Here is a 72,089-nt window from a genome sequence, read left to right on the forward strand (position 1 = left end):
CTGGAATGATGTGACCCATAATCTAAGTTCCAGTCTGAGGCTCGAATTCGATGTCTTATTACACTCGGGAATTGGAGATTCGGTCGCGGCTTGGCCAGCATACAGGAGCGACAATAGAACATTGTCACATCACACATCACACATGTCTATTTCGATTCATATCCAACAAATATCCGGATAGAAGGAAGTGGGGAATTATTAAAAAAAATGGTTCTGGTGACCAAGTAACACGTAATGATCTCAAACATCCTTAAAAGAAGAACCGAAAGAGATCCTTAATTAATGGCGAAGATAACGTATCTCAAGTACCTCGCACAAGTTCTGTTATGAGAGCATTTAGCTGATTTCTGAAAAAACTAGCTTAACACCAACCAACTTCAAACACGGTCTGGTTTTTATAACTCAATAAATTTGTGAGTTTCTCAATTTTTTTTGGTTCTGTCAAATAATAGAATCTATAGAGACCCAATTAAAATTAAAATTATATATTTCACTTAGTAGCTGAAACCCACAAGACACTAACATCCTCGTTTGCGTCTAAACATGATGGAGCAAAACTCTTCCATCATATTCTGTTTGTTTGTTTTTTTACAAAGGAAGCAATTACGTAACAACACTCTTCCAGACACAACCAGAAGAGCCATTTCATCTCCAGCATAAGAATCGCTGAGTCCAGAAAATAAAACAAAAATAGACGCGGTTTAGCTAAGGTATCAACTTTGCCATGTTTAAGTGAGAGGAGATTCACAGCAGCTTGATCTTGAGTCCCTCACCAGCAAGGTGGGCAAATTTGTGTCTCGCTTCAGAGACAAGTGTGTCTCTGAATCGAAGGTGTTTAGGTGATGAAGCTGTCTGTTACTGTTTGCCTCTGTGTATGTAATGGGGCATCACATTTTACCTTGAAATAAATTTATTGTAAATATATTCTCATTTGGAATAAAACACATTCAACTATCACGAACCAGTAGACATCAGTCCATTGAGTGTATGAAAAGTTTTCAAAAGGGAATTAAATATGTCATTGATGGGCACGCGAAACAGATGAATGGGCGGCACAGCTGGCGTGTTTCCCAACTTTCAACCAGATTAACCCTTAGCCACATTTTTAATTTTTCGTCCTTGTGAATCCTGAAGTTGTATATCTTATCGATAAAATAAAGACACCCACACAATACGTGGACCAACTATTCAATTATGTATTCGGTAGCTTAGAAACAAATTGTGTGTTAATGCACCTTGCATATATGACAAAGATTTATTTTCATCACAACAAAACTTACCATCACGAGAGGTTACAACTGATCTCTGATGCAGGCAACTTAGTGTGACGACATTATACGCATAGTCCCAAAATGATTGAAATTCCTTCGTGTGTTAAAAAAAAAGAGTTGGATCGTGTAAAGATCATGAAATGTTAATACATAATATAATGAATTGTATAATATTTGGAATTTTGAAGATAACGTAAAGAAACTCTTAAATGAGAACATATTAGGAGATGAGTGAGTCAGAGTGTGGAGGAGAGACAATAGAGTCTCGTAAATACTCTAACATACCCTAGTTCTAGTTATTACCTGTTATACTTAACTGGATATCAACACTCATCTTCATTTCAGCACTAAATGTCATGCATAATTTCTGTAGCGGTTATAGTTATCCATATTTATCTGTATCACAATCTGCTAATGATGGTGCCGAGGATAATTAACCTCTTTGCTAATTATGACGAGGTACCAGCCTTTCATTTTCTAAATATATGATATTATGGTACTATATCATTTAATGTTGGTCATTTAAACGAATTAAAGCTTTATTTTTTTGCGGTTCTTGTTTCTTTATATATGACTTTCCTCTCGGCTAAAGCTGATACACTTTAGTGATGTATTATTACTGTCATTATATTTATAGCTATTCTCATTATTGTTTTCAACATTATTATTGTTACCCCAATCACAATCACTTTCATTATCCATATATTCTTAACCACATTCCCTCTTCATCATCACCATAGCAGTCATCACCATCATCATAACCACATTCGTTCATCATCATCACCATATACACAGTCATCACCATCATCATGCTCATCTTTACCACACTCTCTCACTCATGAAGTTAGTTTACAATACATCAAATACAATTTGAGTTATCACGAGGGAACAGTTTTCTACTTTTACAATCCATGGCTTGACCTATGACCTTTCGAGCCCCTAAGCTGCTCGCCTTAACTACCAACTGTATTAATTTGTACAAGAGAACATAAATGCTTTCTTACCTCACGACAACGATGAAAAGTGCATCACCAATACATTTTGTGTGATATATACTTTTCGGTTTCTTCTGGGCTCAGGTAACGGATGAGGCTCCTCCAACTACCGTCAGATGCATTACTGTTTTCATCTCACAGTGAGGACGTGTAGAAGATTTTGGTCAAATACGAAATCCTGGACATTTTTATCGTCGTACACAATGTCAAATAGCTGGAGAAGATTGATTAGAACAGCCAGGAAACGACATGATTCTTGAAGTGTGACGAATTTTCAACTGAATAAAAATTTTTGCGACATGAGAAGAACGAATTACATTAAAAAAATTAAACATTCTAACCGAACCGAACCTACAACCTAACCTAACTAAACCAAACCAACCACACCCAACTAAACCAACAAAACCCTAATCAAGCCTAATTTAAGCTATCATCTTCGAACAAAAAAAATTCTATGAAAGGAGCCGTTCAGCCCAAGGGGAATGGAGAGGGAATCATGACTGTTTTCGAAGGTCGAAGGAAGCTCCCGTAGAATTGCGTTGAGGAGAAAAAAATTGCAAAAGTTATACAGTATTACAAAAATATATGAACCATATTGATTAAGAGACGAAGACCAACACCAAAAAAATTGCATAAATAACGTAATTTTCTGAAGCAACTAACGCGAAATCATTATTGGACGACTGTACAAAGATGTCAGTATAGGAAGAGTTAATTTACAATTGCTATATGGTTATGGAGCTGATGTCATTTCTACATGTATTATCCGGTTGGTGACATGAATAGGAACGACCAGAAGAGCTTGTTTAAGTAATATTATTCCGGAAATATTATTCGAGTCAGGACATTACCGGTAATGACTCTCCATACAGCAACATAACCGGGAAGTACAATTAAATGTATTTAACATGATTTGTGATATTATGTCATTTTTTGTAAGTGATGTCCTTATGGGAAGTCATTAAGATGTGTTGATAGTATCTGGTTATGAATGTGTAAGTATTGGTATGGTCGACCTTTTTCCCAGCGTACTACATCATCAAGGGCGATAATAAGTGTCGACTGTGAAGGACTTGTACAGAATATTAGGTCTTACTGATTCATACAGAGACGAACAAAGATTCACTCCAAGATTACAGAATTATCTAACACACTTAAAATATAACAAAGAGAAAATGACTAGGGACTTATTACAGTGGTTATTGGCACAGTTAAATTTTTACCTTATGTGTTAGATGTTGGCGGCTTCAAGAACAAAACATTAACCCCTTCATTACTGGGACGCCACATTTAATATTTTATTTGGCTAACTCCAGACGATTGTATTCAGCAGAGAGACAAGGCGTTCAGGTTGCAAGTGGCCATCTTCCTGCCTCGAGTTTCTCCTTCATTTAAAATGGACTTCTTTTTTTTATTTCTATAGGGACTTGATATTACCCGTCTTCATGTTCAAGTTAAGGACGTCTTTAAATTTCTTTCTTTGGTCTCCACACAATCGTTGGTTATGGGGTAGTTGAAAAAAAAATAGACTGTTTGGAGGAGATGGTTGGTCAGGGATTCAGAGGCAATGATTTGGGTGTGGCCTCGCCTCGCCGCTGCTGGTGTGACAGTCTTCTTACAAGACTTTATTGATGGTAACTTGTGTCCCATGAGCGTGGAATGAAAAGAATGAAAACACTTTGATTAATTATTAGCTTAGTCTTGTAAAAAAAATTAAACTTTGACCTATTAGAAGAAATAACTGGCAATTGTAATCGGGGCTTTGATCTCTGTATCGGTATTTCCCGGTTGTGAGAGGTGACTGCCGAGGAAAGCAAAGTATTGACTTTTTTTAGTTTCTCTAATTTGATTTTGATTTCTTGATTCCAATCTGGATAATATGCTCGGAAGTCAGATTCAGCCCCGTTGTGGATATCCTATCATGGAGGAATCAGATGGTGGATTTTTCTGGATAAACGCAGAACTGAGAACTCCTTCATAAGGTGTGTAGAGGGTTAAAATTCTATATATTTCTCCAGAGTTGCCGAGCTGTAAATAGTATATTGATCGTTCCTCTTGATGAACGAATCTTGCTTTGAGATTCGGACAGGAAACTCTCAACGCTAGGAAGAATGGAGCTAATCAGTGTTCTTGCCAGAGTCTTCCAGAGACAGAGAAGAGAAAAATAATAACATGTTACCGGGAAGGTGATGAGATGAGGCGCCCCCTTGGTGATGGTCTGAACGGGGATTGGTGTAGTCCTGACTGTAAATACTTGTTCAGTATTGTATCAATGTTATTCCTGCATTATTTTGACACTTTAATCTTTAGTGATAGTAGTATTACAATAAGTAATTATTTTAACAAGAATCAAAAGTTGAAGAGTAGTTTCTCTTCAAAGGTCATGAAATTAACTAAAGGATAAACTATTTAATATATTGAACATAAGATCCGCTGTTCATGGTGTTCAGTTCGAGTAAAAAGATGAATCGCAACTGTAAACTTGACTGGTGAAAAGTCATAAACTCTTGCTGACATACAGTAAACCTGTCTCATTAGTCAGGGAGGTCGATGTTAATTACAGTAATGCTGGAGGGATAAAAACACCCTATGAACACTATTTTGGTATTGACAGATTGAAGTTTATTACAGCAGGTGGGTCTTAGCTGAGAAATTTCTGCAGTAGGCCTACTGTCTGCTCCAGATTACCTCACCTTTCCACTTTCCTTTGTTCAGATTGTAAAAAAAATTCGCGGCGGGGTAGTTAACTAGCTGTACCCTCCCCCATTTTAGTATATTAGTCGTTATTCCTCTAGTTTGTTTTCTTGCTTCTCCTGACGATATATCAGGCGTCTTTTGAGTTAGGAAACTCAAATTTGGACACAATAACGACGTCTTCAGGTGTCACGCGAAGTGCTGGGCTGTGTACAGTCTCGTTCAAGATTCTTCGAACATTGCTGGAGACAGCTGGTAATTCAAGATCGTTTGTACATACAACGTATCACCACTACTTGCGTTATCACCCTATCATTCTCTAGTATTCCAACCTTTCTTGTCTTTCTTTATTTGATAGATATTAGCTATTTCTTCAGCCCTGTCAAGTAAGGCAGCGGTCTTTCTCACAGTTCGTAGCAGTTGCACGAATGTTTGGTTTGTGTATGTAAACTAATAACTTGCTTAGACTTATGCCCTCAGGCTGACGCCATTGATTTCTCTCTCTCCCGTTTATTTCAATACGGTATCTTTAGCACACCATTAACTGCAACGTAGCCAACTGTGCATCGGTTATTACGAATACATCGTTAATATTTGCTGGTGGTGATACTAAGCTTCTCTTTGAATGTGTCCTTCTGTGTGTGTTCTCATCACTCCCGCAAATTTTAGTGTCCCGTCATCAAACTTGGTAAATGGGATGATGGTTCCCTGGAGCGCTTATACGAAAATGACAGTCAAGTTGGGGGTGCATTCAAGAAGGGTTGACAACAAGTATACGCCGCATGTCTGTCAGTATTGATGAACGCGAGAATCACTGCTGGAAGACGGCTGAACACTGAGTTAAGAGTGACTGGGCGAGGGAGTTGTGTGTAAGGGGAGTAAAATATACTATCTGTAGTACGGGTGCCTGCATTAGTCTTTTATAATATAGTGAATAGAGACCACAATTAACCCACTAAATATCTCTTACAAAAACACTGCTTAGAAAACTCCACGTTCTCAAGAAACCTTTGATACTAATAGTCTCTCGTGACAGAAGTGAAGCACAAAGTTTTCTGGACCTCCTGCTGATCCCGGTACTCTTACCATATAAACTTTAGTCAAATTACAGTACCCTGTAGTTTCTTTGAATAAAATCATGGATAATTATCACATTGCATTAAGTGTTCGTATGAAGATAAGGTCCTAATTGGCCTTTACCATCAACAATATCAAGCGTCTAAAAGTACTAAAGGTGACGCTTATTATCCAATATAATTTGAGGCGTCATTAGAGCCACTTGCTGTATTATCACATAAAGACATGTGAAATTAGCCTGACACCATCTATGACCTGAAGGTAAACATTCACAGAGAGATTGAATCCACTCAAGAGGATATGTCACAGTGAACATTCGTTAATACGGAAATTGGTCTATAAATGAGGGTTATATTAGCAACACTCCGGGATTACCAGCGAGTGGATTACTTTGCATAGCCTTAACAAGTTATTACACCATCTGGAATATCCTAAATCACAGTCATTATTGAAATTTATTATTAAACATAAAAATGGATTGGAGGGAGTGAGGTGTTTCAAATACCTGGGAGTGATTGTCTCAGTAAATAGAACTACGAGTGACGAATTGCTGGGAGAACCTGAAGAATCTTCACCCCAGTTTGTTTCACCTAAAGATTGACCACCCTAACCTAACTTAACTTGATTCCCCCAATTAGTGTTAGGGTGGTTAATTTTCAGGTGAATTAAGCTGGGATGGAGATACATTAAGGTGATCCAAACAGACAGTACTCGAGGATAAATACATAGGAAAAAATAATATAAAAAATATGGAAAAAATGTGAAAGTAAGAGACCTAATGTCACTAAATTTGCCAAAAGAACTGCTGCATGGGTCAGAAAACAATCAAAACACCTAGTTTACAAAATTATAATACGAAAATATGCTTCGGCATAACAAATACATCTGTAAATATTATTTCTAGTATGTTGCGTGAGCCAGTCCTTTTGTGAACAAGATCGGCCATCACTACACACAACTTACACTAGTTAGCCGAGAATATCAACCAACCTGAACCAAATCTATCCAATATGAATTAACATGGTCAAGATATGTTATGAAACTCTTAGGATCAGGATTGGTTGATTTTACAGGAAAAGAATTACAAGATAGCATCCGTGTGTTTGACAACCGGGTGCAGTATAGGTAAAATATTGACTGGCTACACTTGCAGTCATTACTCCCCTTCATAATAATATCATGATATAATTTGTCGTTTGCCACAGAAATATAAAAACTAAATCATCATCATTCTCTCTTCACTGCATCAGAATATGTAACAATGAGTACTGAAATAAATAGTCCACTTTAAAAACGTATTTCGGCAATAGGAACCAAAAAATAGTTCTGGTTTTCCTTATTTCCATGCAAGGAAATTATATATTTTTTATCCATTGTACATCTTCAGTTTGTTTCCGTTACACTGCCTTATATTTGTCAATATTTCGTAAAGAAGTTTTTTGAATACAAAATATATTAAAAAAGAAAAGTTAAACTTTAGTTCATGATCTTCTATAAAAATAAATAATAATCCATCATAATATAAGCAAGTTAATAGCACCGGAGGTGATAGTGATTTACCGGAGAAGTGCTTGCTGGCCGGCTGGGACACCTGCACACCTGCACACTCATAATTGGCCAGACGCCTCATGTTACCTGAATAGACTCCCCCTGCTTCATACACCATCCACTAACACGTGACCAGACCGTAACTCGTAAATCCTTTTTTTCATTGAGCGCCTCGTGTGTTTTTGCACCAATAATGTTTATACAACATATCTTATTTCCTTAGGTGTATAATGTAAAAAAAATAATACAAACGAAATTTGCTTAGCCTCCTTTGATAGACAGCTTGAGTATATACCTGATCTGAACTTAAATTTCAAACCAACTGTGACCTGCATGTGGCGGAGCAGCTGCCTTATTGCAGGGTTATATGAGGGGAGACGAGGATACTTACTAGTTATTGATGAAAATGACGTTGAAGAGAGTTTGGTGTGTTATGTTCTTGTCGTAGCACACTTACTTATTTCTGTTTGTTCATCATTGGTATTAGGTTCTGAGCTTCTGCTTTTCTTTGTGTTTTTCTCTGTATTATTATATGTAGTTAAGTATAGCAATTAATAATTTAGTGTTTTGATATTCAGTGTTTTTTTTTGCGAGGCACTTACTATACCCAGTCTTGTATTTAATTTTATTTGTCACATTGAATTTTTTGGTGTTATTGTATATTATTTCATGACTAGATATTTTTAAAACGTTACCAAAATAACTATGTTGTTGTCATCCATATGATGGTGCTACGTGTGTGTGTGTACATAACAAGGCAGACAAGCGCCAACGCCGGAAAGACGCTGCCACCGCCCCTCCCGCAATAGATGTAGCCCCCCACATGTGCAACACCTGTGGACGACCCTGCCGGTCCCTATCGGCCTCTCTAGTCACCTCGGAACTCACCAACGAAGGTGACATCCTTAATAACTCATATCAATAGCTGGATGATCGTCATACTCGATTCCGAGTTTTACAGAGTACCGCATCAGAGGCTTCTGAGAAAAGTTAAGGCTCATGGTATTGAGTGGAAAGTTTTAAATTGGATAAAATCATGGCTCACCGATAGAACACACAGGGTCAGCGTAGATGGTGTTAAATCTGAGTGGGGTTGTGTAACGAGTGGGGCTCCCCAGGGGTCAGTACTGGGCCCACTATTGTTCATAATCTACATAAACGATCTAGATACTGGGATCAGCAGTGACATGAGCAAGTTTGCGGATGACACCAAAATAGGGCGGCGATTAATTCAGGGCAGGATGCAAATGCACTACAGGAGGATTTAAATAAACTGCATGAGTGGTCAAAAAAAATGGCAAATGAAATTCAACACCAGCAAGTGCAGCGTACTTCATTTTGGAAGAACAAATACAGTCAATGTATACAGCTTAACAACATCAACCTAGGGAAGTCAACTTGTGAAAGAGACTTAGGGGTACTTGTATGCCCGGACCTACGGCCTAGAAAACAGTGCGTTAATGTTCGAAATAAGGCGAACAGAGTATTAGGATTTATATCTAGAAATGCAAGTAATAAGAGTGCAGAGGTCTTATTGCAACTATATCTTACGCTAGTCAGGCCGCATCTCGATTATGCGGTTGAGTTCTGGTGCCCTTATTATAGAATGGATATAAATTCACTGGAGTCGGTGCAGCGAAGAATGACGAAAATGATTCCGGGACTTAGAAGCCTTCCATATCAAGATAGGTTAAAGAAACTAAACTTTCATTCCCTAGAAATACGAAGAGTGCGGGGAGATATGATTGAACTATTTAAGTGCTGGAACGCTGGAAAGTTTTAAAAGGAGGCTAGATAGATTCATGGATGATAGAGAGTGGTAGTAACTCTCGACAGGAGCTGCCATGCACAGGCCAACCGACCGATTGCAGACTCCTTATTTTCTTATGTTCAAAGTAGTAGTAGAAGTAGTAGTAATAGTAGTGTGTGTGTGTGTGTGTGTAAAATAATAATAATAATAATAATAATAATAATAATAATAATAATAATAATAATAATCATAATTATAATAATAATAATAATAATTAACGGTTGAAAATATGCATTGAATATAAATTATTTATACATTGACATGGAGGAGTAAACAAAAGCCTTCATTAGAGAAAGGAAAAGGAACATACAGTGAACATACAAATTAATGTTTACAGTGGAGGTCACGTAGGTCATGTGCATTGAGGTGTTGAACAGCAAACGCGTAGTGTAGTAATTTCCTCACTGATGGTGTTATGAGGGGCCTCACGTGGTGTAGTAATTTCCTCACGGGTGGTGTTATGAGGGGCCTCACGTGGTGTAGTAATTTCCTCACTGGTGGTGTTATGAGGGGCCTCACGTGGTGTAGTAATTCCCTCACAGATGGTGTTATGAGGGGGTTCACGTGGTGTAGTAATTTCCTCACTGGTGGTGTTATGAGGGGCCTCACGTGGTGTAGTAATTTCCTCACTGGTGGTGTTATGAGGGGCACGTGGTGTAGTAATTCCTCACATGGTGGTGGTGTATGGTGGTGTTATGAGGGGCCTAACATGATGCTGTAGCAACTCATTCACTATGTAGCGTCATCGGGACACCACGTGGCCTGGTGTCACATGAACTGACTCACTCAAGTGGTGTACAGTCAGGTGTTTGTGTAATAATAATAATAATAATAATAATAAACGGTTTATTAATAGAGTTGCAGCCGGTGGCTGAAAATATACAGACTTACATTTGATTCAGACATAATGATATAATATGCAATGAATACATTTACAGGGCTGTACAGTACATAAATCAGGAGTTGTTTATTATTTTAACAATAGATGGGATGGTGCTGTTCTTATATCTATCGGTGCGGGCTCTTATGGGCTGAATTTTGTTGTAGTGGCGGACTGCGCGAGTTGGGTGGGGGGCTGCAGGTGGCAGGAGGTGGCGATGACGCGGGTGGTGCAGTAGTCCAATGCCAAACCTTTCCAGTGCTTGGTGGTGGAGGTCACTGAGGGATGGCATTTCCAGGGTGGAGAGAGCGTTGGTGTAGCCGGAGTATTCTGCGCCAGCATGATTCTGCAGGCCCTTTTCTGTACCTTCTCTAGCTGACGTTGTTGGGTGGAGTTGAGAGAAGACGACCAGGCTGGTGACGCATACGTGTGTGTGTGTGTGTGTGTGTGTGTTGAATTATATTTTCCTCGCTTTTTTGTTGATTCTAAGTACGCGAAAGAACACACACACACACACACACACACACATATATATATATATATATATATATATATATATATATATATATATATATATATATATATATATATATATATATATATATATATATATATATATATACATATATACATACATATATATATTTATTTATTTATTTATTTATTTATTTATTTATTTATTATCATCATTTTATTAATTTTATTATTATTATTATTATATTGCACCTTGTTTCGTATTCTTTATGAACACAAGACAAAATTTGCAGTTCAAATTCAACAGAAATAAATAAAATTGGGATACCGGTCTTGTGTGGTATATTAAACAGCCCGCACTGCTAATTCACGGAAGTCTTGTTCACAACATGTTTGACTTACTGTGCAATGAACTCTCAGATAAATTTCATAACGCAACACACAACCTGTAAGGAGAGCTGGAATAAAGATCACTACTTTAACTTCTATGAGCTGGCAGAGCCGTAGTGCCTTCTATAGTGACTATCATTATGGAATGTTACTCAGTGGACGACAGGAAAAATAATAAAAACAGGGATGCGGGGTAACGATCCCCGTGCCTCTCGCAGACATACCATTTGAGTTACATCCCCAAGAGTTTCTTAAGTCAATAGATATATTTAACATTATTTGTCGCTTTCATAACGTTCCTCCATCACCTATCGGTTAACAGATCTCTGTAAAAACATTTTGTGGTGCGGCGGCATCGTGAGTGAGGCCGATACAAGCAGTCATCGGTAGAAGCAGATCTCTGTGTTTGACAATAATGGAGAACTGTCAGAGGTTCGTACAGGCCACTAGGACTGTCAAATGAGGGGGGCAGGATACTAGGACTGTCAGAAGAAACGGCAGGTCACGGGCAGTCAGAAGATAGGCCAGGTGGCTGGGATTGTTACAGGCCATGGTAATCCAGTGAAAGAGTCAGAGGACCGGGGCATATGGCTAGGGCTTTTGGTGGAGATGGCTGGCTACTGGGACTGTTAGAGGAGGGTTAAAGACCTTGAAGTTGTCAGTAGGCAGCAGGTCACTGGGCCTGTCAGGTAGAAGGAAACAACCCACTGGAACTTTTGGAGAGGAGGTAGGTTATTGGGGTTTTCAGGTTACTGGAGCTGGCAGTGGAAGGGGCAGGTAACTGGAGCTGGCAGTGGAAGGGACAGGCCACTGCAGCTGTAAGGGAAAGGGGGCAAGACACTCGAGCTGTCAGTGGAAGGGACAAGTCACTGGATCTGCCAGCAGGAGGAGTAGCCACTAGTCTGTCATGTTAGATTAAGTCATTAGAACTGTTGACGGAGGAGACATACCACTGATACTGTCAGATGATTAGGCAGGTTACTAGGATTGTTGAAGAGGAGGGAAGGACACTTGGACTATCAGTGGATAGGTCTCGTTAGTGTGGCCATCAGTGCAACAGATCATTTGTACTGTCATGAGGATACACGTCAATGGGAATTTCTTTAAAGGAGGAGGAATGTTACTAGGATTGTTTTAAAAGAGGAGAGGTCACTGGGTTTGTCAATGGAGTTGGCAAATCACGAGGACTGTCAGTGAGGGGGCAGGTTTGTGAGACTGTTAGAGTAGCAGCTAGGCCAGTTGGACGGTTAGAACAGGTGGCAACCTCATTGGGGCTGACAGAAGAGTGGCTTGGCCTCTAGGTCTATCAGAGGATGGGGCAGATCACTGGGACTGTCAGATGAGGGGGCAGATCACTGGGACTGTCAGATGAGGGGGGCCGATCACTGGGACTGTCAGAGGAGGGGGCAGATCACTGGGACTGTCAGAGGAGGGGGTAGATCACTGGGACTCTCAGAGGAGGGGGCAGATCACTGGGACTGTCAGGGGAATGTCCAGTGTATATGTGTTAGTCGGTCTTCCTCTACACGATGTAATGAGTTAATTTAGGCAGAGAGGTGACATTCACCAGCCCTGGGTGACATGTAGAGATATTGGCTGTGGGCTGAGTGACGGCAGGGTGGCATGGGATGGGGGAAGGAGAGGGAGGCCCTGCAGCTGCTGACGTCGTTCACGTGTCGTCGCGTCGATCAAGGAGTTGTGTAAAAAAGGTCGCCTTGTCTTAAAGAAGTTTTGTTTGGTAAAAGTTGACATTAATAATACAAGATAAAGACGTGGCTGTGCCATAGAGATGCTTGATGAAACCTCACAGAGATTTCTGTCCACGAGCTACGTACTAGTGTGACACACATGGCAGCTTTGTTAAATAACCTCTTTGATTATGATCTTTAATCTTTTGTTTGTTTTTATACTTCTTCACGAGCTATGAGGATGAAGTTATTGCTGGGTGTCCTTTCAGACTATTAAAATTGATTAATGGTCAAAGTCATACAAAACACACACATATTTTTACACTTTAATCCGGGAAATGAAAATAAAAAAAAAATAAGAGTTTGTGCCAAATGTTATGTATCAAATTTCTCATCAAAATTGCCGTATACCTTATTGTATTCACGATTCATAAATCTAAAACGAGATCAAAATTTTTGACCGTCGAGAAGAAAGAATCGTTGTGGAAGCCAAGAACTTTACCCACACTGACTTAATCCCGTCAAATATAAAGATATCTTCCTGAAGGTTAGCAATCAATCAGAGTAACGTCCTCTTATCGGAGGGTTGGTGATCACAATCCTTCACTCTAAACGTTTTCGGGCCAATCCTCCTCCTCATTGGTCTAGACTCTAGAATGATATTGGTCAAGTCATGATAAAATTCACTGACCTAGTTTTCAGCTAAGACTTTCAAATTTTCAGATAATCTCCAGAGTTAACAATTATAGTCATAAGTACTTCGAAGGGATGTAGCATGTTGGCTATATGTGTTTGTCTGACTTCATCAACATGATACTTCGATCATACAGTTATGGATCAGAGTCAAAACTTAACTTTATAAATATACTACAAACACATCACAGAAAAGTTGATAATTATTGTTTTCCGTTTTTCGTGTTCAGTGTTATGGCTCCTGTGACGGCGGTACTTTAGGAATTTGACTGAAGCTTGGTCTTAGCTCTTCTTGTATCATTTGGCATCACTGGTTACATATTTTCCCAGAGTTTGTTCCTTCGAGTTACACAGAATATCTTCTGGTAGTTCCCTCACACTTTCAAACTCTTTTAGTTGGCAATAACCGCTGAATAGGCTTTCTCAGCCCCACCTGACACACGATCCACTGGACACACAAGAGTATTTCGAAATGATTCCCCGAAAGATAAAAATAAAAACAAAAACAGAGCCCGTGGTTCATGACTGTTAAGTTCATCATATGGAAAGAAAGAGGAAAATTTAAAAGTACATAATCCATAAAATTATTATATACTCTAAGTAAAATTAACTATTATTATTATTATTTTTATTATTATTATTATTATTATTATTATTATTATTATTATTATTATTATTATTATAATATTATTATTATTATTAATTATCTCTATATGCATAATGTCCTTTCAAGAGTAAGCAGACCTTGTGGTCACGTGATTGATCATGTGTATGACCAGGTAACCTGATGGGTTGCAATCTTAGAGAGTGGCTCTGTTTTATTACAAAGCTCATTTTGACACCAAAACCAGCCTTCTAGACCTTCGGGGAGAAGTGTAAGGGCTGTCTCTCGCATCTGACGCTGATACTTTGATTGACCTTGACTTTGACCTTGAAACATTTTCCCTTTAGGGCTAAAAACCTTCTATTATCACAACGTTTAACTGTACCAATTTTCAGGTTTTGGTCCGAAGTTCCAGCAGATATGCAGATTTTCCCCTGACTATTAACCCTCAGGCATGAGATCGGCACTTTAATTGACGGGGTTTAAGGAACGAAGATTGTGCCAAAGGTTATGTGGTTCTGGAGATGAACAACTTCTTGAGAGAGTGAGTAGGTGGTTGTGTGTGTGATAAAGCCGCTGTCATGCCTTCATGAGCAACTTAATGTATCTAAGTTGTACAGTACATCCCGAGAGAGGTGGATTTTATTATAATTTTTGCATTGTTGCTTTTTTGTTGTTTGTTAAATTATTTTGTTCTGGAAAATATTTTATACTATATCAACAGTTGTTTAATTAGAGAAGGTTAATAAGATTTATAACACATTTTGTGGTTTTATCCGCAATATTCTCAGTTAATTAATCTCGATAAGCTACGGCCATCATTACGGTCATTAGTACAGGAAGCAATACAATATTTTACAGCTGCTGTTAGACTGTTCGCATCCCTCGTCAGCGTCGGGTGTTTCCATAAAGCAAAGCTATTCTTTATTTTTTTTAAGTTAACGACGGACATCTCTCCTGCTTCATTATCAATCTTGAATGGGATTTTAGAAAATATTGCTATACGGAATTTACAGATCATAATATTCCCCACATGTTAAGGAATTGCATTATCTTGCCATCACCGTATTATATAAATTATCACCAATCTTCATCCGCATTTCATTTCCAAATTCTGTGATATATCAACAAGGGAAGTACGCACCAAGGCTTGCAAGAGTTCTGTGCCATCCTGTACTGTCGGTGACAAATAATAACTAAAGGAAAACGTGAGAAAAGTACAGTATCCGAACAACTGCCGCTGTACTCATCACTGGAGGAAAGATGGCTGTAACCGATGTGACTAAATAAATGAACTTATTAAACATTATGGCAGCTAACACGAAAACAAAGTTATGGAGCGAGGATGCCACATGCTGACTCATGGACGTACAGTATAAGTTTAGTTTAAACTGGCACTTATGGTGTATTAGTGAGTGGCAAACAACTGACATAAAAAGTGGGGATTGAAGAGGCTTGTGATGTTTCGTCAAGTTTGTCAATAGGTGTTTAGCGTTTTTGAGACATTTCCATACATGAATTTTCTGTGGGGAAGCACCTGCTGATCTGCTGATTGGGAAACACGTACCGCTTAAGTTAGAAATCACCTGTGTGGTAGGACACCATAATTTTCTACCGATCAAGTGTGTAAAGTAGATGTAACTACTTGACGATGTTGGTCTACTCAAACGACAGTCGGCAGCGAGGAGGTATCAGCACTGAGTTTTAAACAGACCACGGCACTCCTCTCTGTGTGGATGAAGATTTGTGACACAATAATGTGTTTGAGTGATACATTATCTTATAAGCTGTTGCTTGTGTCCAGTTAAGTACTACCGAGAATTTTCCTGAAATTCGTTTATCCGCGGGAAATCTGTTCCTAACCTTTGTGGATAATCGTGTGTTCTGTATTTATTTATTCCCTAAATAATTTGACCACTGATTGTATTGTCAGATAAAATGAGGCCGCTATTGTTATATACACACACAACATGTATACACTGGTGGAACGGCTGCGTCCTATTGGCTGATTCGCTCACACGAGAGACGGTGAAAATATCGTGCAGGTGTAAATTTCCCTTTTATATTTCAGTCATTATAAAATAAATTAATATTATGTACATATTTATAGAAATTTCATAATTAAATAATTATACTTACTGCCAGAGTCATACAATAATATTATTCATATACACAGCGGGATAATGCATTATCTGTAGGTGGACCGGTGTATGGTACTGGTGGGAGGCACTAGGTCCGTGGGCCCCTCTCACAATATTTTAATACAATAGTCATATTCTTCACTGATATTATAGAATCCGGCAGATTTTCTGATCCTTTACATTCTTGAGGATTACTTCGAGATTATAACGACCAATACACGATTTTATTCAGTTCAGAATCTCATCGTTGGAGACGCGACTCCTGCGATGTTCTGTGGTACTTGTACATATTTTTTCTACTCCTCACAGATGATGGGAAAACGTAATATTTTCGTGTGGCACCATTTATTTATTTCAGAAAATAACAGGGAATGATTCTGCTTTTAAGAGTGATAGCTAATACAAGTGTACAGAGTGCCAGTTTAGAATAAATAAAGGGAATAGTTTTATATAATGTCTCGTGGGGTCTACAACCTTTCGTGGGCAGCTGTTCATATCATGTTTATAATGTACACAAATATAGTAATATGAGAACTAAAACAATCACATGCACCAAGAGTATGAACACCTGTAGTATGAACACCAACAGTATGAACACCAGCAGTATGAACACCTGTACTCTGAACATCTAGTACTACTATTACTTTGCTGTCACTCGGAATCAAGTATGACGATCATCCAGCTATGAGACAATAATATGAGTTATTAAGGATGTCACCTAGGTTGGTGAGTTTTGAGGTGACTAAAGAGGCCGATCGGGACCCGCAGGGGTCGATCACTGAAGTTGCATAAGTGGGGGCTACATCTTGTGCGGGAGGGGTGGCGGCAGCGTCTTTCCGGCGTTGGCACTTGTCTGCCTCGTTATGCAGTTGGGCTAACTCGAAAGTATTGACACCGTGTATGGTGCTCCTCCAAGCATTACGGTGTGGAGTAATCGTCTCCCAGCGTAGTTGTTCGTGGATTATGGTAGCCTCGATGCTCCTACAGTTGGTGTCAGCAAGAATACTGGCATTTGCTCTCTTGTCTTCCCAGCGAACATGGAGGATGGAACGTAGACTACGTTGGTAAAAGCTTTCAAGTGCTTTGATGTGCCTCCTGTATGTGACCCATGTCTCGCTGCCATATAGAAGGGTGGGGAGGACCACTGCTCGATATACTTGTAACTTTGTAGATAATTTCAGCTCCCTGCAGCTGAAGACACGGTTTCGGAGTCTTCCAAAGGCTTGAGATACACTTCTGATTCGATGCTGAATCTCTTCATCAATGACCGCGGTGGTGGACAGGTGGGAACCGAGATACCGAAAGTGGGTAACATTAGTGAGGGTAGTACCGTTAAGCTGGATGGATGGTGGAGGTGTGGCGACAAGGGTGAGGTCATTTGCATACTGAAGTTCAGTAATGGAAGCTGCCGACACCTTTGTTCTTGCCTGGAGTCGTCTTATATTGAAAAGACCCTTCATCCGGTACCGGATGTCCTCCCCGCTAGTTAAATTTGTGCTGGCACGAGTAAAGAAGGCAGCCAAGAAAATGGAAAAAAGAGTTGGTGCCAGTACGCACCCTTGTTTAAACACCGTTTTGGTGGGGAAGAACTCAGCCTGGGTGCCATTGTGCAGGACACTGCCGTTCATGCCATCGAGGAGTTACCTCACAATGTCGATGAATTTGGTGGGCCGCCAAAACGGCTGAGGGTCCACCAGAGGGATTCCCTGTTGACCGAGTCGAAGGCCTTGGTTAGGTCGATGAAAGCCATGTACAGGTCACGACGTTATTCTCTGCACTTTTCCTGTATCTGACGGGCAGCAAAAATCATGTCAGTGGTGCCACGTGATGGTCTAAACTAAAGCCACACTGAGATTCTGGGAGGAAGTTTTCCGCCTCAGGAAGAAGTCTGTTTAGGAGGACTCGGGCGATAATCTTGCCAGCTACGGACAGAAGCGAGATCCCGCTGTAATTGCACAGTCTGATCGGTCTCCCTTGTTCTTATAAATATTGATGATGGAGGCGTCTTTCAGAGCTTGGGAGATTTCCTCTTTTTCCCATATATTCTCCAGGAGAGAGTGGAGACGGCTGGTAAGCAGAGGTCCTGCTTTGTACATTGTACACCTCGGCTGGGATTCCATCAGGCCCTGAGGCTTTGTTATTTTTCATCTGTTTGATAGCAGTAGCTACCTCATCCAGTGATGGAGAATAGCTGGGGTGGATCAGCTCTGGATGCTGAGGGACCTGCTGGTGTAGTCAGGACATCCACATCGGTGTTTCGGTTGAGCAGTGAATGTTAGTACTCTTTCCAGCGCTGAAGGAGGTCTTCATCGTCTTTAATTATGGAGTTACCGTCGGATGACGGAGGGCTGCGCCACAAGTGATTGGCCCATAAAATGTCTTAGTGAAATTGAAAAATTCGCACATCTTGTGCTGATATGCTAATTTTTGTGTTTCACGTGCTTTATTTTTAAACCACTCGTTCTTTAGATTGCAAAGTTCCCGCTGGGCCTCAGCTTTCTTCTTGCAGTACGTATCAGCTTTGGTCTGAGACTGAGGGTTGTTCTGCCAGTCAGTTAACGTAGCACCTTTATCATTGATGAGTACATTGATTGCCGGGTCATTTTCATCAAACAGTATGAACAGCAGCAGTATGAACACCAGTATGAACACTAGCAGTATGAACACCAGCATTATGAACACCAGCTGTATGATCACCTTTAGTATGAACACTAGCAGTATGAACACCAGCACACTAACCACCTCCAGCGTCACGAAGCGTACTCTGAAAACCTGCAGTGTGACCAACAACAGCATGACGACCTGCAGTGTGACCAACAACAGCATGACGACCTGCAGTGCAACAACGACGACGGCAGGTGACACAACATGCGACGGCAATGTGACCAACAACAGTATGACGACCTGCAGTGTGACCAACAACAGTATGACGACCTGCAGTGTGACCAACAACAGTATGACGACCTGCAATGTGACCAACAACAGTATGGCGACCGCAGTGACACACAGTATGACGACCTGCAGTGTGACCAACAACAGTATGACGACGTGCAGACCAACAACAGTATGACGACCTGCAGTGTGACCAACAACAGTATGACGACCCGCAGTGTGACCAACAACAGTATGACGACGCAGTGTGACCAACAACAGTATGACGACGTGCAGTGTGACAACAACAGTATGACGACCTGCAGTGTGACCAACAACAGTATGACGACTTGCAGTGCACAACAACAGCATGACGACCTACAGTCAACCAACAACAGTATGACGACCTGCAGTGTGACCAACAACAGTATGACGACATGCAATGTGACCAACAACAGTATGACGACCTGCAGTGTGACCAACAACAGTATGACGACCTGCAGTGACCACAACAGTAGACGACCTCGTGACCAACAACGATGACGACGCGAACAACGTATGACGACCTGCATGTGACCAACAACAGTATGACGACCTACAGTGTGACAACAACAGTATGACGACCTGCAGTGTGACAACAACAGTATGACGACGTGCAGTGTGACCAACAACAGTATGACGACCGCAATGTGACCAACAACAGTATGACGACCTACGGTGTGACCAACAACAGTATGACGACCTGCAGTGTGACCAACAGTATGACGACCTGCAGTGTGACCAACAACAGTATGACGACCTGCAGTGTAACCAACAACAGTATGACGACGTGCAGTGTGACCAACAACAGTATGACGACGTGCAGTGTGGCCAACAACAGTATGACGACCTGCAATGGACCAACAACAGTATGACCTGCATACCAACAACGAGACGACCTGCAGTGGACCAACAACAGTTGACGACCGTGCAGTGTGACCAACAACAGTATGACGACCTGCAGTGTGACCAACAACAGTATGACGACGTGCAGTGTGACCAACAACAGTATGACGACCTGCAGTGTAACCAACAGCAGTATGACGACGTGCAGTGTGACCAACAACAGTATGACGACGTGCAGTGTGACCAACAACAGTATGACGACCTGCAGTGTGACCAACAACAGTATGACGACCTACAGTGTAACCAACATCGAGTATGACGACGTGCAGTGTGACCAACAACAGTATGACGACCTACAGTGTAACCAACATCAGTATGACGACGTGCAGTGTGACCAACAACAGTATGACGACCTGCAGTGTAACCAACAGCAGTATGACGACGTGCAGTGTGACCAACAACAGTATGACGACGTGCAGTGTGACCAACAACAGTATGACGACCTGCAGTGTGACCAACAACAGTATGACGACCTGCAGTGTAACCAACAACAGTATGACGACGTGCAGTGTGACCAACAACAGTATGACGACCTGCAGTGTGGCCAACAGGAGTGATAGGAACACCTGCCTTACTATACAGTTTAATGGCCAGTTACTACAGTATATAATCATAGTAATTACTTATTTCACTGAATGTCTACCTGTATTAAAAGCCTCATTAGTTCTGGATATTGAAGTGGAATCAGTCAGCTTAACAGTATATATATATATATATATATATATATATATATATATATATATATATATATATATATATATATATATATATATATATATATATATATATATATATATATATATATATTTTTTTTTTTTTTGAGGGGGGGGGTATACAGTTGTCATAGGATATCCGTCATACTTACTTATCATCTACTTCACACTTTCATCTGAGGCTTAAGTAACTAGGCCATTCGGGTTTATAGTTTACATGTAGCTTCATTCCCGTTTTAAACTCGTATAATATTATGTCAATGATTTATATGATTTTATTTTTTTTACCAGTTGCAAAAAAAAATTTCTTGGTTTTCATTAATGTGAATATTTTCCTTTTTTATGCTTCACAGTGTTATATAACCGATAATGTAAAAAAATTTTACAACTTAACAAAACCTTCAGACTTGTGTGTTTCTTGACTGTTCCACAAATTTACTTAAGTAATTTCGAAAGGATCTGATTTATGTTCTGTTCGACTAAATGATTTAAAATGTCACTCATAATTTGTACACGTGAAAATGACTGTTACTGTTTAACTGTTCTTGCAAAGGTAAGACGGTAAGAAGATAAGTAGTACAGGACAGAGACCTGAGAATTATTTGGTCTATAAGTCAGAGGTTTTGCCAGACTTTGTTCAATCATATTTCATTATGAGTGTTTGACGATATTATTATTATTACTAATTATGCAAATAATTATGACGTCCTCATGTTATAAGACAATCTCGTTAAAACAATAAATATTATATGTTAACAAAGTTGTGCTGGCGGTACGTTAAATCTTGCTATTAACAATAATTTATGAAGGCCATTAATAACCTTATGTCATAAATCGTCGCTTGTTATCTTGTTGATGGAGTTAAGGCAGGTGATGAATCCCGTACATGAGTGTTTCCTCAGCAGATGAGTGTACAAAGTGTGTCAACTCAGGTGTTCATCTTTGTTGACAAATAACAAGAGAACATTGCCCTATTCCTCATAAATAACAACTACTCTTCTTTTTTTTCCCTGCGCTTCTATCAATACCAAGATAGGCTGACTGACTTGACTGATAGAGCGAACTTCTGTACAGCCCATTATGAGGTCACCTGGGGAATAATTTTTGGTATTTCGTTTTTACAGCAGGATGCACGATGTACTTGGTGTTTAATGCCGCTTATTACACAAATCACGAGGAAGAGAACTAACAAAGTATGAGATTAAATTGTGATGTTGCAGCTGTGGCGGGACAGGTGAGTGGGGGCCTGAGTACGGCCTGACTCATTTATCACCCGCCACCCAGGTGCTGCCCACAACACACTCACCACATTCACCACACCCGCACTCACTCACCACTCATCACACCCCGCCACACTCTTTACACCCCACCATACTCACCACACTTACCAAGCACTACACCCCCAGCACACTCACCATTCATCACACCCCACCACACGTATTACACACACTACACCCCCACCATATTCAACCCACTTCCCACCCTCACCACACTCACTACACGGTTACACCCCAGAAAACTCACCATACTCACGACATTCACCACACCCCCACCACACCCACTTTATCATCCACCACATCTACCACGTTCACCACACTCACTACACCCTACCACTCATAACATTAACTACACTCACCACATGCATTGAAATCACCACACTTACCACACTCACTATACCCCACTACACTCACCACACTCACTACGCGCCATAACACTCACCACCTCTACCACTCTCACCACCCCCTCCACAATATCACCCAAACATAGTCACCACTACCACCACACCCATCCTTACCACACCCATCACCACCACAACTCACTACCAAACTCGCAACCAGCCCTCCACATTCCACCACACTCACCACAACCACACACCCACCTTGCTCACCTGTTATATTCTCCACCACCACCACCACCAACTGCTCTCCTTGTTATCAGTCACTTCACTACCAAATCATGAATCATTTGATGGTCGTTAGTAATATAGTTATCATCGTCTTTTAATAACACATGGTTTTATAAGTCATGAACACATCAGATAAGTTCAGCTCCTAGAAATCAAAGACAATCCAAGTGTAGGTACAGTCGTGAACAAAATAGTCGTGTCACATCCTCTGGCGCTCAAAGAACCCCGAGATTCAGACTCGTAATCCTGAAGCAGTAGAAAACTGATGAATTACTCTGTCTATAGATGGTTTGGATTCCCGAGTCTCAATGTTCGTGGAGCAGCAGCAGAAGAGGCGACATGACTATTGTTCGTGGCTGTACAATACATTAGCCAGAAGTGAGTTGACAGTTATATCGGGGTTCTGATGACTCTGTATCTGATAAAAATAGTAACCTTAATGGAAGAACACGTCCCAAAGGCCACACAGGAGTGAGTTTGTTTAAGGTGTAGATGCCTCAGTTAACCTGTAACATGACTCGGCTGTAAGGAATTGGCCAAGAAACTGCAGCTGTCTATATTATTTCAGCTACAGGATACTTTAATGAGAAGGAAACCATTTTGTTAAGGTGCCACAAGTTCTGGTTATATTCCTTCCACAAGATGCTGCCAAAATACTACAATCATGTTTTATGCAATTTCTAACACGACAAAGGTACTGCATCTGCCAGTAATGTTTCTGCTATTAGATGGCTCAATGTTAGTGCACATACTGCTTGTTAAACCGGAATCATAACTGATGTAACAATCTTGGGAAGAATGTAGTGAGCGACCTCCCGGATTTGTATCTCAAAACAGCCTTAAGTTCTAATTTGAAATAACGGATACTTATGGCCAGCTTTTGGCTGTCATATGGCATTTTTCTTGGTGGTCACTTCACTCAAACACAAATGTTCTCTTGTTATAATACCTCAATTACATGTTAATACAAAATGACGACCCAGCACCTTTCTTCTTCACCAACTAAAAGCCATATCTTCCTAAGTACAACACATACATACATCACACACACACACACACACACACACGTCTTAGGTTATAAAACAAATACCACACTTTGGGCAAGTGAGGGGGGAACCCCCCCCCCCCCATCCCCGCATGGGAGCAATCTAACTTTCCGTATTCACCTTTATGGCGAGGGCATATAAACTCTTCTTGAATGACTCACAATTATGCTTGCTAAAGGTTGGGGTTTTAAGAATCTTTGATGGCTGGGGGCGAATATGACGACCTTTTAAAGCTTATTCTCAGGTGATACACTTTCACTACCACCGAGAATATTAAAGAAGAAATATGGACATTTATCACAATACAATTCGATTCACAATTATTTATACTAATTGATTGGCGTGAAGACATTACAAAAACAAATAAACATGTTGGTGTAGATTTGGCAGTACCGGTCAGAACAGCGGACGTCGGGAATGTTGACCCCTACATGTGAGGCGTTAAATGAAGTATGCTTTCTCCTCCTAAAAATGTACTGGAGAACACGTATGCTCCTAAACGGCACAGGTAATTGATAACACACGTGCCCTCCCAAAAGACATAGGTACTTCATGAAGCAGTGTTATTTTTAGCTCATTATTATAAATTTATATCTTGTTTGTGTTCCAGTATAGGTGGCCTCATAACTTCTATATATTTATCATCAAGATAAGAACCTTATACGAATATCCCTCAGACAGGCATTTAACCTAAAATTCCAACATTTCTTTATCTATTCTATCTTGTGCGGTAGTTCAGTATAAATTGTTCTTGTCTCCTTCAAATAAAAATAATAATAATAATAATAATAATAATAATAATAATAAACTAAAACCTCGACAGTTTGCAATTCATAACTGGAACTCGTTTTAACTTGAACTTGTCTTTAATTTAAAAATATCTCAAAATATTTCTTTTTTTTTTAATAAGATGTGATTTAGTTAACATTTCCCTTGTGAAGGGAAGGAGTAGATGGAGATGATTGGTGTACCGGAAAATATTACACGTGACTTACAGTGTTCCCAGGCCAAGACAAGGTTAGGGAGCACTGAGCTAGTTAGTTAGTGTATATCCACTTTGTTTATGATTTTATGCGTCAGTCGCAACGTAAGCAATTAAGTCTGTTAGTAACAAGTTATAATTATGGTCTAGCGTGTGTACCTGTCATCATTCACCTGTGATAACGTCCTCACCTGTATTACCTGGCACGGTCACGGCCTCATCAGTATCACCTGACAGGCCATGGCCTCACCAGTATCACCTGACAGGCCATAGCCTCACCAGTATCACCTGACAAGGCATGGCCTCACCAGTATCGCCTGAGAGGCCATGGCTTCACCACTATCACCTGATAGGCCTTGGCCTCACCAGTATCACCTGACAGGCCATAGCCTCACCAGTATCACCTGACAAGGCATGGCCTCACCAGTATCGCCTGAGAGGCCATGGCTTCACCACTATCACCTGAAAGGCTATGGCCTCACCAGTATCACCTGACAGGGCATGGCCTCACTAGTATCACTTGCTCTTTAATGCACAATTCAATAAGTTGCAGTGTTGAGTCCTAACAGAATATTGCTTAGTGATACGTCTCAAGGTATCCGTGTGACTGATGATTTAATGTAAAGAAGCACACGGGGACACTCTTCATGATCACGCCGGGGCATTCTTGCTTCTCTACAGAGTTGTACTGTCTATACATCATGTGTGCTGTCTCCTGGCTGCCGTCTATTGCCCTGGGCGCCTGCAAATTTCACAATGTGGGAATAATTTGTGGCGCATAATTCGTCCACTTTTATGTATTTATGGGGATGTTGTTTCTTCTGTATCATGCCTTCCCAGCTGGTAGGGGGAGGGGGGGGGATGTAAGGGACACTTGCGTAGCCAGCAAGTGTGTGGACACGGTTTTAATGAATATGATCATTGGTTTCTGTGTATATGTTCACTCTCACCTCGTGTTCTACAAACTTAGTCACTATTCTGATACGTATTTTAGAAATTTTACAACACGAGGAAAATTTACTAGTAAGGATTGTTCTTTCTTGGACAGTGCCACCTTTATTGATTCTTCTATACCCACACTGACACTCTGGCCTACATGAGTCAACCTGAGTGCCACTTTTATCATCAATGTCCTTTTTTATCTGAGTATTTAGTTTATATTGTTATTATTAATTTTCTTAACATAAACAAGTTTTTGAAAATTGTTTAGCAAATTTGTAACTTGTTTTATTATACATTGCTTCTAATACTATAGTAATTTTATAATTTTCAGGACTTCTGTTTTGTTTATTTTTCTTGTGTATTTCTCCTGTTACTGTGTGTTGTTTGTTCTGTTATTCATGTGTTCTAGATGTGGTCGAAAATTAAATTATTATTATTATTATTATTATTATTATTATTATTATTATTATTATTATTATTATTATTATTATTATTACCATTATCATTACCTTTATGAGAATACTGTCTTTGAAAATATCATCTAAGAAAAAAACGAGAAAGAAAATACTCATAAACAATAACCAATACAGTCACCTTATTTTGTCAACACTCTGTACACATTTCCCTCATATGACACCTAACACCCCATCCTGCCCACGTTCTGTTGAGGAGTGCCCCTCCGCCTGACCACTGCTCCCCACACTATTATTGAGGGTAAATACACATATGCACGCATTAAATAGCTTAGTAATAACTACAGTCCCCTCTCCAGCTAAGCCACATACACGTCGGGAAGCACAATTGTTCGTCATCATTATGTGGATGAATGGTTTAAAGGGCGGGGTATAAATCTTGCGTGTGTGTGTGTGTGTGTGTGTGTGTGTGTGTGTGTGTGTAACAATAATAATAATAATAAAAATAATAATAATGATAATAATTAACGGTTTATTGAAAAAGTTCTGCAGCCCGAAGGCTGAAAATATACAATAAACAAAAATTACTTATTACATACAAAGACATAAGAACATAAGAACATAAGAAAATAAGGAGTCTGCAATAGGCCGGTTGGCCTGTGCATGGCAGCTCCTGTCGAGAGTTACTACCACTCTCTATCATCCATGAATCTATCTAGCCTCCTTTTGAAACTTTCCAGAGTTCCCGCACTTACTACAAAGTTGCTAAGCTTGTTCCACTCGTCCACCACCCTATTTAGAACCAGTTTTCTTCCTATCTCCCTCTAAACCTAAACTTATCCAACTTGAATCCGTTGCTCCGAGTCCTATCCTGCTCGGATATTATAAGAACTTTATCTATATCCTTTATTGATTCCTTTCACCCACTTAAATACTTCTATCATATCTCCCCGCACTCTTCGTCTTTCTAGGGAATGCAAGTTAAGTTTCTTTAACCTATCCTGATATGGAAGGTTTCTAAGTCCCGGAATCATTTTTGTCATTCTTCGCTGCACCGACTCTAGTGAATTTATATCCATTCTATAATAGGGGCACCAGAACTGGACCGCATAATCGAGGTGCGGCCTGACTAGCACAAGATATAGTTGCAATAAGACCTCTGCACTCTTGTTACTTACACTTCTAGATATAAAACCCAATACTCTGTTTGCCCTATTTCGAACATTAACGCACTCTTTTCTAGGCCGTAGGTCCGGGCTTACAAGTACCCCTAGGTCTCTTTCACAAGTCGACTTCTCTAGGTTGATGTTGTTAAGGCTGTATACATTATAAGTATTTGTTCTTCCAATATTAAGTACGCTGCACTTGCTGGTGTTGAATTTCATTTGCCATTTTTCAGACCAATTTTCTGCAGTTTATTTAGATCCTCCTCAATGCATATGCATCCTGCCCTGAATTAATTTGAGCTGTCTTATTTTGGTGTCATCCGCAAACTTGCTTCTGTCACTGGCTGATCCCAGTATCTAAATCGTTTATGTAGATTATGAACAAGAGGGCTCTAGTACTGACCCTGGGAACCCCTTACTGTTACCGTCCCCACTCAGATTTAACAATTATCTACGCTGACCCCTTCATGCTCTATCGGTGAGCCATGATTTATCCAATTTAAAACTTTCCCTGATAATACCATGAGCCTTTATTCTTTCTCAGAAGCCTCTGATGCGGTACTCTGTCAAATGCTTTGCTAAAGTCTAAGTAAATAACATCGTAATTTTCGTCATTATCTACTACCTCGAAGACTTTCCTAAAAAACGTTAGCAGATTTGTTTGACAAGATTTTCCCTTTTTAAACCCATGTTGAGAGTCGTAGATTAATTTGCTTTTCTCTAGATGCGATCGGATGCTATCTGCTATAATTGATTCAAGAAATTTCCCCACTACTGACGTCAAACTGATCGGCCGGTAATTTGACGCTGATGCTCTGTCTCCCTTTTTGAATATGGGTACTACATTTGCCTGTTTCCACAAGTCTGGCACAACTCCAGTGTCTAATGATTTTGTAAATAAGTTTACGAGGGGTCCGCTAATCTGTTCCCTACACTCTTTCAAGACTCGAGGGAAAATTTCATCTGGCCCTGGGGATTTTGTTTTCTTTAGTTTATTTATCTTCTTAAGAACATCCTCTTTTCTGATAGTGATATTCTTTAATTTCTCTTCTTCCTTTCCCTTAAATATCAGTTCCACCTCTGGAATTTCATCGCAAATTTCTTCTGTGAAAACTGATAAGAAGTAGCTGTTCAATGCTTTGCTTATTTCTTCACTGCCATTTATCAATTCTCCCCTCCCTGACTTTAAAGGCCCAACTTTGTCCTTGACCTTTGTCCTATATACCTGGAAAAATCCCTTGGGATTCGCCTTGGATTCTCTTGCTATTTTGATTTCATAGTCTCTCTTTGCTTTCCTTACATTTTTCTTAACATTCCTAGATAGTTCATTATACCTGTTTCTGAGCTGCTCCTCCCCTCCCTTTAATTTCTTATATATTCCTTTCTTTATTCCTATGTCATGTTTAAGTTTTCTGGTCATCCACCTTGGCTCATTCTTATTTGACATAATTTTTCTCGATGGTATATTTTGTTCTTGTGCTTTATGTAGTATATTAGTGAATATATTATAGTCATGATCAATTGTTGTGTCATCTATGACCTCACCCCTTCCTACTGGGAACTGACGTGACTGTTCCCAGGTGACCTCACCTAGGTACCTTCTTAACCCCTGATAATCCGCCAACCGAAAGTTTGGGACTCTGACCATATTGTCATTATTTTTCGTTTCCCAATTTAGGGTGAACCTGATTTCTCTGTGATCACTGTTACCTAGTTCTTCCCCTACTGTGATATCTCTGATAATATTTTCTTTATTTGTTAATACTAGGTCTAATATATTGTCACCTCTAGTAGGTTCTGTAATTAGTTGTTTCAAAAAATTGTCCTGTACTGCGTCTAGGATGTTGTCCCAGTCAATATTTCTGAAGTTGAAATCCCCCATAATGCATAGGTTGTTGTAGGGTGTTGCTGCCCTACTCATTTCCTGCCATATGGGCTGAGCTGCTTCTTTCCCAAGACTTGGGGGCCTGTAAATCACTCCCATAATTAGTTTTTCTCTTCCTTCCGTGATTTCTACCCACACAGACTCGGTGCCTATTTCACCCTTTATCGAATTATTAATACAACATTTTAATGTATCCTTGACGAAGAGTGCGACCCCTCCCCCCTTCCTACCTTCCCTGTCCTTGTGAAAAAGGTTGTACCCTTGTATGTGGTACTCTGATAAAAAAATTTTGCTCGCCAGATTCATCCAAGTTTCGGTGATTGCTATGACGTCTACATTCTCGGTACATACAACCGCTCTCAGCAAGTCTATTTTATTTCTAACGCTTCTACTGTTTGTATAGTATACATTTAAACCTACCCTTCCCTGGTCCTGTTTTACCCCTTGTCCTGAGCATCTAATTTTACTTCCCAGGACCTGCTTGTTTTTTGATTCCCACTTTCCCCGACTCCTCTCTACTGGCGAAACCCCCCCTTCGGAGTGACAATTTCACGCTCCAGGGATGCAGACAACGTCTTTACCCCCTCACGAGACAAGTGTACTCCGTCGTGACATACAGGTAGTCGTTGCCATAGAATCGTTGCCAGTTATCAATGAATGCCCAACCATTGTTTGCACAATGTTTTTCCAGTCGGCAATTTATAGCAATTGCCCTGGACAGCCATTCACAACCAACCCCTCTTCTAGGCAAGACACCACATACTATCGGGATCCCTCCCCTATCTCTAATCTTCCCCAGCGCCTCCCTATACCTCTTGAAAAGTTCCTCACTCTTAACCTTACCTATGTCGTTTCCTCCCACACTAAGACATGGATAGGTGGGTCGTTTAACAAAAGCTATCATTACTAAAAGGAGAAGGAACATGAATTGAAAATACAAATTATTATAGTTTGCAGTTGATAGCCCGGGCTGGTCTCTTGCCATGCTGTGTGAGATCACGTAGGCCACGTGGTTCAGTAACTCGTCCGTAGATGTTGACTCGAAGCACCTCACGTGGTCATGGAGACGTCGAGTGGTGTGGTCACGTGGTATAATGACTCGTCCTCGGGTGTTGACATGAAGGACCTCACGTGGTCGTGGAGACACCGTGTGGTGTGTGGTGGTGCCACAGTACCTCACTCTGCTGGGTGTTGTTGTGATATAAGAACATAAGAACATAAGAATGGAGGAAACTGCAGCGGGCCTATTGGCCCATACTGGGCAGTCCCGTTTACACCCAACCCCTATTGCTCATATGAGCATCCAACCTATGTTTGAAGCAATTCAGCGTATTCGAGTTAATGATGATATTTGGTAACTTGTTCCATTCATCCACTACTCTGTTTCCAAACCAGTGTTTACCTATATCACGCCTAAATCTAAATTTGTCTAATTTAAAACCATTGTTACGAGTTCGCTCCTGGTTGGATAGTTTGAGTACCTTTGTAATGTCCCCTTTGTTTAGCCCTGCCTTCCACTTATACACCTCTATCAGGTCGCCCCTCGCTCTACGTCTCTCAAGGGAGTGCAAATTAAGATGCTTTAACCTGTCTCTATACTCAAGGTTCCTAATGCCGGGGATTAGTCTTGTCATTCTCCTCTGAATTCTTTCCAAGGATTCTATATCCATTCTGTAATACGGTGACCAGAACTGAACTGCGTAATCCAGGTGTGGTCTCACAAGAGCAAGATACAGTTTTAGGATGACCTCGCTAGTCTTGTAACTAACACTCCTTTGTATGAACCCAAGTACTTTATTAGCCTTGTTACTAGCAAAAACACATTGTTTACTTGGCTTAAGGTTCCTACTTATCATTACTCCTAAATCTCTCTCGCAGTCGGATTTCTCTATGGCATCGTTGTTCATCTGGTATCTGGTTTCCCTGTTTACATCTCCTATACTGAGTACTTTACATTTGTTGACGTTGAATTTCATCTGCCATTTCTCAGACCATTCGAAAAATTTGTTTAGATCTTCCTGTAGTTTTGGCGGGTCCTCGTCAGATTTGATAACACGTCCTATTTTAGTGTCATCAGCAAATTTACTTATGTTGCTGTCAATGCCGATATCTATGTCGTTTATTTCTATAATAAATAATAATGGTCCAAGTACTGAGCCTTGGGGAACTCCACTTGTGACGTTGCTCCAATAGGACTTAGTGCCGTTAATGCTCACTCGCTGTTTCCTGTCCTGTAACCACGCCCTAATCCATTTAAGGATGTCACCTTTGATGCCATGAGCTTCTACCTTTCTAATTAGTCTTTCATCGGGGACTCTGTCGAAGGCTTTGCTAAAGTCGAGATATACCACATCATAATTGTGCCCCTCGTCCACCGATTCGAAAACTGATGAAAAGAATGTTAATAGATTAGTTAGGCAAGAACGTCCGCTTGTGAAGCCATGCTGGGAATCATTGATCAATCTGTGCTTCTCCAGGTGATTTCGAATAGAGTTTGAAATGATTGCTTCCAGTAATTTGCCTACTATTGATGTTAGACTGATTGGGCGGTAGTTAGAGGATAGTGATCTATCCCCCTTCTTGAAAATCGGTATCTCGTAGTCAGGTGTAAAGCCGACCCACTGTTGTTCCCAGGGTGGACTGATTAACACCACCTGATCAGAAGATGGTGGTCGGTTCCCAGGGGTGCTTATCTTACTGGTGGGTCACTGCTCTCGCTGGTACTGTCTAGTGCTGAATTCACTGGCTTAAACACTATCCATCACTTTTCAACACTGATCCCACTTTCCGAAACGAAATTGTCACTTTTGATTATGTTGATATCCTGGTGGCGAGGATGGGTCGGGAAGAGGGACTTGGGGAATGGGCCGAACATTGGCCAGGGGGGGGGGGGGCAGCTGTGCAGGAGCAGCGCCTGATAGGTCTTGACTCTCCGGTGGTCAAGTATGTAGTGTGTGTGTGTGTGTGTTTGTTTTGAATGATGGGATAGTGAGGTAAGGCAGGATGGTAGAATAAGTGTGATGTCGAGGAGGAGGAGGAAGGGAGACGTGGAGGATGAGGAAGGGGGCGACGACGACGACTAAGATAAGAATGAGGAAAGTAAGGAGGGAGGAGGAGAAATACAAAGACGATGATAAGATCGAGGACAAAGACAAAGAGAAGGACGAGGACAGAGATAAAACGAAAGACGAGGACGTATATGAAAACGAGGAGGAGGGCAACGACGAGGACGAGGAGGAGGGCAACGAAGATCAGAGTGATGAGGAAGACGACAACGACGTGGTCACTGTATAGGTGTGTTGGAGGTCATCATGGTGGTGGTCACTGTACAGGTGTGTAGGAGGTCATCATGGTGGTGGTCACTGTATAGGTGTGTAGGAGGTCATCATGGTGGTGGTCACTGTACAGGTGTGTTGGAGGTCATCATGGTGGTGGTCACTGTATAGGTGTGTAGGAGGTCATCATGGTGGTGGTCACTGTACAGGTGTGTAGGAGGTCATCATGGTGGTGGTCACTGTATAGGTGTGTAGGGAGGTCATCATGGTGGTGGTCTTTGTACAGGTGTGTTGGGAGAGTCACATCATGGTGGTGGTCACTGTACAGGTGTGTAGGAGGTCATCATGGTGGTGGTCACTGTACAGGTGTGTTGGAGGTCATCATGGTGGTGGTCACTGTATGGGTGTGTTGGAGGTCATCATGGTGGTGGTCACTGTATAGGTGTGTTGGAGGTCATCATGGTGGTGGTCACTGTACAGGTGTGTTGGAGGTCATCATGGTGGTGGTCACTGTACAGGTGTGTTGGAACTCATCATGGTGGTGGTCACTGTACAGGTGTGTTGGAACTCATCATGGTGGTGGTCACTGTATAGGTGTGTTGGAGGTCATCATGGTGGTGGTCACTGTACAGGTGTGTTGGAGGTCATCATGGTGGTGGTCACTGTACAGGTGTGTTGGAACTCATCATGGTGGTGGTCACTGTACAGGTGTGTTGGAGGTCATCATGGTGGTGGTCACTGTACAGGTATGTTGGAACTCATCATGGTGGTTGTGGTGATGGTGGCGTTGGTCACTGTATACAGGCGTAATGCGTGACGTCATTGTGGTGTTGGTTCCGGAGCAGGTGTGAGGTCAATGATATCATCTTGAATACATTACTCTTCTTCAAAGGTTTTCTGCTCCCTGAATACGAGAACTATATAAAATATTTGATTAATGGAAAATAATAATGATGACTGTGGCAGGATGTGTAAATGATAATAATGTTATTAAATATTTTCACCATTCTCTGCGTTTCATCATAGGATCTCTATATAGCCAAAATATAACTACACTATATATTTTAGACAATTTTGTATTTTAATCTTAATTTTGTACGTAATAGTAAATCTTTCTAAAAATCTTCTAACAAAATATTGTGCCTCGTAATAACAAAGAACTTTTTATACATTCCTCAATAAAGAAATAAATTTTATGGACATATAACAAAAGAAATATATTGACTTATACTAAACGTATGCGAAATATATAACCTCCATATTGATTTGGTATTAATAAGTAAAGAAATATCGGCAAAATAGTTGTTTTTAAAAAGTCTGGTGGCTCTAGGAATAGAGTTTTGATGCAGTCGCAGGTTGATTAATGTGAGGCAGGTGATCCACTACATTACCTGTGATGAATGACCCTCCTCCTACCCTCTGATTATCTTCCCTACCAGATATATGCGTGCGTGGATTCATGTAGTGTGAATGATTTTATGTTTGTTTGCCATTAGTTTCTGCTTGGGGTACTATACAACATTGGTTAAGTGACGATGGAAGCATGTATATATATATATTTCTTAAGTGTGAGTGAATGCATGTGTGTATGTATGTTTTTATTAAGTGTTTTCGTGTGTGACTGATAATATACAAGTTCAGTTTTGTCATTGCATGTTATTTTTTTCATATGTAAATTTTTAAGCACGTAAATGTTATTTTAAGTAAATATCAACTTTTATGTTGATATATGTACATTTATAAATTCTCCACTGTATTTACTAGACATGATATCACCGCTAGACATATACACACAGAGCAGTAGCCGTGATATATGAGACATCCTTCGGCTCTCGTTCTATAGCATAAACAAATTGTAGAACTCGACACGATGCTCCGAAATATGTAGATATTTTACGCCTTAAATTATATATTAAAGGTTCTTGAAATTACTCTTTATTACCTGAATATTTAACCAACGAAGTACTGAACTTTTTATTTTTATCTGAAGAGGAAAATAAATCTTGGCAAGTTGTATTTACACGTATCAGTTCCACATGAGGTCCGGAGGTTAAAAATATTCTTCTTGTAAGAGGCCTGACTGACGCTGATTTCATGGAACCTTTGACCAGAGAGGCGACATCACCACAGTCAAGGCACTACGGTTAAAGTAGGAAGATTTACTTCTTAAATCGAACTGGGAATTTTTTTTTCTTAAACTGTAAAAACTGTAGGGTATGAAAAGGGCATTTAAAGCGAAAAGTGGTATATGTACTGTAAAATACCCTTTTTTGGACATGCTAGGATATATTGCTTCACATAATACCCTTCATCGGACTTTACAAGGTATATTAATGTCAAAAATACCCTTTAATTTGCAATTGGTTCGTACTGTACATTATCACCTATGGGATGTTTTCTTTCTGTCTCTAGATATCTTCTATTCATTGTTTACAAAGTGCTTGGAATATAACAGTGTGTTCCGAAACATCACCAACCATAAATATAACTTTAGTTGGCCTAACAGTATATACGTTACCAGATATACCACTTTCATCCCACCAAGGAAATGAAAGAATTATGTTAGTAATTTAATGACTTAACACGTAATAATATTCAATCTTAATGATCATGTTTAACCAAAGTAACTCTACCCTGCAGTCATGGAAAAAAGTAGGCTCCCAGTGAGTCTCCGAATTGACTTACACCCTGACTCGTTTGATGCTGGTGTTCTGTTTTATCTCATTTAGGGTCGATGCTACTTCAGTTTGGGAGGGAGTTAACCCCCCCCCCCCTCAGGGTGTACATCACTGCATGAAGACGAGGGGAGAAAATGAAGTAAGAAGGGTAAGAAAGAAATGTGGGATAAGAGAAGATTTAAAACACTCTCGGTTTCGAATATGCAGAGACAACCAATGGACGCTGGGTTCCGGCTGAGAGGCGCCGAGCCCGCCACCGAATCTGTATTATTTTGTTGTGCTAGTAACCCAAGATGATGCCTCTGCTTCGCTGCTACTTTTGCGTAGAAAAATTATACTTTACGTGACAATGAGTTCATCAGAGTGTGACAGTGTTAGTGAAGGTCGTGAGCGTGGTACAATGAGAAGTTATGACCCATTGTGGAAAACGACTATTGGAAAGTCGAAACATAATGTCCTGAGTTCGGGAGTCCCACAAGTGTAGCACCATGTCATGCTCGGTTGTGTATGGTGATACCACCTATAGTGTTTGTGGTACTGCTTTTCTACAGGATCCATGGTATAACAGAAGACGTGTGAGGACTGTCTTGGCCAAGGTGCGTCACTGGTCGGTGGAGGGGGATAAGCGGCGTACAAACGCTAATGTGAGGAAGATCACTGCCGAGTTATTTTCATAGGTCTTCTCTTCACCTTGATGTACCATTTGCAACCTAAGGGTTGTAAATTTACTTTGTTTATATACCATTTGTAGAGTAAGGGTTTATTGGTAATCATATACCCTTGAAAGGGTTTGCCATTAGGGACACTCAAAAATCCCTTCTCATACCTGTTCATACTTTTTTTTTTACAATGTACCGTAATTCTGCACCGTACCTGAAACTCCGTAATTTCTAACTTCATTTCGTATCTAAAAAAAAAAAGAGTTAAGGAAAGAAGGTCATAGATGAAAAATGTATTTATGTATGTCACTTTAAAGTGATTATTCATGTAACATTTATGTCTGTTCAACTCAGCTAAAATTATTTATCAAATTATCGAGGCTAAATTCTGTATTCTAAGATATATATTTATTTATTTATTTATTTATTATTTTTTTTTGTCGCCGTCAAATGGGTGATAATACTTGGCCTTGTACAGACGATACTGTCAACCCGGCAGCCACCCACCTATATGTATTGCCAGGACAACTTCTTAATAACATAGCAATATTATGTATATTTTATCCTTCTGCAATTTTATACAAGAGAAAAATTATATATTTAATCATTGTAATATGTTTGTTATGGAGTCATTTAGGGGTTTAATAATACCTACTATTTATAGTGTCTGCTCTCATACGTTGCTGATTTAAAGTTAATTCTTACACAACAAAAACAGTTAAATATCATCGATATTCATAAGGAAACTTTCCTATTGTGCCACCAAAGGTCATTGACTAGGAGGACGAGATGTTCGGCAAATAAGATCGTGAGGATAAAAAAAGTGTTTTGTTGCTATGGTCTACAGTCACACTAGGTGGAACGTGGATTGGCATGGCACCAAACAAAAGATCTTAAAGTCGTCAGCAATGAGTTATATATCATTCATTGGTCGTCAGAGATCTTTTGTAGATCCTGACGTTCGAAAAAAGTTCGGAAAATAATACTGTACATTCGAACCGTACCTTACTTGGACAATATATTATACTTAGTGCCAAAATAATTCCGTGCCTAAAAGCCCACTTACCCGCCTTTCATTTATAAACTTCGATCATATCGCTCTTCACTTACCTTAATTTATCTCTATATTCAAAGTCCCTAATGCCCGGGATTTACTTCGTCATCCTCCTCTGGGTGCTTTCTATAGGGAATCGATATCCATTCTATAGTATTGTGACCAAAACTGAACTGCATCATCCAAGTGAGGTCTCACATACACGAGATATAATTTAAGGATAACATCGCTTGTCCTGTTACTAACGCTTCTAAATTTGAACCTTAATACTTTATTAACCTTGTTTCGACCATAACGCAATGCTGACTTGGTGCTAAGTTCTTACTTGACAATACCTTAAATCTTTCTGACAGTCGGATTTCTTTATATCTGTGTTGTTCAGCTGTAGCTGGTGCCACTACTTTTCTATTTTCATTCCCTATCACTAGAACATAACAGTTTTTCACATCAAATTGCATCTGCCATATTTTTCGCTTCATACTAAAAGGCTGTCTTCCTGTAACTTATCGGAGTCCTCATCATATATAATTATACTCCCTATTTTTGTGTCATCAACAAATTTACTTACGTTGCTGTCAACGCCTATATCTATATCACTAACGTATGTACGAGTAAATATAACAGGCCAAGTACTAAACTTTGGGGTACTCCAATAGTGGCGTTATCCCAGTTAGATTTTGTGCCATTAATGATGACTATTTCATTTCCATTAATCCTTTAAAGAATAGTATCGCATTTAGATATTTTATTCTGGTTACCGTCAAACGATTTTATTCCACTGAGACAAACCACTGCCACCCAAAGGGGGTTAAAACTTATCTCAGTTAACCACGTCCTAATCCAGTTTAGAATATCCCCTCCAATACGATGGGGGACCCTGTCAGAGACTTTACTGAAGTCGAGGTAAACCACATCATAATCGTATCCGTCGTCACATGATTCGAAAACAGTTGAAAATTATGATAATAGATTTGTCAGGCAAAACGCCCTCTCGTAAACCCATTCTGAGAGCCATTAATTAACTTGTGGTTCTTAAGGTGATATCGGAAGGAATTTGTAACTATTGTTTCCGATAAATTTCTCACAATTAATGTTAAACTAATTGTACAGTTGTCAGAGGATAGTGATTTTTCTCCTTTCAGAAAATCGGTATTACATTCGCTATCCTCCCGGGTTCTGGTGCTGATCATCTTGTTCTATGAGGCATAAACTGCTCACTCGTGATAACCTGTCTTAATGACTATAAATATTTTAGTTTCTTGTCAACGGGCGGAGAAGCTACTACCTAAGATCACTTGAGATTGACATGTTGACACGCACAGGACATGGTCTGTCTGTTGACGTATTCTACAGAAAAATAAACCAACATGTGATCACACAGCGGACAGCCTTATTCAGCTGTTGCTAACCTGTAGAATAAACCACGAATTCTTTTCCTCGAATTACTGAAACTTCTTAATATAAATAAATCACATTAAATAACAGTAACATCTGATTAATGGAAAGACTGTCACACCTGGCAATGTCTTCCTCTTTGTCGTCTTTATATAACTAGCGACCCTCAGCGACACATAACTTTAGGATGAGTTTTTATATCGTGTTGTGTTTGTGAGGTCGCACTAAATACATAGATAACACATACTAGTCACTGTGTTAGAAGACAGAGGTGATTTTATTCAGCATTAGTATATTTTCAGCTTTCAATGTACTATAAAGGCTGTACAGGTATTGTAATTGTCAACTTCTTCCGTGCTTCTCTGTACACACAAGTACCGTCTACATTGCACAGTACTTTAAGGTCACAAAAAACAAACAAAATTAGTCACAACATATTTTTTGTAGTGCATTTTTCTTGTTCCAGTTTACATAGTTTCTTCCTCTTCTGTGCACCTGGTGGTAAAGAATGAATAAATAAACAACTTCTTTGGTAGGTTTAGTTATGTATTAATGATACATGGAAGTCAAGGTAACTAGAGTCATAAAGAATTTCCTCAACTTGTTCGTCAAAAAAGTGAATTCAATCTTGTCTGGGGTGTTGGTGAGACATCTTAACTCACATCACCGCTACATAAAACTTTATATAACATTTATGTCCGCATCAATATAGTTCAGACAGCTGGTGGCACTTACTAACTCACACCCAGGTAAATAAATCCCCTGACTTACTCGAGGATAGATAATAATCAGTGAGAGTTGACGCCCTGACCTTCCCGGAATGTGATGGTTCGCGCGTGCCTGCAGATTTTACGCACCCTTTTATAAACAGGATTAAAATAAAATACCTTCAATCTTTTTCTCCTGATAGATATCTTAAGTGATTTATCCATGCTCTAGCCTTGGATGGTTCTTCTGTGGGAGGTTATGCAGGTTAGGTCGCGTTCTCTGCGTGTTTGGAAAACCTTCAAAACCCAAGTATTAACGACCGCGGGGGAGCCCTTGCTCCTCCAGGCCCCTTCTAGGTATATTAATCATTATATCGGCCGGTTTGAGGGAGTCAGTAATATATTTAGGTCTTCATAATACCCGGTATGTTTTTTTATCATTTGTTTTCTGACTGTAGTGAGCCAGCTCTTGGAGATAAGTCGTACTTCAGGTTACTGAGCTACGACTACAACTAACTTAAAGATGGATAAATGTAGTCGTCTTGAACATTATAATTATGAAACTTGACTGTTGAAAGAATGTTACTGCGCGATGCATCACATATTATTAGTTTTAACAATAAATTATGAATGAGAAATGTATGATGATTGTGGCGGTCATATTTAAGCTAAAGGATTGTGTGACCACATAAACATGACTTATTCTTTTCATCTAAAATAAACAATTACTTGCATCTACTTCCTGTACAGTCTAAGTGAGGACCACCTGGGTATCCCTCACTAACCAAGTGCCTCGGGACAGATTCTTACATACTGTAAATTCATCTCCAAAAAAGGACACACAAGAAAACGCACACATATACATGCACCAATGCATACACAACAAAACTCCCATACATACATACATGCATACATACTTACATACATACATACATACATACATACATACATACATACATACTGGTTGCCCCTAGTGTAACGAGGGGCAACCTCGTGTAGAAGCTGTCGCCAACACAACAACCACACTCTAAGTTATCGAGCTGTATGATCCCGTGTCAAGAAATAGTCCGAGAAGACCGGACAGCTCGCCAACTGCAATGGCTAATCATTACCCAGGAGCACGATCCGCAAATCGATTAGCATCCAGGTTCCCAATTACTGCTGGGTAGACAGAGGTAAATGGTGTAAAGAAACTTGCCTACGCAGGAGTTCCACCCTGCCCGGGGATCAAACCCGGGTCCGCTCGCTTGCGAGGCAAGCATGCTGACCATTACACCGCATACATACATACATACAAGTACATGCATACATACATACATACATACATACATCGTAATAGGCTTTGTCTGACATAGGCGGTGTTGAGGTAGAGAGCAAAACAAAGGAGATGGTTATGGTCAAGGAAGCAAGTATCAAGAGGCCAGCACGACCCCAGCTAGCCCAACACCTCCTTCATTCTCATTCGCCTAAGAACATTGATCACCCGCTGTGTGTTGTCCACCGCCTCACACCTACCCTCCACGTCTCCCTGGTTCATGTCTACAGTAAGTGTGTAGCTTATTACATTATATATAGGCTAGCGTTCATAATGTTCTTTATTTTATGACTTTCAGCTTCCATCCGCCAACTACTGTAGGGTGATAAATAGTGTGAAGTATCAGGATCAATGGTGGTGGTGTCTGCCAGCCCTGATGATGACTTCCTGCCTCCCGCTAGTATTGTCAGAAGGCTGTATAATATATATGATTATTATCTCTTGAAGTCGGGTTTTTTATTCGTTCTTATATTTTTGTTGGAATAAAATAGACTTTTTCGCAATATACACTACCACTTGTTTGACAATAGTGTCTCAGGAATACGTAAGAAGTGAGCATCCTTGCATTTTTATTTTTTTTAATGTGTATAATTTTTCTCCACTTAAACAGTATAAGGCCGTGAGAGGCGGCACTGAGGTTGGTAACATTATACACACAGTCTTGATAATGTAAACATCCACAGAATTAAGTTTCAAGTATTCACATTGATGTTCTCTCACAACAGTCTGGCTAAATTAGCGCATCTTTGCCTAGACGATCCTCAATTTAATGACGACAATTCAGTTTACGACGGATTTGATAAGACTTACCGGTTCCCGGCGCTATCTGTTAGAGCATTTATGGGTGTGTGTGTCGGGTCGAGTGTTTGTGGCCGTAAGTTCCCCGCAGGTTTCATGGCTTAATCTAATTATATTAGTCTAGATGTTGCCGCATTTGGTTCGTTTTCTTAGGTTGTAAACAATAGCTGACAGGATACAAATCCTTACACAAAGAAAGAAATTCAGTGAGATTAGTAAATTTACTGTAGATTTATTTATTATTTAATGTTCAAAAACTTCAAGGAACAAAAATTCTTCCGAGGAGTGATTTTTTTTTTGATAGAGCTATTGATTTTGTAGAAGAGACTGACACAAGCATTATGTGAACCCGAGAACAACTTCAGGCTTACACAATTTTTACTTTTATAACACAAATATATCTTCCTTACGTCTGATAATCGGTGGTGTCGAGGATCACGTAGTGTTGTGGTGGTGTTTCAGTACCTCACGGCAGGTAACATTCACCCCTATGTGAGCATCCCCGACGCCTCCAAACTGTCTGGCACCTCACAGTGACACTGATTTACACACGCTAGAGAAATAAACGTCACAATATCTTTATGAGGCGACAGGTTTATTCATTTCCCATTGTTTTTGTGCGGGCGAGGAATCCTGCGGCCATAGTTCACATTGACACTCGCGCGCTACCTCCTGTAATACGATATCCCAGCGTCGTGTCTAATTATAGGCACTTATGACATATTCTCTATTAGACGTCCTATAACTCCTCCGTAATTACCACACCATGCATATACGGCCGGGCAAAACTGAACATTAGTGCTTGCAATGTGCGGCAGATTTAGTAGCCCCATTTGAATTTACCTTCTGCCTTCCCTCGTATTTCTCAGTCTTACCCTCCCCTTTCCCATCTACCCCACACAAGTAAGTCCCTCTCCTCCACTTCCAACACGTTTCCTCTCTCCACCACCACCACCACCACCCCTACTACCCTCACATCCCTGCAATCACTCCCACCCCTCTACCAGCTCACTCCTCCATTTTCTCTGGCCAATTTTGACTGTCTCCTCTTCCTGTGACGTAGCGCCTCTGGGCCACAGCGTTTCAGAGGCAGATTTCAAGGTTACCTGTCTAGATAATTAATGCTCTCTGGATATTTCTTCTTGTATATACAATCGTAACTCAGGAGAACATTTCACAAATATGAGCTGAGTTTAGTGGGGATAATATTAAGTGAGTGAAAATGACCATATTCACATATTGTTTGATACAGTCATCGTGCCATTACCTATATCAAATGTTGAACTTATATAGATACTACAGTGGATTCACCTGAAGAATCTCCCTCCCAACTTATTTCACCTAAAGATTAACTAAACCTAACCTAACCTAACCTAACCTTACCTAACCTCATTCCCCCAAATATCATTACGGTGGTCAATTTTTAGGTGAAATAATCTGGGTGGAGATTCTTCAGGTGAACCACTGGGTACATATGCTATTGGGTCTGGAATCATAATATAAAATCATAAAATAACTTAAGATCTCACATTAAAAATAAACAATACAAAACAAATACACGAGGCAAAGGTAATGGGCACAGGGATTTAAATATAATCATATGAAACATTGCAACTAGAATCATATATAGCAAAGCCCTGAAGAGAATCAATGTATACAGCAAGTCGGACATCATCTGAACTTAACAGGATGATCTGATAACAAGGTATCATTGAAATAAGTTGTTATAGTCGATTGTTAAGGTTTTAGGTATGATAACTGATCTCTTTTAGTGTTCTATCCTGTATCTTTGAGGGAAAAGTTATGAGAGTTGTATATTCCATCAATGAATGGAGTGTGAGGCGGGTAGTATACATGTGTGGTGGCAAGGTTGGCTACCACAGGTCTTCATATTGTTGGTACACTGTACGTTCCTAGTTTGGGAAAATATTTTGGAAACCTATATCCTCATTCTCCAGTATAATCCTTTAAATAATATATATATATATATATATATATATATATATATATATATATATATATATATATATATATATATATATATATATATAATTTCTTCATTGTTATTATTTCACTCTGTTTTGATGTGAACTCTGGACGTCATGTTAGAGCTCCACATTTTTCACTTAATTTTTATAACAGGTGTGATGACTTATATATTACCTTAAAAGCTTAAACTACATGCTAAACAAAGTAAGAAGCTTTGTTGTAGTTATTTTTATTCGGGTGTTGGCAGGCGCCTCTAGTTACCCCATTTGGTTAATAGGTAGAGGAGCATTGTTTATAGGTGGTATAGGTCAATTTAATGGTCTTTTTAAATAACCATATGAGCATATAACTTCACATTTCTGAAACAGCGACTTGATAAATGTCAGTGCTAAAGTTCGAAACGGCGCTGGTGACACTAACAACAGTAAAATTATCTATAAATTTAACGGAAACTGTAATATTTCTGGTAAGCTCTTGTACATAGCCAGAAAATTTGGCCCGTCTCATATCATGTTTTACTATATGATAATATGATGTAGACACGAAAGAAAGACTTGAATGAACGAGAGCAACAGTGAATGTCTTCCTAATAAACACAGTAACCGGAGAGGGGCAGTATAAGGCCCACAAATTAAGTACTTTATTCAAAAATTAAATCCATCCTAGACATATTGGCGACCTGGTCTTGTACGTCACTGATTCAACTAATTTGTTTTAAGAAGACAAGAGAGTGTAAGCTTGGGCATCCTGGTCTTGTACGTCACTGATTCAACTAATTTGTTTTAAGAAGACAAAAGAGTGTAAGCTTGGGCATCCTCCTCAGTTACCGTATTGGAGGTAATAAAGAACTGGTTTGTCATCTCCCAGAGCCCCATCGAATTGAAATACCTTCATATTTTCTTCACGGCCGAGACTTTAAGGGCAGTAGACAGAGATGACCAAGCTCGATACGTAGACGAGAGTAATATGATACCTTGTGGATAATTCTAAGAGGATAAGACATCACAAACATTCTTATAAGATGGTTACTAACCCCACAGCAGAATTCTTCGATAGTAATTTGAGCAAATAAAATAAGGTGTCTTTCTCCCGACTATAATTTACCTGAGTTCATAACTTACTAACCTGGGTGCTCGTTGACAGGGTAAGAATGACGGTAACTACTGTGGTCTTTCTCCAAAGTATTATGTACAGTAATATATATACTGGCAAAATGGGCTGTAGTCTCAGACATAACTTGGTCAATGACATCACCTCGGGAATGCTCCTCTATGTAGTTATTTGTGCGTGAGAGAGAGAGCGCGCTTGTGTGTGTGCTCATCTGTGCACGTATGTGAGTATGTATATGTGTCAAGAAGCGCATAATGTGTCAGAATGTGAAGTTGGAGTATGATGTAACACCCATTTACATATCTGTAATCTTAAATTAACCTCGTATATATGTACATGTTTATATATGACTATATGTGTTCGCCCGGTTGTGTTTGTGCGGATGAATGTGTGCGTGTACATGTGCATTTGCGCCTGCACATGCTTATGTGTGTGCGTACTTGTTTCCGCCCTGCTTCAGTTCTTGCTATCAAAGGAAGGAAAGGGAGAGAGGGGGACGGTGGGGGTCTTTCCGCACCCACTCGTACAAAATTACTAGGTGCAATTTTGTCCGTGTTATGTGTGGTAATAACACAAGATGAATTATGGTGTGTGTGTGTGTGTGTGTGTGTGTGTGTGTGTGTGTGTGTGTGTGTGTGTGTGTGTGTGTGTGTGTGTGTGTGTGTGTGTGTGTGTGCCTGACCGACCGGTCAACCATTTTGTTTCCTCCGGAATCCTGTATCGCCTTCCCTCATATTTCGTTTTTAATTTATTTGTTGTTACATATGAGAAACTTGTTTGTTAAACTCTGAAACTATTTGACTATGTTTGTCATATTATTTGTGTGGTCCATTGATGAGAAGTTTTGTGTTATCATGTCCCATTTTTTGGTCCAAATTATCATCTGTGTATTAATGCTTGTTAGTTGTGTTGGGATAATGCACAAGCGAGTGTTTGTTGTCTCTCTGTTGTTAGATCAGTAACCCGAGTCGTTCTCGTGTCACTCAGTAGCGTCATGGAACATATTCTTGACGGAAAACCTTTCTGTCAACTTCATTATTAAACTTAATGTTCTTCCTGTCAGCAGTCATAGGTTATACTAAACACCTTATATGTAGTTTTGTTGTACAATAAACAGGTAGCAATAATTTGTTTGTCGGTAATTCATTGAAATATCAACAGTTTTATTTGATTTTTGTATTCGATAAGGTTATTCATTTGAGTCAACACACGAGCTATCATTCATTTTAACCAGGAATCTTAATTTACCATTTTGACAAGTCATGTATTGTACATTACTATATTTTCGCCAACTTTTCCTCATTGTCTAATCGTGAACATTTTCCGCATCAGGAAGTTTGTCTCGTTATAAACGCAACTGTGAAGAGTTCTTGGTCACCCTCGCTAATTTCTGCCATCAAATATGCGAACTAACACCCGGCATAACAGCACACCTGAGGGAATTAATTTGCCAAGTTTATTTTCTATATATTACATCATTGTTCACGTACATCGTCTTGTAACTTAAATACCAGTTTACATACAAAATGGTGAAAAGAGATAAATGAATGAAACATAATGATCATTGTACAGTATAAGACAGCTTGGTGTGTGCTGGAGCAGCAGCAAAGTTAAGACATACGCGTTAAATCCAGGACTGTACATGCAAAAATATCTGGCTATAAAACAAGGTATAAACTTGGAGGCGAGCAAGTATTTGCATACGGCGTGTAAGTCAGCGGATCCCGGTTTACGATAAGCAGCAAATCAACCAAGTATCCAGGGACGGAGGAAGCCGCCCAGATGCTGTCTGTATGTTTGTCGAGGCCGGGACGGGCACCTCCCAGCCTTCAAGACGTATGGGAGGCGGCAAACACCAGTGTGTGGCAGGTGACACTAGTGGCGCGTCTTAATCGCCTTTATGGCTCCACTAAGTGAGCCACACGCTCCTGTTAGGTGGCTTTTGTCGGGTATCATGTACAGCTGCTGGGCTCCTCGGCGCTCACCCACCTCTTAAACCTTGACTTATGTTGGATTTTTCAACATTATTTAAAAGAGAGACAATTATTTGAGTGTCTAGCACTACTGTATTAGCAATATATTATAATGAGCTTTCTCTTTTATTCTCCATCTCCCTGTCATTATCGTTTCCTGTCCAACATCTTGTTCACATCCTCTTTCTCTTACCGTATTTACATCACAAGAGGTAACTATATTTGTGTGTTTATTAATGTAGCGAAGGTCAGTCACCTCCTAGGTATTCCTTGAGTGAATTACTGTGACATTAGTTTTTAGCCTAATCGCCTCATAAAAATTGTTATCAATGTAGTTCTTGCATTGTAAATTGTGAAATATACAAGTTAAGCCCAAAATTGCTTTTCCGTGTGTTCTTCTCCTTACACTCAGTGTATATATATATCGTACAGTGTATGAATCTTACAGTGTATGTATCTTAAAGTGTATATATCTTACAGTGTATGTATCTTACAGTGTATATATCTTATTGTATATATCTTACAGTGTATATATCTTACAGTGTATATATCTTAGTGTATATATCTTACAGTGTATATATCTTAGTGTATATATCTTACAGTGTATATATCTTACAGTGTATATATCTAACAGTGTATATATATCTTGCAGTGTATATATTTTACAGTGTATATATTTTACAGTGTATATATCTTAGTGTATATACAGTATATCTTACATTGTATATATCTTAGTGTATATATCTTACAGTGTATATATCTTAGTGTATATATCTTACAGTGTATATATCTTACAGTGTATATATCTTAGTGTATATACCTTACAGTGCATATATCTTACAGTGTATATATCTTACTGTGTATATATCTTAGTGTATATACCTTACAGTGCATATATCTTACAGTGTATATATCTTACAGTGTATATATCTTAGTGTATATAATACAGTGTATATATCTTAGTGTATATATCATACAGTGTATATATCTTACAGTGTATATATCTTACAGTGTATATATCTTACAGTGTATATATCTTAGTGTATATATCATACAGTGTATATATCTTACAGTGTATATATCTTACAGTGTATATATCTTACAGTGTATATATCTTAGTGTATATATATCTTACAGTGTATATATCTTAGTGTATATATCTTACAGTGTATATATCTTACAGTGTATATATCTTAGTGTATATATATCTTACAGTGTATATGTCTTAGTGTATATTTCTTAGTGTATATATATCTTACAGTGTATATATCTTACAGTGTATATATCGAATAAAACACATCATAAGGTTTATAAGAGATCAAACATCTATCAATGATAAATCGTCAGGACACAGAGGTCAAGCATCGCCGTTCCTGTCATGATATTAATTACTCCGCCATTATCGATATTTTGTTTGTTATAGTGATTAAGTTTAATGGTCTTTTCTTCAGTGCAATTAGTTCATAATAAATATGTGATGCAGGTGTGTTATGATGCTTAACCACATACAAAAACTGTTGAGAAAAAATACTTAAAGTTTGTTCATGTTTTCTTTTTCTTTATTTATTTCTTTAAGGGTGTAGTATTGGGTCCAGGAAAACTCAGGTTATGTCCGTCAGTTTATTGGTGTGGCGAGGAGAACTGTGCTCAAGCAAGATAGATTAAAGAAACTAAATTTGCATTCCCTAGATAGACGAAGAGTGCGGGGAGATATGATAGAAGTAATTAAGTGGGTAAAAGGAGTCAATAAAGGAGATATAGATAAAGTTCTTATACTATCCGAACAGGATAGGACTCGAAGCAACGGATTTAAGTTGGATAAGTTTAGGTTTAGGAGGGAGATAGGAAGAAACTGGTTCACAAATAGGGTGGTAGACGAGTGGAACAAGCTTAGCAACTTTGTAGTAAGTGCTGGAACGCCGGAAAGTTTTAAAAGGAGGCTAGATATACTCGTGGATGATAGAGAGTGGTTGTAACTCTAGACAGGAGCTGCCATTCACAGGCCAACCTCCCTATTGCAGACTCCTCATTTCTTATGTTCTTCTTATGTAAGCACGGAGCGAGAGTGAGTAACCGTTCCGAGGCCACCCACCAGCATATACTGTATACCGGTTGACTGAACGAAGCTGTCTCGGCTCAAGTCTCAACCAAGTTCAGCCACGTCAGCCAGCCGACTCAACAACAGTTATATGAGGAAAACAACTAGTTACAAAAATGTATTGGCATCCGTTAAGTATATTACATTACATTATATTACATTACAATAAAATCATAATAGTTTAAATACAGTATATTAAATTAACTTCATAATAGTTATTCTTCAGTCGCTACAAGGTTCATAGAGAAGGAAGTGTAACATAAATTTTCTTTTCTTGTTTTGCTAATGCTCTAAAATTATGATTTAATCGTTTATTTCCCTAATTTGTAAAGTGTTGTATTGTTAAGTAAAAAAAAAATATTGAAGCAAATTATACCATGAAATTTACATTAAAATAGAGTATGCACAATAATTCTTGTGTTCTACCTGTACATTAAGTTTTGTTCATATAGAAAAATATAGAATATCTAAACAAACTTTCATGAACTCACTATTATTGTTTACTGAAACTTGATTAACTAGAACAATACCTGTACTTAAATATAGAGGACTATTCTAGCGGGTCACAGCCACGTCCAGCATCATGATGACTATGGCTGTTCAGTCTCAGAGTCAACTATAAACAATACTTTATGATATTCCTGATGGGTGTAGTGACGCTGAGGGAACTGGTGGTGTAGCAGGAAGCTCTGTTAGTCCTGGGGCAACTTATTTCTTTCCTGTTGAATCAAACTTATTTGCTTGATTCAGTCCAGTTTTCTTATAAATCTTGGCGAGGAACTGAACCTCCAAGTTAGACAGTTGTGTCGTGTTCACTCCACACTGGCAAACGGAGGTACATACAGTACATGCATTGCACATCTGCTGTGACATGTGTACAGTACAAAGAGATGGGAGATACACACATGTGCAATGATGATGATTACACTTGAGTGCGCACACGAGCAGAAATGGAGGCACACGTGTTCAAACAGACCTCCATTTGTCTCTGAAAAAAATTTGGTTTCAAATTTCGTTAAAATGCGTTATTAATGTCTTCAATAAGCGGTTTGTCCAGTGTGTAAGCCACATATAAAGTTTTTATTACGTTTTTAAACTGAAGAGATTTGGCGGACAAATTTGGCAGCTCTCTTTGTTGACAATAGTTTCCCGCCCTAAAGTCCGCTTGTGTGACGTAACGAAACCAAAACTGCATCGGCAATGGTGCTGGAGGGAATGGAATAGGAGACCCACACAAACTGTGACTTCATTATAACATTTGTCACAGTACAGATACAAACACCTCTGGAAAGCATCACCACTAAGCATTAGAGGAACGCCATTGACATCTTTGATGTCTATACTGTAGCATAGTGAGTGGAAATGTGGCACTGGCAAATAAAGGTAAATTACATGCGATTGGGCATTTAAATTCACCCAAGCTGAAAATATTATGTAATAACCACTCAATGACTATAATAATTGGTTTATGGCGTCTAATGTATCAGTCTAATATTCATCTTTTAACTATGTGTTTTCCACCACATTTCATCATTATGGGTCTCCACTTATAAGTAGCATTAAATTAGTGATGACCTCCTAGATCTGATTTAGTGTGGAATCAGTCTATGTCCAATTTTGTGTTAGGTGTAAAATAATATCATAACATACAGTAAGAAAATGCTAGAAGACATGGATACACCCTTGGGCAGGTGATTCAAACAGTGCACCAAGATGTCAGAATAGGTAATCATATTGCAAACAGTCCCGATCCCACATGGGCCTTGTGCAGATGCCGCCATCTCTGTGTGGTTACCATGACACCCTTTAGAGCTACTGTGTGGTCACCATGAGAACCCTTAGAGCTAATGTGTGGTTACCATGACAACCCTTAGAGCTTTTGTGTGGTTACCTTGACAACCATTAGAGCTTCTGTGTGGTTACCATGACAACCATTGGAGCTTTTGTGTGGTTACCTTGACAACCATTAGAGCTACTGTGTGGTTACCATGACAACCATTAGAGCTTTTGTGTGGTTACCATGACAACCATTAGAGCTACTGTGTGGTTACCATGATAACCATTAGAGCTTTTGTGTGGTTACCTTGACAACCATTAGAGCTACTGTGTGGTTACCTTGACAACCATTAGAGCTACTGTGTGGTTACCAAGACAACCCTTAGAGCTACTGTTACCATTACAAACCCTAAAGCTATTGTGCGGTTGCTATGACAACCTCCAGACTATCATCAATCAATCAGATTCCTGTCGTCAAACCTGAGGGTTGGCGACCATAGTCCTCCACTCTTAAACGTTCTTGGGCTCTTTTCACCAATCCTCTAAGGTTACTCTATTCTAATGTTACACTAAATAGGGATAATTGCTTAATAGCGATAACTTCTATGTATTTATCTTTTTGGGAAAATTCTGACTGGCCATAAACGATCATAATGATCATAAAAATGTATGTAAATTAAAAGTTTCATAGAAAAACCTAACCTAACCTACCTAACCTGACCTAGCCTAACCTAACCTACTTTATGTATAATTTGGCTATGTTCTGATAATAAACGACGTCTTAAGTGAAACAAAGCAAATTTTACCTATTGCAAATTATTTTTCATTGAGTCATAATAAAAACAAGTCACCGTATTCGGCAAAAATTAAAGTTACTTTTTAAGGCTTAATCGGCAATTATCCTTATTAAGTGTAACACACTCGTATGACTAAGAGAACAAACAAACTCCCTGAACATATTTAACGTAAACCGTAAAGAAATTTCACTCGACAGTTTTCCACTAGATCTCGTTAACATATGAGTATTTTATCTGCTAATAATGGCTGTCACATGCTTTGCAAAAGTCACTGAACTGTACTGTCTTAACTAGACATGTAGCTTCTATTTTCATATAGTAATTAAACTTAAAAGTATTTGGATTAAAAACTATGAGTTTTTCATTTGGTCATAAACCATTTTGGGGAGACAAAAAAAATGAGTAGAAAGGGCTGTGAGCAATTTTTTCTAAATAACTTTTATTTCGTTCATCTCTTGATCTCCCACCACTTGTTTATATAGACACACACGGTATTAGGCGGTGCAAACTATCTGGTCAGTGGACGACTGGCGCCCTCCAGGGCACTGGTACACACGCTTTAGTAAATTTCATTATGTCGTCCTCGGTGTTAATTCTCTCGCTTGTCATGACAAGCCAAACAAACTTTGTACTTTAGTCTAACAACAGTTGACAGCTCTGATGTTAATAAAATATTGTGCGGGGAAGCGTAAGAACTGTTAAGGTTCACATGTAGACTTGTGGTAGTAGAAAACCAGAACTTCATTGTCGTCCACAGAAATTTAAAAGTTTCATACAAGAAGGCAAAATAGACTTACGGATAATTTGAAGTAAATAATATTTTTCTCAATGTATGCGCATTTTTTATAGTCATGCTGATATAACATAGCTATTAAGAAAGGAGGAACACTGTCCTCAGCCTTCTCGCCGGACATTGTGTTATTCATCCACTTTACTCTTATTTCTCCTGACAGCCATAACACCAAGGTAAGACGAGTTTCCGTTGGGTAACTTTACTTTGTTTTGTTTTATCCCGCACATGACGTTACACTTCTGTTACACTGATGGCTGCCACACTGTGGAAACTGTCAACTTAGAACAATGGATTTACACTAGAAATTATACATACACTGAAGACGAGCACTATCAGGGTGCAGAAGCAGGCTATCTGTTGTTGGGGCGAGAATGACTAGCAACTATTTCTTAAGTAAGTACGCGTTCCAAGCCACCTGCCAAAGGGTTACTAATCTCCAAGGTTCAGTTTATTGCCCTAGGTGCTCTAGATGTGCACAACATTGTGTTTGACCTTGACTTCTGCACCATCCACTGGATAGTCCAGTTTTTCTTAAGATTATCGACAAAAGTAAAAAGTTTAACAAGAGCGTTTTATGTGCTATTTAAGCTACCGGTTTCGTTCGTTATCAAAATTTTTGTATAATTTAGGAAATAAGAGTATGTGACTGTTGCCTCAGACCAGTTACCCTGTTCCTTGTTTAGCTACACTCTTCATTTGAGGGAACGACTGCAAACACCGGGTCTCATATTTTCTTATACTGTAAAAGTTTACACATTAAGGACACATGATGCTATCACTCACACACACACAAATGTTCAACGTTGGCTGAGCATAGTCATATTTATCCATTTACGATATATTTTTATATCTAAGAGTTCTTAAAATTCTATCTGTTTTTATTTATATTTAATGTTGTCCAATACAGTACGGTCAAAGACAATATATACATTATTGTTTACGTACTTTAACACTGATACAATTGAAAACAAAACTAGAAAAAAAAATAGTTGTCTCAAACTAAATCTGACTACTGTCCCTCTCAGCTGCTATTGTATTGAATGTATATCTTAACGCCTAAGTAAAATATAACTGTGATAAACTGACAATATAACACATTCTTCCTTGTATTATAACGAAACAATGTATTTTAAACTTATCTGCACTCCTCGCTCTTGTACTGCATGAGTGACTAACAGTAAACAACGGCTACATCAGTATATCATGCAGGTACTGTATAATTACTTTGATTAATAACATAAGTATAATGTCCTGAGCTGATGTCATTTGTAATTACTGTTATTATGCGGATACACTATGAGAACTTCACGACACTCCTCGGCCTCCCATCGTAACACAATACAGGGGAGAATATTACAATAGTTATCTCAATAAATGAATAAAGTCGTTATTTAAAAAAAAAAAGGCAGTGATAAAATTTTCTTGTTTACACTCTGTTGTCTTCAATGGTTCAGTTATAATTTAGCGACTTAACCCCCCTCCCCCTCCCCCTCCCCCGCCTCTTTGTGATATTGACCCACAATAAACCATTTTGTTTACTTATCAAGAGCATCACATGTATTGTCATGTTGTCTTTGAACAATGAATGATGTTTAGTCGAAGGTGTAAGTGAAAAACAAAACAAAATCAACAATGGCGGTGAGAGATGCTGGGGACGCCATCTATATAGCTCAGTAGGAAGTTACTACGGGGAATCATGACGTAATATTTAGTTTGTTTATTACGTTGTTTTGGTGGTGATCTGTGTTAGTTGACTTGTCAGGTGGACGTTTTCGAAAACATTGATTTGAAAAAAAAAAGTTTTCTTTTGTCACTTGTTAACGATATATGACGATGTAATATAGTTGTTTTTAATCTTATGGTTTGTTTTGGTTTGTATTTTACAGTTAATAAAGCGGGTTAAATAAGATTGGAACAAAATTCTCATTTCTTCATAATCGACTGACACTTCGAGGCACTGATGAGGACAGAGTTTGGTACTGTTGCTTCAGAGGTTCATGACCAGCGGTGATAAGAGTTCGTTACACGGAACTCGTTCATATGGGATAATAGTCTTTATAATTGGAAGACTAAGGGTTTCACTGCTACTATAGCGTGCGGTCTACAAGATATTTAGGTTAGTTGAGGTGAGGTGAGGTTGGGTTGGGTTGGGTTCTAGAATAGTGAATCAGGTAATTCGTAAATTCAAAGAGAAAGATACAACCTAAGTTTTCTCGGAGTAATGAGACGGGTTCATTCAGTTCCATGAATCTCTGACACCTGCTATTAACCATTTTCAGTCATTTACTTGCCGTTGTTGTCGCGTTAACATGTGCCACAGTGAAGTGAGGGAATATAAGATCAAGAGGTAAATAACACGGGTTATATTTGTTGGAGATAATGTGTTAAATATGAGAATGTTCAGTGAGGATGTAGTTGTTGTGGACCGTATCAGACTCATTCCATAACACAACCAACCGTTAAATCTGTATATCATTACCTTATTTTGCTTCACTTAAAACGGTAAAGGTGTAGAAAACGGTGACCACGAAAAGGACTTGTCCGAATTGGTTGAAATTTTGTCAATTTATAGTATCACACCGGTCTTTATTTCGATATTAAAAATAGGTTTTCCCTGTGTATTTTGATGAGTATAGAACAAATTTGATATCCATTTCCACCGGAAAAATTTGGATTTCTTTATTAGAATAAATAACATAAATTTTATTACCAACCAATCAAGAAAACCTCTCCAAACCTGTTGTTCATGCCCCAGACGCTTAAAGAGCGAAGACGGAGACCTAGAGCGATGCGTGAGCAGGTCGGACCACCTACGCCATAAGTAAACAAATCACGGCGACACTTGTGACTCAGCGAAAGTAATAATTTTTAGAAATTAATATCTCTGTTATCCTTAATTTCCGGTGGAAAGATTATAGAAGAAAAATGTCTTAGAATTGTATAAACATTACGAGATACATATTTTTAATATAGAAATAAAGACAGGTGTGATACTATAAATTCACCGAAATCTTGTCTACGCACTAATATCACGATATTAAACACAACAATGGAAACGACAGTGCATAGAACCTAACAAAACCTGACATTTTTTTTATTTACTCTTCCGCTTTACAATTCTCCCAGCGCCATTTTTTACGTTTTCCTCGCTCAATCCCTGCTCAAGAGACGTTTCCTTCAATGATGAACGCTTCCACGCATTCCTCCTCGCCATTACTGGTGTATATCAACCTCAGTATTATGGTAAGTTGTTTAACACATAAATTAACACAATAATGCATAGAACCCAATAGAACTTGACCTAACATACCTAACAGGTTGTATGTTAGGTCAGGTTCTATTAGGTTCTATGCATTTTCGTTTCCATTTTTGTTTTTAATATATTATTAGTGTAGAAAAATATTCAACCAATTTTTTTTTTATTATTTATAAATTTTACAATCTACATACACTGCATACCCAAATATTACATATTAACATACTTGTAAGTGAAATATTTGGATGACTTTTCTTTCAAAATACACTTGATCCTCCATTTATTATAATATATCCTGCCTTTAATAAAGGCTATAGTCTCCTTAACATAATAATTTTCATTCCTACGTAACTGCATCCAGTAAATATAATCTGACATTAGAATGATCATTGTATTCATATCCTTATTATCACTACAGTTAATATTAAACATTAAGAAATGCAGAAATAATTTGCTATTGACATTGCAGACTGTATTCAGGAGATTTTTAAACCATTTAATTATCTCTTTGTTATGGAAACAGAAGTAAAATACATGTAATGGATGTTCAACCTCAGCACATCTTACACAACTATCATCTTGTTTTATGTTTAACATTTTTAGTCTCTATATGAAGCCTCTCTGGTGAGGATCCGTATATTTACAAGTAATATTTTCCCAAATAAAAGGCCATTTAAACAGCGGATACTTTTCTTCAACTGCAGGTTTTGTCCATATCATTAACATATTGTATACATCTTTATTCTTGACATTGGGAAAGTTATGATGCCTTGCTAACCTTCTTAGAGAATTGATTGCAATACTATAATAAGGTGGAGACAAGTAGGAAACATTATCCGTAGGTTTCATTTCTAATAGATTGCTGCTCCTTATACTTGTATAATATGGAGTTAAAGATTTCCTCTTTTCATGGTCTAAAGCAACTTTTATGAAAGTTGTACATAATATAGCAGCTGCTTTACAAAACACATTAACTACACCAATACCACCTTGTTTGACAGGTAAATACAGAGTTTGTCTTTTAATTGGCTGGTACGTACCACTCCATATGTATTTAAAAATACATGATTCAATTTTCTGCGAGTACATTTTATTTAATGGAAATGTATGGGATAGGTTTGATAAACAATTTACAGTAATGCTGATATTTTCCAAGATTTTGTTCCAATTCATATTAACAGTGTGTTCGTAATCTTCATTATAAATAGTGCCTAAAATTCTGGAATATTCTGCTGATCTCATCCACAGCACAGGCCATAAATCTCTCTTCTTCCACTCACCCAAGCCCATAATACTTGTTTTATCTTTGTTTAGTATAGCACCTGTTGCTTCTTCAAATCTTTCTATTTCTCTGCTAACCTCAATTATGGACCGGTTTGTGACAACAAAGACTGTAGAATCATCAGCATATCCCAGTATGGGAATTTTTATGATGTTTGGTAACTGTGGGGGAATTATTCTGGCATTATTGTTTACTGATAAATAAAAAGGTTCTTGGAAAAATATATAGAGAATCATAGAAAGAGGACATCCTTGTCTTACTGATCTTTCAATCCTGAATGACTTACTTTGTATGCCATTAACCAAAACCTTACTCTCACAATTTCCATACAACATTTTAATCCAGTCTACATAAACATTGTTAATGCCTAGTTTTTCCATTACCCTAAATACAAATTTTATATCAACTCTGTCAAATGCTTTTGACCAATCTAAGTTATCATGGCACATTTTTGGTTCTCCCTACTAACAAATTGCACTATATCCCTAACCATGATATTACAATCTCTTATTGACCTTCCCTTTATACAACAGTATTGGTCGTTTGACAATATTGAATGTAAAAAAACGTTTAATTCTTCTTGCCAATATCTTTGCAACTATTTTATAATCTACATTTAGGAGGGTTATTGGTCTCCAGTTTTCAATTAAATTCAGAGTCCCCTTTTTAGGCACGAGCTTTACTATTCCAGCATTTTGTGATACACATTCCTGTAATACTTTATTGCTAAAGATAAACTGAATAACCTCCATGATCTCTACCCTGATAAATTTCCACATATGTCTATAAAACTCTGCAGGTAGACCATCACTACCTGGGGATCTACCAAGGTTGAGATTATTAATTGCTTCCCATATTTCCTTCTCGTTTACTGGTTTTATTAAAGATTCATTTTCTGATTCCTTTAGTCTTGGTTTGCAATTCTTTATAAAATTTTCACAGTATTCATCATTAGTTTCAACTCTTTTACATAGATTCCCCCAAAATTCTTTAATTACATAGATTATGCCTTCTGTATTCACAATTCACCATTTTCTCTCTTAACCTTAGTACAGGTTGACAACCCCTTATCCGAAATTCCGAAAACCGATAAGCTCTGAAAACAGAAAGTTTTTTTGTGGGGCAATTTTTTTTTTTTTTTTTTTTAAACAGGGATTAGCCCACCCAGGCATAGATCACTGACCCACATCGGGGCCTGGGGGGCGAAAATGTAATAGTAATACTAATTATAATAATAATAATTATTCATAGAAATAAAAATTTTAATTAAAAATACACCAAAATAAAATAATGATAACAATAATAATAATAATAAAATATAATAATAAAATTTATAATAATAATAATAATAATAATAATAATAATAACAATAATACTGTATTAATAGAATAATAATAATAATAATAATAATAATAAAGAAATACAAGAATGAAAAAAGATAAATAGAGAAAAACACGACCTAGACCAATGAATTATTATTATTATTATTATTATTATTATTATTATAATATTTTCGACCCCCAGGCTCCAATGTGGGTCAGTGACTTGTGCCGGGTGGGCTAATACACACAAAAAAAACTAACCATTCTAAAAACCGAAAAATTCCGAAATCCGAAATGCCTCTGGCCCCAAGGATTTCGGATAAGGAATTGTCAACCTGTAATTAATTCCTTGTTTCCGTTACTTTTTTCTTTACAGATCAAATGGCGAGAAAGCTTTTCTCCTATTCTGTCTTTTATTCTGGATCTTATTTTAACACCTTCACAAATTTGTTTCCTTAATTCATTTATTCTGGTTTTCAGTGCCTTTATTTCTTCATAATTCACATCAAAGTATTTCGCTTCTTCATCAAGTTCTCTTAACCTACTTTGATATAAATTAATTAGCCCATATTTTTCTTGCGACATTCTTTTACATGTTTTTATAAAAAAGTTCTTACATTCTGGTTTAGCACATTGTTCCCACCACTGCAAAATATTCTGGTATTTGTTTATTTTCTCCTTAACATGTTTCCAAAACACTCAAAAGTTTTCCTGTACCTCATCCGAGTTTAAAATACTACAATTCAGTTTCCAGAAACCTCTACCTACTTTTACATTTTTGTTAATGTTAACTTTTGACAGAACCTTTGAATGGTCTGAAAAACTGACTGGAACTGTATCACATTTTACTATTTTGTTCTCAAGCCCCTTAACATAAAGCCTATCAATTCTTGACCCATATTTCTCCCTAACATATGTAAACTCAGGTTGATAATTCTGTATCATGGCAACATCCTTAAGTTTTATATCCTTTATAAGAGTTGTTAAGGCTTTGGATACCAAACCTTTGTTGTCATGATGCTGCAATCTCTCATGCTGGTAATACAGTTAGTCTCCCCCAATCATTAAATTTCAATATTATTTCTGATATAATATAATAAATCACCAGAAAACAGTTCTTCTCTGCCCCTTTATCTTGTATTGCCTGATGGGGCATAAATATTAATAATGGGAATTATATGGTCTAACACGGAAACTCTGACACATAAAATTTGGCCATTCTCATCCATCTCATCATAGTTAGTATTTTGAAAGTGGAATTTTTTCTAACTAATAGTGCAGTTCCTCCTTTTAACAAATGTGTACTGTTTATAATAATTTCAAAGTAATCATTTAGATAAGATAATTTCCTTGGATCCTTAACATTATGTTCCTGTATCATAAGAATGTCAATATTATAATAATTAACAACGGATAATAGTTGCATTTGTTTACCTAAACTATTTAGACCATTCACATTTAATGTTGCAAACATTATATACATCTTAATTATTGTTATAATAATGTAATAAAAAAAATCATTTATTTACTTTTCTCCTCTTTACGTCTCGTTTTTCTTCATCTGTACTATTATCCCCTTTATTCGCCTCTTTTTGGGCTATTTCTTTTCCATCCCTCTTACTTAACATCACCTTACTACCACTAACTGCTCGTACTTTCCAGCTTTGTACATGTTCAACCTTTTCCCACCTTGAATCATCTTTTCCAATTGGATCCATTTTCTTCCCATCATCTTTTCTTCCTTTTTCACATTCTAATCCATTTTCTGTCTGGCTATTCACTTGACCACTCAAATTACTTTGGTTTTCATTGTTTTTATTTTGCCTCCTACAATCCTTTTTTCCAGAATTTTTTAAAGTATCACCATTTGTTTTCACTTTTACTTGATTTTCATCATCACTGCAGTTAATTTCCAATTCATTTTTCACCGGTTTGTTCTGTTCTTTCTTGTTTGCATCATGCCTGTTTATGCTTGGTGACATATTACAGGTAGCCTCTACAATTTCCTCCATTCTATCCATGTTTTCACCTCTTGCCACTTCACACTCTGTCCCCATCATATTTGTTGCTTCCGTGTCATCTGCTTTATCATATTCCATATTTTCACAAGATATTTTACCTTTAGTTTGATCCACATTATTCTTCTCTGTGCTGCATTTTCTGAACAATCTGGGTGTGTGGTACCTTCTGGATTTACAGCATCCTGGGATATAGTCTGAACAGGCACTTCTTCCCTTTCTACCCCATGCCGGGTTGTTGCTGGAACCTGACTTACTGTGACACTTTCTACTCCTTCTTTAACACCTGCCCTTGAGCTGTGGATCTCACCAGAAAGTTGTATCGCAGGGAAGTCTTCCTCATCAAAAATGTTCACCTTATCTACTTCCTCGGTGTGACAATCAATTGCCAAATGACCTTCATGTCCACATTTATAACAAGTTTTCCTCTGTCCAGCATAAAGGAAAGTTAAACTATGGCCACCTACTGTTACTGATGATGGAATGTTGTTCTTTAAATTTTCCTTGAGGGTTCTTGTTCCATTCAACAGTCTGGCCGCTGGTCCTTTTGTATACTTGTTCAGCCTCATTCCTTCCACTTTACCGTATTTACTTATGATGTTCAATATAATTCCATTTCCCATTTCAAAGGGAGCATCTTTAACATACAAAAGTTAAGGTTTTACTGATATTCATCACTTTAACAGTCTCATCACTGTTAGGAATTCTTATAATTTTGTCTTCATATTCTTCACAAAATTTTTCAAAAACAGTGTTTTCCCCAAATTTCACCACCACTTTATTGTTTCTTAAGAGTTGAAAGCCAACTATTTGTTCCAGTTTTATTTTCAGTATGTCAAAAATTTCCTCATATACATTTTCATATTCAGGCTTACCTGAAAACAACAGTCCGATAGTCTTTTCTTCTTAAAGGGGGTATGTACGTCCCCATTTTGGCTGTTTTTACCACGTCACTTGCATATGGTGTTCTCGGCCTGGTGAGGTGGCCGACTAGTGCCACCAGTTTTCCGAAAAAAATTGGCAACGTCCACCACCACCAGAAAATTCCTTTACACCTACTTGTGCACTATGATTTCATGGGCTTTGAAATAAACTTTGGGCTGTCAAAGGCAGTTGCAACAGCTGTATTTCCACGAAAAACAGAGAGCTTCACGAATTTCTGCTGTGTTGACTCCCGTTTTCTATGGTCCCAATTAAACCAATTCGGATAATTTCTTTTGGTGGTCACCCTTTTCTACACCTTTACCATTAAAATTCTTACCACTCACCAAGAAAAAACAAAACAAATAACAAATAGCACGGACTAATTTCGCGGAATATATTGATATATCGTTATATTTAAATGGGGAATGAGCAAATTTGCTGCCATGTGTTTACAATATGGCGCCTCGGTCCAGCCGCTGGCTGTGAAAACATATTTAAATACGATTCAAACAACATCTTATTTAGGAATGATACATCAAATTGGGATTTCAATCGTTTTAACTTTTGTGAAACTGTAATCCCCTTTTTATGTTTGCATTGTCATCTGGTGGAGTGAGAGAAAAAATATTGTTAGGTGGAATTTAAAAACAACATACCCAACCTATTGGGTATGTTAGGTCAAACTCCATTAGGTTCTATGCATTATTGTGTTAATTTATGTGTTAAACAACTTACCATCAGTAATGGCGAGGAGTAATACGTGGAAGCGTTCATCATTGAAGGAAACGTCTCTTGAGCAGGGATTCAGCGAGGAAAACATCAAAAATGGCGCTGGGAGGAGAATTATGAACCGGGATAGAGTAAATAAAAAAAAATTTCAGGTCTTATTAGGTTCTATGCATTGTTGTTTGGTTGGTTCCTTTCCATAAAAGAAATATATTACGAACTGGTGAAAATGTCCAAGTCTGTTTATATTCGGGTCGGACACTATAAGACTACTGTAAATCAATTTTAACAACAGAAAATGAACTATTTAAATCTAACCATGCTGAACCAACTTTACGACCTTGTATTATTTTGAAGTCAGTGTTAGATTTGTTACGTTCTTGGAGGAGGAGTTGTAGGAGGCTCCCTCTTAGTAGTTGGGATTTTCGTGTGAAAATTTGGAGATTACTGACGACACGCCCGTCGTCGAATTTTCATAAAATTTTCACTTTAAAACGCTGCAGTTTCACTGCTGTGAGTGGACACTGTTGTAGTTGATCACATGTGTTAAAAGGGGGTTATTTCTAAATTAAACCTAACCTAACTGGTAATTTTTTCCTTACCGTCCATTATGGCTTTGATAATTTAACATTTTTTTCTTCAATGACGTTTCCCTCGTAAATGACCTAAAAGCTACCAAACCTAACCTTCTAAACCCAAGGAGGGGGGGGGGGGGAAGGGTACTCCTCCGCCCCCCTGGACGCCTCCGCTCCCCTGGACGCCCCTGCATTTGCAAGGGAAACGTTATAGAAGAAAAATGTATTAGAATTGTCGTTAATCCTGTTCAACTTTGTGTATTTAGATGATAGCATGTAAAAAAAAAGGATACGGCAATGCACAGAACCTAATAGAACTTGACCAAACCAACCAAAGAAACCTACCTAACCTTAACTAACTTCCTAGCCGAGAGGCTGAGCCCCCAATCCCCCGCCATATGAAACAGAAAGTACTTACTTTAATACCTGGCTGGTACCAATGAAAGCAACTTTCTTGAAGCAGCATGGTGTAATTTTACGGGTTTTTTTGTATGGACGTGAAAGCACGCTCAGACCGAACAGGCGGGTTGTCGAACAGAACCAAACGAGCAGACGACAACACGTGCCAACACGGCAGATTTTTCGGAGGACTATTTATGGTAAATAATTAATTTCTCTGCTTTGTCGTATCGATTTTTTTACTTCTTATCATCCATAAAACATTTATAGCAAAAATTAACGAAATCGAACAACAGATTTTGGAGCTAGCAGTCTCCTTATGTTAAGTCGGGTTTTATTGGGCTCTGTGCATTGTTGTATGTTTGTTTTTTCTTACTAACATCCAAGCAACATCTGTTGAAAAAAATAACACATTTGAACAATCTATTCTGGTGTTATCTATCTGCTCTAGGATTTGAAAACAAATTTAAACTATCGGATAAACGTGTATTTAATTTTGAAAGCAATTATGGGCCGTAAGGGTAATGATACCACCGCCGAGAAAGACAAAGCAGTACGAGTCTAGGGGCCTAATTATCTACGAAACGAAGTTTTTGTACCTCATTGTGTCAAGCTATATCGAGGAGCTGTACTAATTTTTGTTGAGGAATCGAATTATCCACCATCTCTTGTGTTACTGTTTATAGAATTTTGGTTTAAATATCAATAAATGTGTATATAATTAAAGTAATGAAAGCAGAACTGTAGCCTCATTCATAAATGTTGTTTCAGGCAGGATGGTCCCTGGTCCAAAGCTTGACGGGTGACTTCAAGGCTTCCTCTACCACCAGGGCAAGGTAAGCACTACTTCTGCTCTTATGACATGACATTATTATTTTTTGGTGTTAACTGAAAACATAGCTGGTGAACTTGTCGTTCCTGTTATTTAAAGAGTTCAATTGTTGGTAAAGGTTAAGCAGAGGGTCATCGCCTTATTTTATGTGGGGATAATCTTCTTGAACACATTTGTTGTAATATATACAGTAGATGCTTATCTAATAGGAGAGAAAGAAAAAAATATAGGAAAATTAAATATATACCACACATTTTTCCTTCAGAACTTTATGATCTCATCAAAATTCACCTAGGAAAGCTGAAAGCCTTAACCACTAATGGTGATAGACAACACGAACCAACTGAGACCTAACTTAATGACCTTCAAATTTAGTGATTTGGCTACGTTTTGTTGATTTCTTTATGTAATCATTGAAAGTTCCACAATCTGTTGCCGTTTCGTAACAACACTTTTAAAGGTACTACTGTAGGTCCTTCCCTCACACTATTCATACTCAATTTCTGCCCCATTAGGGTCTTCCTATCACAATCTTAGTTATATTAAATTAAGCTGGGCACGACTACCTCCTCCACCCCCCTCTAAACGTCAACTATGTCACTGTCAGAGGGCAAGCTGGCAATCCTTGCAAGAATTCTCCATCGACTTTCCTTGGATGAATGTTGTTTTTCCACCCGGGACGCCTCTGTATGTGCTGACAGCATTGCTGGGTGGTATGAGTGCATTTATCCCATCTTCTACCAAAACTTTCACTTTACAATCATGGTTTGATCGCTCGTGCTCTCTTGCATGCAGTGAGAGAGATAGGGGATATCAATCTATGAAACTATCTCCTCCTCCTATTACCCACTCCTCTTTCATTACTTCTAGGAATCGTTGTAAGGCTATTCTTCGTAGGGCCAAGCGGAATTTTATACAAAGAAAGACCGCTGTCCTGACTAATTATTCCTCCAGTAAATCCTTCTGGTCCTTAACCAAAAACATCTGTAATAACTTCTGTACTCCTTCTTTTCCTCTTCTCTTCCGACCTGATAACTCTTTAGCCAACTCTCCCCGTGACAAAGCCAATCTTTTTGGCACCTGATTCTCCTCTAATTCCACCTGAGACGATTCCAACTCTATCCCTCCTACCCCTGCTCCTCATACTGAACCTATGCACTTTCTTATAATCTCCACTCGCAGGGTTGCTGGTGTGTTATCCAGGTTGGTAGGAATCTTAAGCCAAGTAAACAATGTGTATTTGCTCGAAACAACGCTAATAAAGTACTTGGGTTCATACAAAGGAGTGTTAGTTACAAAACTAGAGAGGTCATCCTGAAACTATATCTTGCGCTTGTGAGACCTCACTTGGATTACGCAGTTCAATTCTGGTCACCGTATTACAGAATGGATATAGAATCCCTAGAAAGAATTCAGAGGGGAATGACAAGACTAATTCCGGGCATTAGGAATCTCGAGTAAAGAGACAGGTTAAAGCATCTTAATTTGCACTCCCTCGAGAGACGTAGAGTGAGGGACGATATGATAGAGGTGTATAAATGGAAGTCAGGGCTAAACAAAGGGGACTTAACAAAAGGTACTCAAACTATCCAACCAGGACCGAACTCGTAACAATGTTTTTAAATTAGACAAATTTAGATTTAGGCGCGAAATAGGTAAACATTGGTTTGGAAATAGAGTAGTAGATGAATGGAACAATTTACCAAGCATCATCATTGACTCGAATACGATGGATAGCTTCAAACATAGGTTGGATGGCTGGCTTTATGAGCAATAGGGGTTGGGTGTAAATGGGACCGCCCAGTCTGGGGCAATGGGCCCGCTGCAGTTTCCTCCATTCTTATGTTCTTATGTTCTTATGTTGGATGTGAGTAAGGCGCATGGACCGGACGGAATACCCCCTCGTGTTCTGAGGGAGTGTGCTGAAGCTCTGAGTCTGACCCCTGTGCTTGCTCGCCTCTTTCGCCTCTGCCTCAAAACCCAAACTTTCCCTTCTTCTTGGAAGCATGCCTTGGTTCAGCCAGTCCTAAAGAAGGGTGACCATTCTAATCCCTCTAACTATCGCCCCATTGCCCTAACTTCATCCCTCTCTAAGATTTTCGAAACTATCTTGAACTCCCATTTTCTCCGTCACTTTGAACGCCATTCTCTTTTGTCGGATCACCAGTATGGCTTTCGCCAGGCGAGATCTACTGGTGGTCTGCTTTCCTATTGCACCCATCTTTGGTCATCCTCTCTTAGGGATTATGGGGAAATTTTCGTCGTGGCCTTCGACATCTTCAAAGCATTTCACAGGGTATGACACAAGTATTTGCTCTCTAAATTTCCCTCTTTTTTTTTTCTCTCCCCCACTTTGTTTTCTAATCTCTAGCTTCCTTGACAACCGATCCAAGGCAGTTGTTGTCGAGGGATCGACCTCTCGCTCTTTCTCTACCAATAGTGGTGTCCCACAGGATTTTGTTCTTTCACCTACTCTCTTCCTTCTTTTTATCAAGGGTTTACTTCACACTACAACTAATCCTATCCATTCTTACGCAAATGATTCTACTCTTCACCCTTCTTCACATTTTCCCCTTCCTCCTAACTCTCCAACCAGATCTGTTTCTAAAGCTGATATCATTACTTCTATCAATGCGGATCTGTGCAGCATCTCTGAATGGGGGGGTACAAACTTGGTTAAATTCAATAGTAATAAAACTCAGTATTTACCAATTACACTTTCTAAATAAGATGATCTCCCACCAATTACATTTCAGGACGCTATCATTCTGCCAAATTCTGAAATAAATATGCGAGGCATCACCATTTCTTCCAATAAGTCCTGGAAATCACTCATCCTTAACATAGCTAAAGCTGCCTCCCAAAAGTTGGGAATGCTGTACAGGTGCCGTAGCTACTTCACTCCTGAACAGTTGCTTCAAGAATATAAGGGATTCATTCGTCCTAACTTGGAGTACTGCTCTTATATCTGGGGTGGCTCTTCTTCTGCCCAACTATTAGATCGGGTGGAATCAAAGGCATTTCGTCTTATTAACTCCCCTCCTTTAGTTGACAATCTTTCTTCTCTTTCTCTTCACCGCAATGTTGCTTCACTCTCTCTCTTTTACAGGTACTTTAACGGGCAATGTTCGGTGGATTTGGCATCTTGTGTACCGCCGGGAAGGCTGTGGGCTCGTAACACACGTCTTGCCTTCGGTGCCGACCGTTTCCCTGTGGATATCGGTCACACTAGAATAACCCGTTATAGTGCATCCTTCTTTCCTTACACAGCCAAACTGAGGAATGCACTGCCTTCTTCTGTGTTTCCATACTCATACAATGTCTCACTTTAAAAAAAATGGTTTTCCGGCATCTTCGTGGTGTAGATTTATGTAACCGTTTCCTTTTCTATTCTTAATTTCTTTCTATTCTTATGTTTTCGCCCCCTAGGCCCCGTTCTGGGTCGTTCTACCTGTGCCCGGTTGGGCTAACTTGCGTACAAAAAAAAAAATATATAAATAAATATATATATATATATATATATATATATATATATATATATATATATATATATATATATATATATATATATATATATATATATATATATATATAATAAGGGTATGTGGCTGAAGTCCTGGTATCATCCGCTCTAGGGTGTGTGACTGGGGTCCTGGCATCATCCACTCGAGTGTGTGACAGGGGTCCTGGTATCATCCACTCTAGGGTGTGTGGCTGGGGTCTGGTATTATCCACTTGAGGTGTGTGACTGGGGTCCTCATATTATCCACTCGAGGGTGTGTGGCTGGGGTCTGGCATCATCCACTCGGGTGTGACTGGGGTCCTGGTATTATCCCACTTCAGGGTGTGTGGCTGGGGTCTGTATCATCCACCCAGGGTGTGTGGCTGGGGTTCTGGTATTATCCACTTGAGTGTGTGGCTGGGGTTCTGGTATTATCCACTCGAGGTGTGTGACTGGGGTCCTGGTATTTTCCACTTGAGGGTGTGTGGCTGTGTCCTGGTATCATCCACGCGAGGTGTGTGGCTGGGGTCTTGGTATCATCCACTTGAGGATGTGTGGCAGACCCTGGTATTATCCACTCGACGGTGTGTGGCTGGGGTCTGGTATTATCCACTCGAGGTGTGTGGCTGGGGTCCTGGATTATCCACTGAGGGTGTGGCTGGGGTCCTGGTATCATCCACTCGAGGATGTGTGGCTGGGGTCCCGGTATTATCCACTCGAGGGTGTGTGGATGGGGTCCTGGTATTATCCACTTGATGGTCTGTGGCTGGGTCCTGGTATTATCCACTCGTGGGTGTGTGGCTGTAGTCCTGGTAACATCGACTTGAGGGTGTGTGGCTGGGGTCCTGGTATTATCCACCAACGGTGTGGGGCTGGGGTCCTGGATATACTCGATGGTCCGTGGCTGGGGTCCGGGTATCCACTGGAGGGTGTGTGGCTGGGGTCCTGGTATCATCCACTCGAGGTGTGATCTGGGTCCTGGTATCATCCACTGAGTGTGTGTGACTGGGGTCCTGGTATTATCCACTGAGGTCTGTGGCTGGGGTCCTGGTATCATCCACTCAGGGTGTGTGGCTGGTCCTGGTATCATCCACTGAGGGTGTGTGACTGGGGTCCTGGTATTATCCACTGATGGTCTGTTTCTGGGGTCCTGGGATTATCCACTTTAGGGTGTGTGGCTGGGGTCCTGTTATTATCCACTCGAGGGTGTGTGGCTGGGGTCCTGGTATCATCCACTCGATGGTGTGTGTGGCTGGGGTCCTGATATCATCCACTCGAGGTGTGTGGCTGGGGTCCTGGTATCATCCACTTGAGGTGTGGGGCTCGGCCTGGTATTATCCACTCGAGGGTGTGTGACTGGGGTCCCATCATCCACTTGATAGTCTGTGGCTGGGGTCCTTTTATTATCCACTCGGAGGGTGTGTGGCTGGGGTCCTGGTATTATCCACTGAGGGTGTGGCTGGGGTCCTGTTATTATCCACTCGGGTGTGTGGCTGGGGTCCTGGTATCATCCACTTGATGGTCTGTGGCTGGGGTCCTTTATTATCCACTGAGGGTGTGGCAAGTCCTGGTATTATCCACTGAGGTGTGGCTGGGACCTAGTATCATCCAATCGAGGGTGTGAGGCTCGGGCCCTGGTATCCACTCGAGGTGTGACTGGGGTCCTGGTATCATCCACTTGAATGGTTTGTGGCTGGGGTCCTGGTATTATCCACTCGAGGGTGCGTGACTGGGGTCCTGAATCATTCACTTGATGGTCTGTGGCTGGGGTCCTGGTATTATCCACTCTGAGGGTGTGTGGCTGTCCTGGTATCATCCACTCGAGGGTGTGAGGTCGGGCCTGGTATTATCCACTCGAGGGTGTGTGACTGGGGTCCTGATATTATCCACTCGACGGTGTGTGGGGCTGAGTCCTGATATTATCCACTCGACGGTGTGGGGCTGGGGTCCTGGTATTATCCACTTGATGGTCTGTGGCTGGGTCCTGGTATTATCCACTGAGGGGTGTGGCTGGGGTCCTGTTTTTATCCACTCGAGGGTGTGTGGCTGGGGTCCTGGTATCATCCACTGAGGGTGTGTGGCTGGGGACCTGATATCATCCACTGGAGGGTGTGTGGCTGGGGTCCTGGTATCATCCACTTGAGGTGTGTGGCTCGGACCCCGGGTATTATCCACTCGAGGGTGTGTGACTGGTCCATTATCATCCTGGATGGGTCCTTTATTATCCACTGAGGGTGTGTGGCTGGGGTGCTGGTATTATCCACTCGAGGGTGTGTGGCTGGGGTCCTAGTATCCACTGAGGGTGTGGAGCTCAGCCTGGTATTATCCACTGGAGGGTGTGTGACATCCTAGTATCATCCACTTCATGGTCTGTGTGTCCTGTTATTATCCACTGAGGGTGTGTGGCTGGGTCCTGGTATTATCCACTCGAGGGTGTGTGGCTGGGGTCCTGAATCATCCACTTGATGGTCTGTGGTGGGGTCCTGGTATTATCCACTGAGGGTGTGTGACTGGGGTCCCAGCATCATCCACTTGATAGTCTGTGGCTGGGCTTTTATTATCCACTGAGGGTGTGTGGCTGGGGTCCTGGTATTATCCACTGAGGGTGTGTGGCTGGGGTCCTGTTATTATCCACTCGTGGGTGTGTGGCTGGGGTCCTGGTATCATCCACTGATAGTCTGTGGCTGGGGTCCTTTATTATCCACTGAGGGTGTGTGGCAAGGGTCCTGGTATTATCCACTGAGGGTGTGTGGCTGGGACCTAGTATCATCCAATCGAGGGTGTGAGGCTCGGGCCCTGTATTATCCACTCGAGGGTGTGTGACTGGGGTCCTGTATCATCCACTTGAATGGTTTGTGGCTGGGGTCCTGGTATTATCCACTGAGGGTGCGTGACTGGGGTCCTGAATCATTCACTTGATGGTCTGTGGCTGGGGTCCTGGTATTATCCACTCGAGGGTGTGTTGGGGTCCTGGTATCATCCACTGAGGGGTGTGAGGGTCGGGCCTGGTATTATCCACTGAGGGTGTGTGACTGGGGTCCTGATATTATCCACTCGACGGTGTGGGGCTGGAGTCCTGGTATTATCCACTCGATGGTCTGTGGCTGGGGTCCTGGTATTATCCACTCGAGGGTGTGTGGCTGGAGTCCTGATATTATCCACTGACGGTGTGGGGGCTGGGGTCCTGGTATTATCCACTTGATGGTCTGTGGCTGGGGTCCTGGTATTATCCACTGGAGGGTGTGGCTGGGGTCCTGTTTTTATCCACTCGAGGTGTGGCTGGGGTCCTGGTATCATCCACTCGAGGGTGTGTGGCTGGGGACCTGATATCATCCACTCGAGGGTGTGTGGCTGGGGTCCTGGTATCATCCACTTGAGGTGTGTGGCTTGGACCCTGGTATTATCCACTGAGGTGTGTGACTGGGGTCCTAGTATCATCCACTTGATAGTCTGTGGCTGGGGTCCTTATTATCCACTCGAGGGTGGCTGGGGTGCTGTGATATCCACTGAGGGTGTGTGGCTGGGGTCCTAGTATCATCCACTGAGGGTGTGAGGCCTGCCCTGGTATTATCCACTCGAGGGTGTGTGACTGTCCTAGTATCCACTCATGGTCTGTGGCTGGGGTCCTGGTATTATCCACTGAGGGTGTGTGTGGCTGGGGTCCTGGTATTATCCACTCGATGGTGTGTGTGGAGGTCCTGGAATCATACACTTGATGGTCTGTGGCTGGGGTCCTGTATTATCCACCGAGGGTGTGGCTGGGGTCCTGGTATTATCCCACTTGAAGGTGTGGACTGGGGCCTGGATTAGCTCGAGGGCGTGTGACGGGTCCTGGTATTTTCCACTGAGGGTGTGGCTGAGGTCCTGGTATCATCCACGCGAGGGTGTGTGGCTGGGGTCCTGGTATCATCCACTTGAGGATGTGGTTCAGACCCTGGTATTATCCACTGAGGGTGTGACTGGGGTCTAGTATCATCCACTTGATGGTCTGTGGCTGGGGTCCTGGTATTATCCACTGAGGGTGTGTGGCTGGGGTCCTGGTAATATCCACTGAGGGTGTGTGGCTGGGGTCCTGGTATTATCCACTGAGGTGTGGCTGGGGTCCTGGATCATCCACTCGAGGATGTGTCTGGGGTCCCGGTATTATCCACCATGGGTGTATGGATGGGGTCCTGGTATTATCCACTTGATGGTCTGTGTTGGGGTCCTGGTATTATCCACTGAGGGTGTGTGGCTGGGTCCTGGATTATCCACTGAGGGTGTGTGGCTGGGTCCTGGTATCATCCACTCGAGGATGTGGCTGGGGTCCCGGTATTATCCACTGAGGGTGTGTGGATGGGGTCCTGGTATATCCACTGATGGTCTGTGGGTGGGGTCCTGGTATTATCCACTTGATGGTCTGTGGCTGGGGTCCGGTATTATCCACTGAGGGTGTGGCTGGGGTCCTGGATATCCACTGAGGGTGTGTGGATGGGGTCCTGGTATTATCCACTCGACGTCTGGGGGTCCTGGTATTATCCACTGACGGTCTGGGGTCCTGGTATTATCCACTGATGATGTGTGGCTGGGGTCCCGGTATTATCCACCATGGGTGTGTGGATGGGGTCCTGTATTATCCACTTGATGGTCTGTGGCTGGGGTCCTGGTATTATCCACTCGAGGGTGTGTGGCTGGGGTCCTGTATATCCACTCGAGGTGGCTGGGGTCCTGGTATCATCCAGTCGAGGATGTGTGGCTGGGGTCCCGGTATTATCCACTGAGGGTGTGGGGGTCCTGGTATTATCCACTTGATGGTCTGTGGTCAGGTCCTTGTATTATCCACTTGATGGTCTGTGGCTGGGGTCCTGGTATTATCCACTCGAGGGTGTGTGGCTGGGGTCCCGGTATTATCCACTGAGGGTGTGTGGATGGGGTCCTGGTATTATCCACTGACGGTCTGGGGCTGGTATTATCCACTCGACGGTCTGTGGCTGGGGTCCTGGAACATCCACTGAGGTAGCTGGGCCTGGTATCATCCACTCCAGGGTGTGTGGCTGGGGTCCTGGATTATCCACTGACGGTCTGGGGTCTGTCCTGGTATTATCCACTTGATGGTCCGTGGCTGGACCTGGATCATCCACTGAGGGTGGCTGGGGTCCTGGTATTATCCACCGACGGTCTGGGGCTGGGGTCCTGGTATTATCCACTGATGGTCTGGCTTGGTCTTGCATCCACTGAGGTGATATCCTGGTATCATCCACTGAGTGTGTGTGACTGGGGTCCTGGTATTATCCACTCGAAGGTCTGTGGCTGGGGTCCTGGATCATCCACCCAGGGTGTGCTGGGGGTCCTGGATCATCCACTCCAGGGTGTGTGACTGGGGTCCTGGTATCATCCACTTGAATGGTTTGTGGTCTGTCCTGGTATTATCCACTGGAGGGTGCGTGACTGGGGTCCTGAATCATTCACTTGATGGTCTGTGGCTGGGTTCCTGGTATTATCCACTGGAGGGTGTGGCTGGGTCCTGGTATTATCCACTGGAGGGTGTGTGGCTGGGGTCTTGTATTATCCACTCGAGGGTGAGGCTGAGTCCTGTAACATCCACTGAGGGTGTGTGGCTGGGGTCCTGGTATTATCCACTGACGGGATGGGGCTGGGTCCTGGTATTATCCACTGATGGTCCGTGGCTTGCCCTGGTATCATCCACTCGAGGGTGTCTGGCT

The sequence above is a fragment of the Homarus americanus genome, unplaced genomic scaffold (assembly GCF_018991925.1).
Source record: "Homarus americanus isolate GMGI-L3 unplaced genomic scaffold, GMGI_Hamer_2.0 scaffold4060, whole genome shotgun sequence".
In the NCBI taxonomy this organism is placed as follows: Eukaryota; Metazoa; Arthropoda; class Malacostraca; order Decapoda; family Nephropidae; genus Homarus; species Homarus americanus.